The 72,089-nt window shown below is 40.4% G+C and overlaps 2 protein-coding genes and 1 pseudogene across 4 annotated transcripts; all 3 read left to right on the top strand.

The window, feature by feature from the left end:
• Nucleotides 1-4,382: 4,382 nt before the first annotated feature.
• Nucleotides 4,383-4,588, top strand: LOC148356590 (U2 spliceosomal RNA; annotated as a pseudogene).
• Nucleotides 4,589-31,036: 26,448 nt separating this feature from the next.
• tmem229a (transmembrane protein 229A) lies at nucleotides 31,037-33,111 on the top strand. Its single transcript, XM_088348434.1, has one exon. The coding sequence runs from the start codon at nucleotides 31,130-31,132 to the stop codon at nucleotides 32,093-32,095; it is 966 nt and encodes a 321-aa protein (XP_088204560.1). The 5' UTR covers nucleotides 31,037-31,129; the 3' UTR covers nucleotides 32,096-33,111.
• Nucleotides 33,112-41,856: 8,745 nt separating this feature from the next.
• Nucleotides 41,857-71,857, top strand: LOC148356588 (actin nucleation-promoting factor WASL-like). 3 transcript variants are annotated; one of them, XM_088347261.1, is made up of 11 exons: nucleotides 41,862-42,386; nucleotides 58,824-58,958; nucleotides 59,028-59,114; nucleotides 62,306-62,402; nucleotides 63,123-63,146; nucleotides 64,303-64,486; nucleotides 64,592-64,634; nucleotides 65,173-65,326; nucleotides 67,273-67,802; nucleotides 68,915-69,023; nucleotides 70,876-71,857. In XM_088347261.1, the coding sequence occupies exons 1-11, from the start codon at nucleotides 42,282-42,284 to the stop codon at nucleotides 70,935-70,937; spliced, it is 1,530 nt and encodes a 509-aa protein (XP_088203387.1). In that variant the 5' UTR covers nucleotides 41,862-42,281; the 3' UTR covers nucleotides 70,938-71,857. The 3 variants fall into 3 exon arrangements, with proteins under 3 accessions (XP_088203388.1, XP_088203387.1, XP_088203389.1); XM_088347262.1 differs by lacking the exon at nucleotides 63,123-63,146 and having other exon boundaries at nucleotides 41,857-42,386; XM_088347263.1 differs by lacking the exons at nucleotides 41,862-42,386; nucleotides 58,824-58,958; nucleotides 59,028-59,114; nucleotides 62,306-62,402; nucleotides 63,123-63,146 and adding an exon at nucleotides 63,190-64,175.
• Nucleotides 71,858-72,089: the final 232 nt, after the last annotated feature.

The following is a 72,089-nucleotide window of genomic DNA, read 5'->3' as shown; positions in this document are numbered from 1 at the left end:
CCGACAAGGTGACCCACCTCGTCCGACAGCTGCACAATACTCATTTGACTAGTCATAGCCAATATTGTTGAATAGTATAACTTTTTGTTGTTGTTGTTGTCTACTATTTACTGGCATCAAGCTCGGGAAATAGTTTACTACTGTTTACTGCCGTCCGTCATGGCGTTGTTCCGTTGTGCCAAAGGGTCAATATTTGTGGGTGGGCAGGATTCACTGAGACATATAAAGCTTGTATGAAAATGCAACACTTTCCTGATGTTTTTAAGTGGCTAGAAGCTTCGCTGAACAAGAAGAGTTGTGTGATTTGGGAGCTTGTTGCCAGTGGTTTTACGATAAAATAGAAGAAGGCATAAAACAGAACATAGCACAAAAGGCTGTTTTGTTCAAGCAGCTTTTATGTACTGCAGCAAGCGCTTAGCCGTAGTCTTGATACATCGTGAATTTTCATCTTGCATTTAGTTCTGTGTTTTGATTGGCAGTCCTGATGAGATGTTAAGCATATACTTCCTTGATTTGTCAAGTGAAAGGGTTTGATATTTAATTTCAATGTACAGTGTTGAATAATTGTGAAAAAAAATAAAGGTTTCTTTGGGCTAGCAAAACATTTGTAAAGTATGACCCTCACTTCAGGGAACAAAACAGGAAGACGCTTGAAATGTCATAGAAAAATAGCCCAGCAGTTTAATGCGATAATCATTAGCTGGCTACACATCCCCATACTCACACAAATACTAGGGAAAGCTTTTACAAAGCTGGTACAAAATGCTGCGGCGAGGCTTTTAACTAAGACAAGGAAGTTTGATCACATTACCCCGATTTTAGCTAACCTGCATTGGCTCCCTGTTACCTTAAAATGTGATTTTAACGTTCTGTTGGTAGTATACAGAATCATGCATGGACTTGCCCCCTCATATCTTCCAGATAGTGTAGTACAGTTTGCAATAATCTGTGGTCTGTGCAGCCCTTTGAGACTCTTTGTGATTAAGGGCTATACAAATAAAAATGACTTGACTTGACTTGATAAAAGGCTATGCAAATAAACCTGACTTGACTTGACTCCATGGATTTCCCCTATCACAACTTCTATTTTTAATGTAATCGCTGCAAAAAATGAAGGGTTTGCTGTATTTATATTATTATTAATATTTTTTTATTTTTCTACTATTTTTATTACTATTATTGCCAGTTCACGGTCCACGGATCCCTTAACCACCAGAGTCATTGGTACATAATTTCCTGTGATGTGTCTTGGGCAAGTAAAGCCTGGTGGTGTGCATCCCTCTCCAGGCCAGATTTTGGGTAGATGTTTTGTCCTACCACGTAGAACATGCTTCCATTAATACCAGTAGCAGGAGAAGCCTCCTGATCTGACTCAGATAAAGCACCTTCATCATCTGGTCCACTTTGTTGTTAGTCTAAAGTATCCTTTTGCATGTCCAGAAAATCCTAAATCACTGGGGAAAAACTAAGATATTCTGAATTTTTGAGTAGGCCTGTTTTGTTCACATTTACATAGTACAATACTCATTGCATCAATTGTGGCTTTCATATTTTGTTGAAAAACAAACTTGAAAGCTATGTCATTGTGGCCTCTGCCTTTGTAACTTATTAAAGGCTCTTTATCCAGTAAAATACTTTGTTTTTCATATATTTCTGGATCTACTAGTTACTTAATTAAATAGTTATTCAGGTAACCCCTAGATTACTGACACCAAAAAGTAGCGCGTCACTCTTAAAGCAACTATCTAGTTTTAAATTACCATATGTACTGACACCTAAAGTAGCAGTTTTTTTCTGAAAGTAACTATCTCGTTACAAATTATTCCATTTACTCAGATTGAAGCCGACCCCCTAAAATTGCTCAAGAGTAAAAAACATGATGACAAAAAAAAGAAGAAAGGTGTACACCAAGCTGTGTAACATTCATGTTTCTTGTGTAATATGGAGAGCTTGCAAATAAACACTTAGCCGAGACACTCAATATGTATTTTGTCCATGGGCTTTAAACCACTCGAAGATTTATTCCTCCATTGCTGAGTATTGTCCAGGTTTTTTCTTACGAATTAAAACACCAAAACTCAGACCAAATTTACCATAAATTCTATGCGTAGGTTCTCCCCCTTGAGAACGATTTCCCGTTAGACAATGTATTAACAGACACCGATGTCCTGTCAAAAGGGTCGAGATGAAACAATACCGGTTGTTTGTGTGTTTGTGTAGGGCTTTTGTGGGAGTGAGCCAAGCGGAGCGGTCAGTTCCCTGTCACCGCATGCATACGCACGTCTTGCCCGACCCACTCACACAACTATGTAGATTTTGTTGATACGGAACACACACACACAGTGTACAGTGTAGATGCAAAGGCGAGCAAGTCCCCAGTTTTTAGTCAAAGCCGCTCTTGTTCACACAAACAAACTCAAACTTAGACAAAGACGAAGGAAAAGAAAAAGGGAAGGGAAGTTGTAACTTTTCACTGAGGCTTGGCAAAACCTAAATTCACTTTCTCTACTGTGGCCTTTGTACTATGGATGTGTTCTAACTTGTATCCTGTGCACATGTCCGTGTGAATAAATGAAGGCAGGAGGTTGCAGACAAAGCCTCAGTCCAACACCTCCTATTTATTTCATTCATCACCCCTTTTTGGGTTAATTCCCTTTATATTTCCTTACTCATTGAATAACACACATGCGTGATTGAGCATAAATTTAACCATGCATGGGGTATTTTATATCAGAATTAACATCTACCTTTTTGGGGTTTTTTTGGTGACAACATATATTCTGAAGCATTTGCAGTTTCACACTTTATGACTGTTGTCCACACTATTTGACACCTTTACAGGGCCAAAGTGGGCCCCTTTTTCCGCCCGGCCAACTTGGAGGAGGAATTGGAACGAATGGAACAGCAGCAAGCTCTAATGATGCATTTTTATTGGGAACACATTTAGGTCTATATTGATAACTTTACCATTTAAATTCAAATACAAATTATATAAAGATTCTGATATAGATAAAAAAACTGTTAACTTTCGGCAGAGTGGCTGAAAGCTCTGCTCCCCATGGCGCTGAGGCGGGCAGCGGGAATAGTGAGAGGCGTGGCAGTGTGAAGGAGGTAGAAGAGGTAGGGAGGGGCAGGGTCATGAATGGCCATGTAAGTGTAGAGCAGGGTTTTGTAATTGATTCTATGGTAGATTGAGAGCCAGTGGAGTTCCTGAAGCACAGGGGTGATGTGATGGCGAGAGGGGTTGATGTGTTCACCCCTAAAACAAACTCCAGAGCACGACTACAGCTGAGCTAGTATTTTAGCAGCTTACATTGAAAATAAATTCATCAATAAATCAGACTCTGAGAAAAGTCAAGCGTGCAGAGAAATAGTGATTACCAGTGGGTGCTCCTTGTATTATTATCGGGTCTAGGAAGAGACTGAGACTGCAGATCCGGCCTACTGCTACGGCTAAGCTACGTAACAACTCTCACAGGCTACGCCATCCAAGCCTGAATCTTACAAATGCCAGATGCATTACCCATAAAACGTTTTCCGTAGAGCTACATTACATTCGGGACAGTTGTATTTTAAACATCGCAGCTACCTGGCTCAAGATACCCGATGATAGCATGTAACTAGCCAGCAGCTTTATACCGTTAATTCCGGTACTATAAGCCGCTACTTTTTTCCCAAATGTTTAGCCCTGCGGCTTATTCAGTGAAGCGGACAATTTATGTAATTTTTCTAACTGCCACCAGCGGCACTCGAGTACAAAAGGTAAGATTTAGACCGGTGGAATAAGTGCGCGGAGGTAGACGGCATCCTCTTAGTTTGCGTACGAATTGTCAGTCTGACAAAGGTTCTTTCCGATAATGAGCCCTTGATGGCAGCATTTATAAGGAGAAAGATGATGACGGTTAACCATGAATTTCACAATTTCGGTATGGCTTTTTTTAACAGATATGCATGATGCGTTGCGAGTGTGTCATTAGTAGCGCGTTGGTACCTTTCACAAGGAACGATTTGGGATGAAAATTATATTATTATTATTTAAGCTTTAAAAACTCTCTCGGTGTACCGTCTTTCTTTGTAAATATGTGTAACCATGTATAACATGTATTTGCAACTGTATATTTTTGTACTGTATTTATTTTAGAGACTTATTGTGATATGTTTTCTACGAGCGAATCAAAAAGAAGGGGCGGAGCAAACGCGGGCTGATGGGAAGTGGGGTGAAGCTGAGTTAAATCTGTTTGTTGTTGCAGCGGACAATAGTGGATACCGGTATATATTTTTCCCACCCTTAACTTTGGAAATATACATTTTTTTCATTGGATTACTTTCAACGGGACCCGGACTTTAAAGGTCTGCATTAAATTCTAATTATAGGTATCATTTTCCATTCAGGTTGCCGATTGTGGTGTTTGGATTGTATAATATATAGATCAAGTGTAGTATCTGAATGCCAATTATGAGAAATTGAGATGGCATGAAAACAAGCGTATCTTTGATTTTTGCATTTCGGAGATGGAATAGGAGCTTGCTTTGTCCACTCCACGCATCGGCCCGGTATAGCAGTACCTCCGGGAACGGTGCATTCGCAATGATCGCAGCAAGGCTTTAGGGCTAGGACCTTAGCTTGGCCTTTTGGCTGAGAGTAAGTGTCCCGGCTCCTAGGCTTTGTAGCGTATTATGAACTGACCGATAACGGATAATGGATAATGAATAACGAAGATAGATCAATAACCCTTAAAAACCCCAAAAACCCCATTATAGTTACAATAGCGGCATCTAGTCAAATTTCGGATAAGGTTTGATTTTGCTACATGTATTAAGGTGAGCGCATGCGGTTTAAATACAGGTGCGGTTTATGTAAAAACAAAACCAATAATGCACATAAAATGTAGTGCTTGCGGTTTATAATCAGGTGCAGTCTATAGTCCTGATTTTACGGTAAATTGCATTCTAACTCTGAAAGGAGAAGTATGAAGACAAAAAGACCATTCGTTCAACTTTAATTTTGTGTTCTATGTTATAATTTGCTGATCCATAGCTGTCATTTCGTTACAGTTGTATACTTTCAGTTGGTAGGGACATCATCTGGAGTTAGGTTTGACCCTTGGAGTCTTTGATGAAGATGTGAAACTACTTTGCGGATATTCAATTTTTGCAGAAGGTCCTGGTCCCCATTTATCGCGATACCCGAGGGATTACTGTGTTAACAAAGAGATGCTCTCAGCGGCAATTGCCATAGTAACCGCAAAAGAAAAAAAAATGTTCCTTTGAATATCATCCCTTGAAATATTTCGCACAGCGGAAGCCGTCAGGAAATGTGCTCGGAGATCAATGAGGGAGAGGCAGTGGGAACATGTAAATCTTCTCCCTGTATTTCCAGCTGTAGCGTGTGATAGGAAGGAGGGAGCAGGTTGTTGCTAGGTGGAGCCGCACTGGTGATTTTCAGGGAGATCAGACTCAGAGTTAAATACAGCGTAAACACAAAGGAAAGCACTAATTTATGTCTGGGCTCTTGTAATGCAGCAGCCCTCGTGGGTGGACCTGTTATGAAAATTATTGAGTAGGAAGGGGAAGCTTGGCATTGGCAGATGAAGGATGGAGAGGAGGCGGTGAGAAGACGAGTGTTTAAAAAAACAGAATGGGATGGGCCGTCAGTTACTGTAAATATAACTTGAAAACAAGTCACGCTCGTATACTGTTTGCCCACAAAGAATAATTATCTTTAAATGTTGGCATTACATGTGGGGGATTGATCCAAATATAGATATTATCGATATAAAGCAAGTACTCAGATCGGATTGATTGTACTCGCTACCTCACCCCTCCACCATTTTCTTCAAAGCGCCGCTTCTATATGTAGATAGAGCAGTCCTTCTTGATAAAGTTAAAACTTATGTAAACTCTATGTTGGCAGAATTAAACAAATAAAAACAAGCATTAAGGTAAATAAAATTTATTAGCATTGTCCGGTGGCCCATCGGCCACCACACTCGCCCCGGCTGGGCTCCGGCCACACTGCGCGCCCCCGTGTGTCTAGTTCACTTCTTTCACACAGGAAACAGATAAATACACCGGAAATGCGACTTCAAAATAAAAGAGTACAAGACTGATAAACATACAAAAGATGCAATTAGACTGATTATAGAAACGTTACTTCATGTGTGTGTGTGTGAAAGATTGTTTTTATATTTAGGAATATAAAAACAAGTTATATTCACACAGTGAATTCTGAGAAATGTTACAACCAAAACGACCAACCTATCACTTCTCTAAATTAATAGAGGAGTTTTTGACTGACAGGTACACTTTTAAGCACCTCTCCCTACCTGGCCTGCTGCTGCATCTTGCCTGCCAGGTGGAAAAGGGGGCCGATTCCATGCGAACACACCTTTATCATGTAAAATGTAATGTTACTGTTCCTGAACAAAAACCTGTAAATCTGTAAATCCTTAGCGCAGCAGAGGCAAAGGGGAGGGTTCAACTATTTAATCTCATCTCATCAGCCGTACCGCTTATCCTCATTAGGGTCGCGGGGGCTGGAGCCCATCCCAGCCATCTCCGGGCAGTGGGCAGGGGACACCCTGAACTGGTTGCCAGACAATCGCAGGGCACACAGGGACAGACAACTCAATCGCTCATTCACACCTAGGGACAATTTGGACCGGCCAATTCACCTGAAATGCATGTTTTTGGAACGTGGGAGGAAACCGGAGTGCCCGGAGGAAACCCACGCAAGCACGGGGAGAACTTACAAACTCCGCACAGGAAGTCTGGAGCTGGATTTGAACCCACGACAGGTTCCCATGACATGAACTGTGCCGCACAAGCGCTAACCACTGCGCCGCCGTGCTGCCCAACTATTTAATGTTCATGACATTTCCAAGTTAAAAGTATCTGCTTCGTTTCTGTATCAATCGATACTACCATGAATTTACTGTGACTCTATGTGTCATTCACGATAGTACTTTAAATAAAGACAATTAATTAAAATTAAATAGTTTGAAATAAGTATTTGGAAATATTTTTACACTTATTTTTATATGCTTAAGAATTGTTCGTTTTGCTCTAGATGTCAATGAATGTGAATTACTCAATTGATTCTGAAACAAATAAAGTGCGTGAGATCCCAAAGGAAGACCTGTCATGAAACGGAACGGGAAGCAGGAAGTAGGAACTCATTTGCGTAGACGTCCTCACACTTCAATTGAGAAAGAAAAGTTGTCCAAAACACAAACGGACCAGACCAAAAAACAAAACGGATCAAACACAGGTAAAACTACAAACTAGGCTTTTCCAGAATTAATCAGAACTTGCAGAAATCTCTCAGAATGTTACACCGAAGTGCAACAAAGTCCAACAAGCACAACAAGTATAAACCGGTATGAACAAGTATGATCAAGTTTTCAACAACAATCTGGCAAAGCGCAGTTCAAAAGAGCATGTTTAAGTACCCACAGGAGTAATCAGAAAATGCGAGTCAGCTGGTGTCAAGGGGCGGTGCCAGCTGGGCGCCATGGCAACCGTCCAGAACCTGACAAGACCTGGTGTCCATTTCCAAGGGAGGTTCAACAAGTGCAGAATCTAACCCTGACTTCTGAGCTAAATTACCCAGAGGTAGAAAAAACATGAATCTGTGGTTTGCAAGAGCGCAGATTTGAGCAAGGTAAATCAAGTCTATGTAGTTCCAACTGAGTCCAAAGCGCTCTATAAAGTCAGAATTATTTGAGCCCCGAGTCACCAAGGCAATGGGGAAGTCAAGGGTAGCACTTTTGACTCTTTGAAAGCTTATATGGAGCCCTGGATATTGCATGAAAAAGAAGAAAGAAATACAGAAGGAAACAAAGAGCTTAAGCTGATTTACAAAAGGCTGGTTCAGGGCCTGTCAAAAGGAGCAGCCTTGTTAATAAAAGAGGACTAGCAGCTCCAACGGATTTGGGTTTTTTCTTCCCATTCAGCTCATCGGTATTGAATACAGGATTACTTTGTTCAAATTTATGGTTTATTGACTTTGAAACAGATTAAGATGGATGTGTGTTCATCTGCATCATGTTGGATCTCAGATGCAGAATGCAGATTATTTAACAACACAAAAGCGCTCTGAAGTCATCATGCCAGCATGTCGAGGTAAAGCAGACAGGAATAACTCAGTTCTGGGCACTAGGCAAATAAATTCCAAGAAAAATCTGTTTCATTCTTGTTTTTTTAATCCAAAATCCAACAAATAGCCCCCTAAATTTACCTTTAATAGCAAAATGCTTATCATACACAGATACTCATCCACACAAATTTGCTTAGCAGTTTGCAAATACAACCTTGTACACAAGAGCACACACCTATGAGCTGGCTGCAGACCAAATGGAGTTCACCATGGAAACAGGAGATTCCGACACAGGTGGTCCGAGATGTGTGGATGCACCTGCGCATGCATGAGTGCACCATGGAAAAAAACGAAGGGCAGTATCATCCAAATAGATAGGGAACATTTCTGCCTTTAGAACAAATATTTTTTATTTTTTCGTTTTATGCTTTGATAAATTCTTAAATATAAACTCACATTTAATAATCTGTTCCATTAATACTTGTATCTCAAAACAGACAGGGTGAAAAGAAAACACGTGATGCAATGGTTTAGTCAGATAGATAGATAGATAGATAGATAGATAGATAGATAGATAGATAGATAGATAGATAGATAGATAGATAGATAGATAGATAGACAGACAGACAGACAGACAGACAGACAGACAGACAGACAGACAGACAGACAGACAGACAGACAGACAGACAGACAGACAGACAGACAGACAGACAGATAGATAGATAGATAGATAGATAGATAGAGAGAGAGAGAGAGAGAGAGAGAGAGAGAGAGAGAGAGAGAGTGAGTGAGTGAGTGAGTGAGTGAGTGAGTGAGTGAGTGAGTGAGTGAGTGAGTGAGTGAGTGAGTGAGTGAGTGAGTGAGTGAGTGAGTGAGTGAGTGAGTGAGTGAGTGAGTGAGTGATTTAGTTGGGGTGAGAGACACGCGGCTCCCTCCTTCCACCTCCATTGCGTCAGACTTCATATCTGATTCTTGCCAATAGCTTCAACTTTCTTTCTTATTTTCGGCCAAATCTTTCAGCTTTGCAGCTTGTAATCTGCAGAATTTTATTTTATTTTCTGTGCCATTTTGTTCAGTTTAACTTTCATCCGCTGCACATTGCCAAGATGCGCACTTCGGCACCAAACAGTTAATTTTGGTGCTGCACTTGAAGCGCACAATTGATTTAAGGGACTCGGCCCCAAGTAAACCCCAGGCTACATAGTTCAGCCGAAACGCACAGTTCAGCGCTGAAGTACGCACGACCGGAGTAAAGCTTTGTGTTTACTTTGGTATATTAAAGATTCGGGTTTATTTCGGGCTCATTTATCAAATCAAGTTTATCTGTCGGGTTGGTGCGGGTTCGGGTTTACATTCCCGCGACTCGGGTCGGGTCGGGCTGAATTTTTTAAGCCCGATCTTACCTCTAGTAAGTAGATTGGTAGATAGATAGATAGGTCATTAGTGTAGTTGTATGAACGGCTGTTTTAACCGCACGGACGGACAGACACACAGACAGACAGAAATATCCACAACACAACTGTGATTATTTACTGTTGCTGAAGACTGATGATATGCTGGACGGATAGAGTGGCTTGTACATCGTTATATGACACAAAAAGCCTCTAAGGCCTCATTTTTTTCTGTATCACACAACAACAATTCAGCACACAAACACTTTACTGATGCCTCAATATTTCTCAGATGCACTTTGATCCAGCAGATTTTTGAGGGGGTTATAAGCTTATCAGCAGATATGATAAACTCTCCCGGCCCTTTTTTCATTACATGCGGTTGACTTCCTCGCTCCCTCGTCCTGTCTTATAATAAATATAATCAGAATAAGTCAGTATAAATCAAAAGAAGAATGAAGAATAACTGACAAGAATGATTTATCAAGATGTGCAAGGATACCTCAGTGGGCACGGCTTTTAGCACCTGACCCTGAAGAAATAACGCTATGATTCTTTCACGCACACTACTCGATTATGCACTTTAAAAGATGCAGAGAAGCCAGTTATTTATTCATGACAGAGAGACAACGAGGTGAGGGTGGTGTGATGAAAATAGGGAAAACAAAGAAAAATGAGAAGAAGCAAAGGGTCAGCGGAGAATGTAAGATTTAAAGATGGGCAGCAGAGAAAATTAAACATGATTTATGAATTTTCTTTCACTTGCTTTTCAGACGAAACAAGATGCAGGGCTAGCTCGTCACTGAGGCAAAGCCCAAGGTTGAATTATTCAAACGGTCACTGGGTAAACATTGGGGTACGCACGCTCGCAATCATGCGCCCCTTACAAACATATGGAAGAGGAAGTGTGTCAGTGGGTCAAAGGCAAACGTCAGTAACAAGGCACCAACTGTCGCCTCTGTTATCCCTGAGGGGAAAATTATTTGCTATATTTAAAGGTTACTAGCATCTGTCTAATTCCCCCACTCCAATTTTGCTCAGGAGAAATCTGCTGGAATCATGGATAAAAGCTCAACTGAGAAAACACCTATTTTGGTGTCATTGTTTTGGTTCAAGTGGCAACTACAGTACATAGTTTTACCCGAAACTTTGTGATGGACTTCACTATTACAGTTTTTTTCATCGCTTTGTTGCAGCTGTCGATTCAAACTTCAAATGTTTCAAAACAGTTAACGCAGAGAGCAAACTAGCTGCAACGGTGGTCAAAATAACACATTTTATTTGCAAAAGGCTCCAATTGTGCTAAAACATTTATCATGTGCAACAAAAGCAGATATTGCCTTCAAACACTAGAAATTTCAAGCAAGTGCATAACGACTTCCGGTAAACCTTTATACTGTGTAAAGTGGAAAACAAAACACAGCCCTCAGGACAGTCAGTGTACCATTGCTAGTCATTGTAGCCTATGTGTATGCAGCTTTCACGCCAGTGCCATTTGCTGTCAAATTTGACCTCTTGCAAATAAATGGATCCAGAGTCAGAATGCTTTAATGCAAATGTAAATTATTTCATTGATTCTTTTTTTCCAAATTGCGACTGAAATCTGAAAAACTGAATATTATACAAATAACGTGCAAAATCAAATTGAAATATGTTAGAGTAATGTAAAAAGTATATATTACTATAGAGTAGAAGAAGTAACCACTATTGATAGTCGTGTCATGTCCTGCACGGTCGTCCTGGCACCCAGCTGGTCCCACCCCTTGACACCGGCTGAGACACATTGACTTGATTGCGTGTGGGATACTTAAGCGCTCCTTTTGGGACTGACCATTGCTTAACTTCAGGGAAAAACCTGTTCATGCCCGTTTGTTCTAAGTAAATGCCTAGTTTGTGATTTTGATTGCCGTTAAGCCTGTTTTGCGAGTATTACCTAGTTTGAATTTTTGATTGCCTTTAAGTCTGTTTTGTTTTGTCTTTGGTCCCTGCGTGTTGGACAACTTTTGTTTTCTAAATTAAAGTGACAGATCGTACACGCAAAATGAGTTCACACTTCCTGCCTCCTGGTCCGTTCCTTTACAAGTCGGGCCCTTCTGTCTTGACCAGTGGCAGTACTACACTAAATTACTCCCTGGACAAGACAACCTCCAAACGTTGCCCAAAAATAAATACGAAATTGCCAAGACACATATTCAACACGAAAAAAGAGTTGGATGTATTTCTAAACTGCACAAATACTTGAATAATACATATATATTCAGTATATACATAAAAATGAAAAATATATTTATAAAAATGCCAAAATAATACATACAAATGCACTATAATAATAAAAAATGTAAATATGTATCATATCTATCAATAGATAAGTTTGTTTGTAACTCAAAAGTCTCTGACATCGTTTTGAACCTGACAGAACTGTCCCCCATGCCGCCTCTCGCCTAAGCTTTTCCTTAGCTCAGTTTCGCCACACACCTTCGCAGCAAGCAGGGACATCAAAGCTGCAACGTAGGAGCGCCCATTTGACTATAGGCAAAGTCATATGTTGTCAGAATACAAACAGCTTTGCGGCGCACATTCATTGTAATTGCTTTTCATTTTTTGGGGAAGATTTAGTCCCGCCTCCCATGTTTCATGGTAAAAATGCCACTCCAGACGGCCGCCCACCTCGCCCGTGCCTTAAACCGCCACTGGTCTTGAAGACAGGGCAACAGAGCCCCATCCACATCACATTCAATATCCTATCCTACAGTGCACCGAGGGAAAAATCCTCTTGCATGCCTTATTAAACCTTGAATTTCCTCTGCACCTTCTTGGACGGCAGCAACAATCGCATTTGTTTCGACTTTTGTTGTAAGCTATTTCCAGGGTTGGGTATGGTTACTTTAACTTGATTACTTTCAATTACTTTTGGATTACTCCAATACCAAATATGCTAATAAAAGACAAAAGAAACTAAATATGAATAAAGTAATGACTCACAACACGTGGTAAGCTTTCTCTCCTGGCTTTGATCTCGTTGATCTCCGGCAAAACTAACATAAAATGCGACAGAAACAAAATGAAAATAAATCCAAACAGCTTGCCAACATCATTTTTGCTGTTCCATGTATTCTGTTACTCCCCAAGCCTGCACAAAATTTAGTAATACTATTCGTATTTAGTTTCTTTTGTCTTTTATTAGCATATTTGGTATTGGAGTAATCCAAAAGTAATTGAAAGTAATCCAGTTAAAGTAACCCTACCCAACCCTGGCTATTTCTGTATATACTGTCCAGCAATGTTACCGGTTTTCCTGTCAAAACGTTCTGACAATAGATGTAACAGTATTTCCCTTGTAGAATATGTTGGACTCTTTGTCCAGCCTCTCTAAATGAAAGACTGCGATTAATAATGTGATCAATAACAGTTCCCCGTATTTCATCTGAAACCTGACCCTTCCAACTCCACCTCTATCTCACACTTGGACTCCTCTTCCTCAGACTCATCTGCCTCTTGCTCTCACTCTCATACGCCTTTGACCTTCCCATCCATGTTGGCAAAGAACAAGACACACATTGCATCTTTTGACACCTGAAGATGGATTGCTAAGTGAAGGCTTTTGTGCAGGAGTATCAAACTGATGTAGGTAGTTTCTAATAGTTAGCATCAAATGGTTCGCGTTTGGTTACCAGGGATTCAAAAATGGGATTGTTTGAATGACACCTGTTTTTACTGTTTTGCTAAAGGGTGGCAAGAGTTTGTCAATCCAATGAGCAAGGTTTGACACATTTGCAAGTGGTGTCCTGTGCTCTGCTGAGACATAGATGATGAGTGGCTCGAGGATTGTTTAAGTAGGTCAGTAAAACAAAAAAATTTAAAAAACCTGTAAACCTGCATAAAAACGAGTTGTCAAACTTAAAAATTAGCTCCCAAAACACGTATAAATGCAAATTCTATAGTTTAGAGTCACCAGAAGTAAGTTTTATTTCGTATTTACCTTTCTTTCCAAATTCAAGACTGGAATCACTTTTGACAACACTCAATCTGGTAGGAGCTCAGCAGGCGTCATGACATAAACAACAGTGGACAATTGGGACTAAAAAGAAAAGTATTTGAGCAGAAATTTGTAACCACGGGGCCATTAACATCATCCGGTGGTGGTGGATGCTTACACATTTACTGACTTTGATGACCATCCTGATTGTTGGATATTTGTTTTCTGTAAATCTTGAGTGTATTTATTTATTACATATGAAAACGAATAGGTCAACAAAAAGCACTAGGGATGTTTGATGCAACTTTAATGCTTCACTCTTCAGTAGAGGTCAATGGCAAGTGCATGAACTTCTCTTTCCTTAGGGAAAATACTGATATTTTTTAAGAACTACATTTAAGTTCTATTGTAATCTTTCCTTAATAGAGAAGTAAGAAATTTGGAACTTTGTTACTTTCTGCCGCCATCTCCTGGCCTGTGTCATCATCGCAGACTCTGTTAGCTCATTCATGATGCGTGCAAGTACGTGCATTTTCATCTTTCTTGGTGTTTGGATTAGCCTCTTCTTACGTTGACCATTTTTATGCTACAGGAACAAGTAACAAAACAGTCACTCTGCAGCACTCCCCCTGCCCCATTCCTCCTACCGCATGTGTTTTGCCCCAAACAGCTTTGCTAAAGGTAGGATGAAAGCAGATAGGCGCAGTCAAAAATAAAGCAAAAGGGCTCTTTAAACCCTGTTTAATAATCGTACTTACTGAATTTCTACTGTGGACTTGTTGTACGGAGTTGAATGATACATCCTAACTCTGGCCACTTGGTTAAACACCTCATACGTATTGTTTGATTTCCCGAGGACATTTTCATTACATTTTCTGTCCCAATAGCTAAAATGTGACAAGTTTGCCCTACATATTTAATGCAAATCTAAGTTACTGGCAAACAACTTAAAAACATTACTTGAAAACACATGAGACGCAGCAACGGTGCACACTTTTGGAGCAAAGAGGAAACAAGCATAGTATTTCTTTGTGGTACGTGACATGTATGAAATAGTTTACTTAATATCTAGAGTTAAATGCAGGAAAAAACATCCATGTGCCTAATGACATTGCTCCTGCTTCGCCCTCTTTTCAGTTGGATTATTTGCAAATGCCATGAACACGGGGTTGTGCGTTTCTTACAATTCATGTAAACAGATTGGTCCAAAAACCCAAACTATAATCTTAATCGGACTACTAATTCCTTCTAAACGTTACCCAGCAACATGCTTGTTTTTCCTTGATCATTTTCACTCTTACTCTACCTCATCTTTTAGTGACGCACAGGATCATATTCTCTCTCTGGAAAGTATGATGTAAATTAATATCTGTTATTGATATGAAGAAACAGGCTTGTCATACTGCCATTAGGCAAACCTTAGACTGTGCCCGTGTATGCAGTATAAAGACATAGAAGGTTCTATCTCTTACTGCTACGAATTATTCCATGTGTTTTCCTTTTGGTTTGAAAAGTGTTCACATTTTCGGGTGGCATAAACAATAAACATCTGCTGCAGATTTTTTGGGGCAAGATCTGAGACATTTTAACTTCAGTGAATTGAAGACGGTTTTCTCATCTCTGTTCCGGCGCAGAAGTGTATTAAAAGACACACTTTGGGCTAAAAATAGACTTTCCGGAGGATGATTTCCTTTCCTTGCTCTTTGACAACTGATAGTTATCTCCAGTTAATATATGTCCAACCATTTTAGTTGGTAGGGATTCAGGAGGGATTTCCGATGCCCAGTTTTAACAGACTAGTAGGATACTCAAGTGTTGAGCAATAGATATTGTATTCACTTCCACCTGCAAAAGTGACTGATGTATTAAAAGACATAACTTAGAAGTCCAGTTTTCCTTATACCATTTTTATCATTCATTCAGGCACAGTTATTGATTGGTTAGTATATCCGCCTCACAGTTCAGATGTCCTGGGTTAGATTCCAGCTGCAGGACCCTGTGTGGATATGTGTGGAGTTTGCATGATCTCCCCATGCTTGAGTGGGTTTCCTCCCACATCCTAAAAACATATAACGGAAGGTTAATTGGCGAGTTCAAAGATTTCCTAGGAGTGAGTGCTTTTGTGAATGATTGACGATCTCTCTCTGCCCTACGACTGGCTTGCAATCAGTCTTAGCTTTTACCTTCTGAAGTCAGCGGGAATTGGCTCTGTCACCCCCGCGACACTCGTCAGGATAAGCTGCTGGAAAATGATTGCATTTTTTCATTACTATTGTTTTTAATTAAATAGGTTTGTGATTGTTAAATGGCGACAAAGGTGGTTGATGCTGTTATCTCGATAAATATTACCGATGCTCAGGGGAAAAAAGGCTGGAATAAGCATTAATACAGTGAACTGGTATTGGCACCCGCCAAACCCAGTTATCAACCAACGATTAGCAAACCCTAATCTTCCACTCTATGAAAGCCATGCCACTCACTAGAGCACATTTTGCATTTTTGAGACACACAAAGAAAAATGATTGATTTTCAACCTCATTGCCCTGTTCTCAGTAGGGCGGCACGGCGACTGAGTGGTTAGCACGTCCGCTGCACAGTTCTGAGGTCTCATTTCATCTCATCTCATTAGCTGTACCGCTTATCCTCATTAGGGTCGCGGGGGGGCTGGAGCCCATCCCAGCCATCTCCGGGCAGTGGGCAGGGGACACCCTGAACTGGTTGCCAGCCAATCGCAGGGCCAGTTCTGAGGTCATGAGTTCAAATCCAGCTACCAGCCTTGCTGTGCGGAGAATGAATGTTCTCCCTGCGCTTGCGTCGGTTTTCTCCGGGTGCTCCGGTTTCCTCCCACATTCCATAAACATGCATGTCAGGATAATTGGCGAGTTCAATTTGTCCCTAGGTGTGAGTGCGCGTATGAATGGTTGTTTGTCCCTGTGTCCTGCGACTGGCTGGCAACCAGTTCAGGGTGTCCCCTGACCAAATGCCCGAAGAAGGCTGGGATGGGCTCCAGCATTCCCGCGACCCTACTGAGGACAAGTGGTGCAGGTAGTGGATGGATGGATGTATATTCTTATTATATGTTCTGCTTATTCCTCTAGTCCGCGGGTCAGTCGGCCCTCCCTAGTGACTCCCTGGTGTGTTTTTAAAAATGTTTGATAATGGAAAATTATATAGGGTTTTTTTATAGGAAAAAAACATAATGCAAACATTCTTAACATTTTCCAATGGATATAGCCAGTAAGGTATACGATATGTGTTGCCTTCCTTGTAAGGCTTGTAAAAATCTTTTAATTTTTTGCAGCTCCAAACATATGGGGTTTGAGCTTTTTTGGACCAATATGGCTCTTTCAACTTTTGGGCTTGCGATTCCCTAGTTTAAGAAGATAGACATTACCCAAATAAGCCTCAGAAAATGTTATCTAAGATAAGCAAAATGATTAGCCATTTCCTGGATAGGATAATGTTCCATATTTTAAGTTTATTTTTTAGTTTTACCAGAAAAACAGGGCAATGTGTACTAAAACTAGAAACAATACATTTTTCTTTATGCTTGGTATAAGATTTTTTTTTTTTGCAGTATATGCAGGGTATATAAAAAGAAATGTAAGGTAGCTAAAGCTCTATTCCTTTAAAACATTTTTGTCGAAAATTTGACCAATAAGTGTCGCTGTATTGTGTAATGCAACCAAGAACAAGTGTTAAGGAGCACACGGAAAAATACATATGCATTTAGCAAGCTTTTTGTCTTTTTTGAGTACCTGTGGCAGCAAGATGGCGCACTAATATGCCAGTTCCCACTGAGTGAGGCTCATGTCATGTCAAATAAATGCTAATATCTCAATGTATTCATATTTTTATAAATGCAGGTTTATAAAATTAATGTATCTGCGCCAATGTATCACCTGTGAGCAAAGCGAGGGTGGTGATAATGTGTTTGTTTGGGATCTAATTCTGTACAGTATATACAGGGTTGGGTAGGGCTGCTTTAACTGGATTACTTTCAATTGGTTTTGGATTACTCCAATACCAAATATGCTAATAAAAGACAAAAGAAACTAAATGTGAATAAAATGACTAAATTTTGTGCAGGCTTTGGGAGTAACAGAATACATGGAACGGCAAAAATGATGTTGGCAAGCTGTTTGGATTTATTTTCATTTTGTTTCTGTCGCATTTTATGTTAGTTTTGCCTGAGATCAAAGAGATCAAAGCCAGTAGAGAAAGCTTACCACATGTTGTGAGTCATAATTTTATTCATATTTAGTTTCTTTTGTCTTTTATTAGCATATTTGGTATTGGAGTAATCCAAAAGTAATTGAAAGTAATCCAGTTAAAGTAACCCTACCCAACCCTGAGTATATATGTTTGTTTGTCTACCTGTCCACCCAAAAACGGGGGGAAGTAATTTAGCGACCACCATCTTACACAGGCAGGTTACACTAGATTTTAAAGATGCCAAGAAAGCTGATTCAGCACTTCCGTCTTTTTCCCCAGAAAGACATTCCCCTCTCCCAGGCCTCAGCAACATTGAATTTCAATACAATCTTTTAGAGGGAGTCAGGTAGTTTAACCAGGATGTAAAAACTGCCCCAAAAAAGCTGCCTCTGAATTTTTGGTCTTGTTGACTCAGCAGCTTTCACAGAAAGACAATTAACTCTTGAACACCAGAACAAGTTGGCCAGGATCACATTTTTTTATGAACAATCTTGAGGTGAGTGACCCTGCCAAAAAGGGAAATGCCTCCAAAAATGGTTTTGCGTCACAACACAGGTGATGCTCTAATGGTGCACAGACATTCTAGTACAGGAATAAATATGCTTTTAGGGGGCTTTTTCTCTTCCACCACTACGAGACGCTAAATAATACACACTGTCCCTTTAACTACAAGCACCAAAATTAGGCGGGACAACAATAACTTTATTATTGATCTCAAATACTGTAAATGTTTTTGCTGAATATAAGATCAAATCCATAATCAAATACACAAATCATCACAGTTGTATTCCTTTCCTCCTGGCGCCACATTTGACAGTCATCTTCCTACGCTCAGCCTCTTCAGTCAGAGCCTCAGTGGACGGGAAAAAGGAGAGAAAACATCCATGTCCGTATGACTGAATACTGAAGTTGACGTCAGGCTCGGCCAATCCAGTGCAAGCAGAGTCTCTGTAACCCATGGCTACAATCTCCCACAAACCCCTCGGGCACCATAGAGGATGCCGAGCAGGATGTGAAAAGGATATACAAAAGGCTCACGCTATACAGTTTTTACTTTTAAAATAAAGGCAAATGCAGTTCGCCATAGAACAGACACCTTTCAGCAAAATTGGTAATCGACTGAGCGATCGCTTGCTGGAGGTGGTAGGCAGCCATGGACAAGCTGTCTGGCAGCAGCAGGGTGGAGCCAGACAGTGGAGATAGATCAATGCGGGGGTGTACACGGCCGCCCAATATGCCATGCCTGGAAAAGGTCAACAAGGTGGAACAAAAGACTTGTACATGTCACTTGCTATCAAGTTTCGGTTGACAACAAGAACCTGGCTGGTAAGGATAGTGACAAAAATCCTCATTCAATTTCTCTCAATAACGGGCTTTGTGGCCTTGTTAATTACTTTATATTGATTTCAAGGCAGAAATAGGCAAGTATGACCTTGTAGCACCTATGCTGTTAGGCAGATGGAAGAAAAGCTGCTGGACTAGTTTAGGTTGGATGAGTGGTAAAATTAGTTGAGAAAACACCAGAGTCAAAATTAATTTGAATAAAAGATGGCAATTTAATTACATTAAACATAAATTAAAGTAAAAGAACACTCTTACGTAGTTTAAACTGTTGAATACAAATTCCCAAGTTTAGTTAATCTATTCAATTAGATTTAGTAAAATCTGTTTCATGTCAAAATTTAAAATCTCACAATAATACACTTCAAATTTCAATGACAACTCAAATGAGTCATAGTTCTAATACAAACGTTGAGTGCACATCATTCAAGATTCAAAGTATTTATTGTCATATGCAAAGTACAAAACCACAATTCCCTGCACAATGAAATTCTTACTTTGATGTCCACACAGTTGCCAGCGTAATAAATCTAAGAAACTATACACATGTATACATTAAAGAGTATTTTAAATATCAAAAGATAAAAATACAAGATTAACTCAAGATGTGTCAAGGTAATGAGATAAAAATAAAATAAAACACAGTTGAAAGTGACTGTAGTGCAAAAATAGTCCAAGTATGGTAGTCAGTGTTGACACCTGGGTTGACTGGGTGTTTCGTGTCTCTCAACAATCACCATCGCCCAGTAAACCCAGCTGGGGTTGATCAAATCCAGGCTTGTGTTTTAAGATGATGTGACCACGCGTCACCCCATTTGATCTACAGCCATCGGGACGCCTTCTCTGCTCTGTCACTGATATTCCTAATAGATTGCCTGTTGTGCAGTGTCTTCACTCCCAGCATCTTTGGTTTCCTGATGACTGACTGAATGGCATATCCTCCGCACTCAACATCTATGACATTGCACCGAGTCCTCCATCCCCTTCTTTGGCATTCGCCTGCCAGTTCCTCATACTTTTCCTTTTAAAAGCCTCCTTCATCTTGTCTTCCCAAGAAAAAAATCAATTCCAGTAGGACAACTATCCTTGTTGTTTCTGACACAAGGACAATGTCAAAGCTGAGAAAGGTCACCGCAATGTTCTTTGAGAACTTGAGCTGTTTCCCGAGGTCGACTGTCAACTGTTAGTCCCGGGTTTTTGCCAGAAGACCACCTACTTCACCCCGGTGCCGCTGTGGTTTCGTCCCAGCACTGACAAAGACAATGGACTGCCTTGCTGGCTGTTGGTGTTCACTGGAGGAAATCCCTGTGCTAACAGCCTCAGCAATGACTTACAGCACTTGCAGTAAGTCACCAGCAGTAGTGTCCCTCTCCCAGTGCTTATTGGCAGCATCTTAGGATGTGCTCCAGCGACCTGGCCATTTGGTAGAGTGGGCACATTGGGTTCTCAGCTAGGTCTTAGTGGTGGAGGTTGGAGGGGCTTGATAGGATGTTGTAGACTGACTGGATGAGAAACTTGATTCAGTGTGGCTCAGATCGCTATAGCTCTGTCCACAAAATATTCCGGCCAGCTGACATTTCCCATCGAGTCCATGTGTCCTGCTGCTGCATTTCTACTGTCTTACTGCAGAACACTACCTCCGTCCCTGCCCAAACCTTTTTTTTCTTGATAAGCAGGTGAAGTGACAAGAAGGTTCATAACATAAGCAAAGAAAACATACTTCAGATATTTTCCAATTCAGTGAATTCATAGGTATCACTGGTTTCATGAGTCCACAGTCAATATGAAAAAGATATTCCAATTCCATTGCAACCTTGATGCAACGCTTTATAATGGATCAGATCCTTGTTAGATTCCACAGGTCTGGCGGAGCTCGCTACTTGGATCACAGAGATTTCCAATCGTCCAAGAAACAGAAAATTTATTCCTGGAGGGAAAAAACCCGTCCCCGGGTGGAGTCAAACGGAAGAAAAGGAGAGATTTGGTTTTCCAAGAAATGTCTTGCTAACAATTGCGAGTGATAATCTTAGGTCCTGTCTTTCGTCTACGAAACAATTTAAAATATATTACTTCATTTGAGAATTTAGTTATGTCAATAAATATTTAATACAATGTGTTTCCTATCGAATTTTAATATTTTATTTAATTGGAATTATCCTTTTTTACATTTCTAACTCGCTTTAAAGGAGGAGTTTCACCTTGACTAAAATTATTACTATTGGGATCATCAACTGGGGCATAAAAAGTCATCAGCAGTAATGCTTTTATCAAAGCCAATAGGAACTAAATGAGGCCTAATCAAAAAGGGAGGGATGTGAAAATGAAGGTTAGATTGAGGTTAAAATGACACAGGCATAGGAGGAGGTGGTGATTTGGGTTGTTTAAGATGACAAGGTTAAAAGAAAGGTCGGTGGAGTCTTACTTAACAAAGACAGGTTTAATTATGGTTATACCTCTTCAGAAACTGAGTAGAGGTGAACATCCAATTAGATCAGGGCGGGTTTGGGCAAAGTACAGCCCGAGGGCCCGTCTGGCTTTTTATTCTTGCCTGACAAACAAAAATTCAAAAAATAATAAAGAGAATATGAACAAATTGGTAAAATTTAAAAATATTAATCTTGATAATGAGTTGATTTGGTGTATCTCTTGTCCCCAGGGTCAAGACAAAATAGAAAAATATAGCATGTACAGAGGCTGCCCTACTTACGAACGAGATACGTTCCGGCGATTGTTCATAAGTTGAATTTGTTCGTTAGTTGCTTCAGTAATATATTTTGTATGGAATGTATGGTTAAGGTTTATATAAGTATGTTTAAGGCTTGTATAAGAAACCTGTTGATGTTTTGTACCAAAAAGTAAACATTGCATTAAATAATATGCTCCATAAGGATAGATAAACTTAAGTTTAACTTACTTTTGGAAGATGAGTTTCAAGAGTTAGGTGACTTCCTCCTCCGTGGTAGAAAATGGCTGAAAAAAAAGGGATCCAACCATTTTCTGAACCGCATCAAGCTTTCATATTCCACTTTCATTTTAAATGAAACGGCTAGTCTCTTCTTTACACTTTACACCAACAATATTGAATGGATGCACGAAGTATCTACCAATAAAAATGTTAAAGTTCTTCGCGCGCTGGAGATATGGTATAGTATGTTTACACACGAACTAGGAAGAGGAAGCCGGATTTTTTCTTGGGGTGGATGCTGGTTGAGCTCTCACAAAGCCACACGCCAGTAGCGGCGGAAATAAATCACTACAGTACTGTCCTGTACTCGGAAAAGGGTCCACAATACAAAATGTAACTTAAAGCAGTGTCCAAGTATTGACAGCCTGAAAAAATCAACCGTTTTTCTTAACTCAAATGTTTGTAAGTTGGGGAGCGTCTGTACTTGTAAATGTCCGCAAGTTTATTTATAATTGCATCTCGTCTCTGTTATTGTAAAACAATTCTCAATAGTTGTGTTTATCTGAATGGAATGTACCAAAAATATTTTGAAACAATGCCTCAGAATGGAGATAAGCCTGCATGATATTTTTCCCACATGTAATGCCGAGGTATTGGACACTGGACTGTATTGATACAAACAAAAAAAAAGGTTGTTGTTTTTTTCCTCCCGCTCACAGGATCGGAGCGTGTTCTGAATGCGAAAGTGGTTGTTCTGGAGCGGGAGATCATAGCGTAGTTAGACGGGAAAAACGGGTCGTTAGCCAGGACAGGAAATCAGAACGTGGTCGGGGTTAAAAAACGGGTCGTAGTCAGAGACAAACGTGGAAATCAGGAACAGACGAGTGGAAAACGGGTGACAAAACGGGACGGACGAGAGTCAGAGTCAAAAATGCTTGCCTTGTTCAAACAGAGGTTCGCTGATGGACTGACAAAGGGTGAGTGAAAGGACTGAGCTAAAATAGGAGGGGGAACCAATCAGGTAACCAGCAGCAGCTGGCACCAAACGAGTGGGCACAGGTGAGTGCAATGAGTAATCATGACAAACACAAACCTTAACAACTACCTCAATCATATTTTTTTAAATTGTTGTATTCATTCTCTATTTGGGAATACAACAAAAATATTGTTATACATAAACTTTGAGCACGGTTTCAAACAAAAGTCCGTGTCAGAGAAGGCTGCATTTTCTCTCCTGGAGAGGCTCATGACTGAAGCCCTCAACCAACATGAAGGTACAGTCAGCATTGGAGACCCGACGTCACTAACCTACGTTTTGATGATGATAATGCCCGATTGGCAGAAGACAAGCACGAATTTAGAGATCTAGTCAATCGCCTGGAGAAGGCATCAAACCAGAATGGGATGGAAATCAGCAAAGAAAAAGCAAGTAATGACCAACAACGGCCAGGGTATCATCACAAACATCACCATCAACCATCAGGTACACGAACCTCTCACCAAATTTAAAGATCTTAAACCTGCAATATAAGAACAAGGGTTAGAACCAGAAATCATGGCCAAAATAGCTCAAACCAAAGTCTGCTCGTGTGCAGGGCACAGGAGCCAACAGAGAGCTGCTGTATTCCTTGACGAATAAACTCTAAATACAAAACATTTCCGACATCCTCCTGGAGGCTAAGTTAGTCAGTATTTGTCATAAATGCGTGACTATCTTATTTTAGATTTCATCTTCTCCCCAAAATATAAGGACAAGCAGAACCGGGACAAGAAGATGGAAGATATTTCGAATGAGCCACCAAACTTTCACGATTACAAATAATAAAAGGTGCCACTTCACTCAACGGTGTTATTTTTGTGTACATGTTCTTTACAAACACTATTTATTTCAAAACGGGAGCATAACAGTTATACTGTATTTATTTATTAGTATTATTATTCATATTATTATTTAATAATTTTATCTAGGGGCAGTATGGCGGCGCAGTGGTTAGCGCGTGTGCGGCACAGTTCTGAGGTCATGAGATCGAACCTCCTGTGTGGAGTTTTCATGTTTCCCCCGTGCTTGCGTGGGTTTCCTCCAGGCACTCCGGTTTCCTCCCACATTCCAAAAACATGCATGTCAGGTTAATTGGCCGGTTCAAATTCTCCCTAGGTGTGAATGAGCCAGTGATTTATCTGTCTCTGTGTGCCCTGCGACTCGCTGGCAACCAGTTCAGGGTGCCCCCTGCCCACTGCCCGAAGATAGCAGGGATCGACTCCAGCACCCCGCGACCCTACTGAGGATAAGCGGTGCAGGTAATGGATGGATGGATGGATTTTTACACAGAGAGCTGGCGATCAATAACAACAATTTAATTCATAAAAGCAAGCCACCAGATTTGGAGGAGTTGAATAAGTCTGATCGGTTGAAAGTGGCTGCATAACATTGCTTACACAAGGTTTCACAGTAAACTTGATTACAATTCAATCCTAAAGGGACAGCGTGTGTTTTTTGACCACTACATGTTGGTTTGTGGTGGAGTGCAACCGAAAACTATAGCAAAAAATGCAAAAGAAAGAATACAAACTACACAGAATCAAAGTCACCAAAATGCATAATTTTACTTCTCTTTTTTTTGCATTTTTGAGGTTTTCTGGTACCCTTAGCAGCAATGACAGACAATTATGTCAGCTCTCTTTAGGTGAGGCTCGTGTTAAGTAAAATATATGCTAATTTCTCAACCTGCCACTATTTGAAAAAAAATCATGTTTATATAATATTCTGGGGCATTTATGCTCATTATTTAAATAAATATATATATATATGTATATACGTATTTTAATGAATTAGGGTTTTTTATCACTAGGACATAAATGCCAATATTTTGACTTTAAAAAGCGGTAGATTTTATCGCACACTGTATTTTACCCACAAAACAATATTTGAGAGTGGAAGAGCGGGTGTTTTGCTTAATTCTGACAGAGAACACCCTCCTCAGCCTGGGGGGTTGTTTTGAATCCCTAATATGAGAGCTGTCAACCGCATCCCGCTGATAATGCAAAGCCGCTTTGGGGGGAAAAAATGTCTTTATTCTTCTTGCTGGAACATGTGCAAATCTTTTCTGAGCAACAGGCACCTTGGAAATATTTTGAGTGGCCAAAAAAATGACATTGTGAGCATTTCAACCAAATCCGATATACCTCCACACAAAAGCAAAAGGCCATCTGCCCATTCTTTATTGACATAGGGATATGGGTTCTGAAATTACATTTTCTGCACTCCTCAGTCTAAGTGCTTGGCCGAAGACTTACTAATTTCAAGAGGGATGAAATCAACCATCACCGAAGACAGCTTAATCTTCCGGCCATCAGTCATTTGAAATGAGACTACTGGAACAAATTTGATAAGAAAATGTTACGGTCAAGCTATTTAAGGTAGGCTGTCGAGCACATTAAAGGGATATAGCCATGACGAGGGCATTTGCTTACTGGTTTTACAGGGAGGAAAATGTCATCAACGGAATGAGCCGTTATACAAATGATGAAGGTGAGTGGGCAGTGTTTGCGTGAGTGTTTTACTAGCCTGTCCAGGCAGTGACTGATTGAAAACCTAACTGTAACCCCCGTTAAAAAGCAATTAAGAAATCTATCTACCCTGGTCATACCCCTCGAGAGGGGTGACCGAAAGTTAGAAATAAATACATAAAAGGATGATTCAACATTTTAAAAATATATATTATAATCTGATAAGAAACACAACGGCATGGCAGCTGAGTGGTTAGTGCGTCTTTTGCACAGTTCTGAGGTCATGGGTTCAGATTTGGCGACCAACCTCTCTGTGCAGAGTTTGCATGTTCTCCCTATGTCTGCGTGGGTTTCCTCCATGCACTTTGGTTTCCTCCCACATTCCAAGTCAAGTCAAGTCATGTTTATTTGTATGTGTATTTGTAATCACAAAGAGTCTCAAAGTGCTGCACAGAACACAGATTATTACAAACCACCGACTATTATTACACCATCCCCTGATGTAAAACCTACATGAGGGCAAGGAAAACCTCAAAAACCGCAACATGAGGAAAAGAAACCTTGAGAAGGGATCACACATGAGGTAACCACCATTCCAGGATGACCAGGCTGCAATGGATTTTGCAATAACAAATAGTACACAGATATTGTCAACATTAAATATAGGTTATTCGTGTGCTATAGAATAGAAGTGTGCTTTAAGCTTAAATTAAAAAATTTCCACTTAGGTTGCAGCTCGAATCTCAGGGGGAAGCAGTGTTCTCGTTTGTCCGCGTCCCTGCGTCCTAGATGCATCATTTTTGCTGGGGACGCATAGTCTCAAATCAACGTGCGTCCCCGGAAAGCAACTCTTTTGACACAAAATTGTCATTATTACCCGATTACATTTTTTTTAAACAGAGATTTACCGCGCTCTAAACTATTCGTCAGGCAGATGTTGTTTTGGTCTCGCGGTTCGAGTTTTCGTCTACACGCTGATCTCGAGTTGTGTAGTGAAAAGTTCGTCTCTTTTTAGAGAACTGGCTTTTTCGGCTCAACTCATTCAAGAGAGCCGGCTGTCAAACGGCTCACTTGTTTTGATGCACTATATTACGAATGATGATGTTGTATAAAGAAGTTAAGAAAAAAGGAAGTATAAAAGGAGGAAATGAAAAAAAGACAGGTTTGTGGTTATCCCTTTAATCAGTATATTACCAACAATAAGTTGATGCAGAAAATGATTGAATTTGATGATTAAAACTGCATAAATATATAGATTTTATTATATTATTTGTCACGGATTTACAATTTCAACCTCGATAACACTAAATTTTGGGGACCCATAGATCTCTGTTGGGATCCATAGATTTTTGAGCATGTGAGTAGCCGGGACCCATCACTTTTCAGAGGTAAAATGAATCCTGGGGAAGAGCATTCCACAGCACTGGAGCCCAAATGGAGAACATACATGTCAGGTTGACCGTTCCAAATTGTTCCCAGGTGTGAATGGACAAATAAGTTGTCTGTCTTAGTGTGCCCTGCAACTGCCAACCAGTTCAGGGTGTCCCCTGCCCACTGCCCAAGATAGCTGAGAAGGGCTCCAGCACCCCGCGACCCTACTCAGGATAGGTGCTGCATGTAACGGATGGATGAGAAACACATTTTAGTAAATAATAAATCGCATAACTCAATTATCAAATATAATAAATCCTTTAAATTAGCAAGCAATTTATTCTTATTGCCTGTTTCAACAGTTTTGTAAGAAAAGACATCAAAGGCATCAAAGCCTGAACCTATTGAATGTCTTTTGTCATTGCTCACTGTGAGCAGAACAGGCACGTCAGCGTAGACAACAACCTGAGATTATCAAAGGCAGTTGTTCAACAAAGCATTGCTTGGAAAAAAACACATCTCTCCAACCGGTGACAACGTGAGTCACAATGGACAAAAAACCCAAACTAGACAAGTTTTGTTTCCGTTTCTTTTGACGTATTAAAAGGTTTCTTTGATGCACTAAGAAAACAATGTTTGTGGTAAAAGATTATAACGTTTAAACCAAATTTGAGATCCCCATTTAATATTTTATGTCTCTATTGATTGTACTTTATATTGTTACTTGGCTCTCATAATTTACAGTATGTTTAAAAATGTACAAGTTATTGTATCTAACTTGGGCTACAAGTAGTCAGCCCTTTTATTTTTCTTGATACATGGCCGCAGACGACTCGATGTTGTCAAAGTTTATTCTTAAAAAAAGACTGGATTTTTTTCTTTTGTTTGCCTCTTTTAAAAGATTCACAATGGATGAAAAACACTAATTACCGTAAATTCCGGACTATAGAGTGCACCTGATTATAAGCCGCACCCACCACATTTTAAGAGGACAACCGCTTTTGTACTTACACAAGCCGCACCTGTATATAAGCCGCATGCACCCACATTACAACATGTAACACAATCACAAAAGTAACCCAAACCCGACTTTAAGTCCCGCCATTGTAACTGAATATAAAGTATACAGTTTAAAAACCACAGCCGGCAAAATTAAGAAAATGATACCGGTACTTAATGTTTGATGCAGACCTGCAGAGTCCGGGTCCAGTTGAAAGTATTCCAAGGAAAAAAAGTCTATATTTCCAAAGGTAAGGCTGGGAAAAATATATATCCACTATTGTCCGCTGCGTCCAAAAACACGTCTCACCTTTACTCCACTTCCCATCAGCCCCCATTGTTTTCTCCCCTTCTTTTTGATTCGCCCGTAGAAAACATATCAGAATAAGTCACTAAAATAAATACATTACAAAAATATACAGTTGCAAATACATATTACACATGGTTACACATATTTACAAAGAAAGACGGTACACCGAGAGAGTTTTCAAAGCTTTAATAATAATAATATAACTTTCATCCCAAACTGTGACTGTGACAGGTAGCAACACGCTCGCAAAACAGTAAACGTATCTGTTAAAAAATATACCGTACTTGTACAAGTCACGGTAAACCATCCTCATCTTCCTCCTTAGAACTGACGCCATCAAAGTCGTCTTCCTCAGAATCAGAAAGAAACATTGTCATATAGACGTCGTCACACGCCCTCGTCACACGCTCCCTTATTTCAAAACTCGCTAGCAACACGCTCGCAAAGTAATGTTTGCGTGCAATAGCTCTGTTTCCTTCTAATCACAAGCTAAGAAGTTGCAGTATTCCTCGGCGCATATATTCCAGCGGTCTAAATCTTACCTCATGTACTCGAGCGCCGCTGGCGGCCGTTAGAAAAATTACACAAATTGGCCGCATTACTGAATAAGCTGCAGGGTTGAACGTTTGGGAAAAAAGTAGCGGCTTATAGTCCGGAATTTACGGTACACAAGTTTTGGGCCAGGTTTTTTTCTTTCCAAGGAAAATTCTGCGATTCTTTGGATGATTAGAAATCTCAGTTACCCAAGTGGCGATCTACCCTTGGCTAAAAATCCAGCCAAGATCTGATTCATCATAGAGCTCAGCATCAAGGTCATGGCAGTATTATTGCTTCAAACTTAACTTTGGAATCCTGATTCCTGAGAAACCAGCGATACCCATGGATTTGGGATTTCCTAAAAGAAACACATCAGACCTGTGTTTGATGAACCTTTTTGTGATTCATTTGGATTGTCATTGGAATTTGAAGTGTATTATAGTGTGACTTTAAATTCTCACTCAAAAGAGACAGTTCATTCCAAAACCCTATCAGTGCTAAAGCGTGATTTCACCCGGCGTTCGGATTGTTTTCTTTAATTGTAGGATGAAAAATGTGAAGGTATGAAATAGTAATGTTTCAAATACAGTCCAAATACCAACCCAAACCTGTCAAAAATGTGAAAAAAATAAGAGTTTTTTCGAGTGTGTCTTAGACAAGCAGCTTGACAGAGGCTGCAATGATTATTTCAGCCAGAAGATTGTGTCAGAAATTAGAATATCAGGAACCTACATACATTACATTTAAATTCACAGTTCACGGTTCCCTTAATGCGTGGGTCTTCGGGGCACCAATGAGGACACAACTCTGGACAGCCTGCTGCAAATGTTGACGGTCTCTGGCCTGTTCTTGGGTATTGGCAAAGTTGGAACCAGTTCATTCCTTTATGTTGTCCACCCTCTTCTTGTTCTGTCTTCCTCTCCTCCTGCCCCCTTGGACTGTGCCTTGGAGAATTATCTTGGTCAGTCCTGATGATCTTGTGACGTGACCATACCACTGAAGTTTCCGTCTGCACACAGTTGACAAAAGTTCTTCATAGGGTCCAATGTGCCCTGTGATGGTGTTACGCACCGTGTCATTTGTTACATGGTCCAAGTAGCTGATCCTGTAGCATCGCATCTCGCATCTGAATTTTATTTTCCAGTTTTGCGGTGAGAGTCCAAGTCTCTCAAGTGTAGAGGAAGATGGAAATAACCAACATTTGCGTGAATTTCATATTTTATTTCACTGCTATGTTCTTGTCCCTCCAGATAGGGTTATGTCTGGAAAATGTGACTGTGGTTTAAGCCATTCAGGACATTGGCCAGAAGCGCTGCCTATCCCATGCTAAGAACATTATCGGGGACCCCTCTCACCCCCATCATGGACTGTTCACTCGGCTAGCCTCTGGGAAGAGGTACTGCAGTGTGCGGTGCAGGACCACCAGGTTCCGCAGTAGTCTAATCCCCCTGGCCATTAGACTGTTAAATGATCAATCTAACATATAGTTAACCTAAATCTAAACGGCTGCTAATCTGACTTTTTGCACTACTGGCAGTTCTTTATAGCTTGCCACTCCTTGCACATTTGCTCTCTGCACTATTGTACTTACAGCGTTATTGTTACAGTGTTAATGTTACTGTTTACCTGACTTGTTAACCTGACTGCCCATTTTGCACATCCGGTTAGCTACTCCTCTTGCACTATCGGCACTATGGTAAAATACTATACGTAGCCATAATACAATACAACTTTTACTTATAACTGTACATTCAAGGAAACTGCGGGTCAGATGTATCGACATTGCGTTCTGTATACACGTGTACTAGAATGACAATAAAGTAGATCTGAATCTGAATCTGAATCTGAAGCTGTCCTGGCCATAGTTTCTGGTTCTGATCCCTCTTCTGACCATTTTGACTGGGGTGTTTTCTCTATTAATTTTACCACTAATCAAACCTAGATCTATTCCATTAGCTTTTCTTCGATCTGACGAGCAGCATAGGTGCTACAAAATTATCACTGGTAGTAAAAAGCATCCGTTTTCTTGCCCTTGTCTCTGCGAATGAAAACGAGACCATGGACTAAGCAGGAGCCCGTCTAGCTCAGCCACAAACATGTTGCAATGCTGCCCTCTACTGTCCAGCTCTGCTAGTTTGGGAGAGTGCACTACTGTTTTTCTATCAGTCACTTCGCAACCCTATTATTTTTTTATTGAATTACAAACCAAAACGACACGGAATCAAAGTAAATAGAAAATTAATATAAATGCTTGAAAATTCTGACTGAATCAGTCTTATTTGAAGTTTGTTGCAACAAGCTTAATAAAAAAAAAAAAAAAAAAAAGAAATACATAAGGGAACACGTGGGACACTAAAATCTACTCTTTCCCTGAGGTACCTGAACGCAACAAAAACATCCTGGCAGAATTTGCGTTTACTGCATAGCGCCTTTGAAAACAGTGTTTCTGAACTATGAAACCGATCCAGATCGAAAACGAATGATGATCTGTCGCTCTAGAAACATTCGAAATAGAACGGATGAATCCGCCTGTTCCGATCAGACCGAGGAGACTGCACGTTGCCTGCCGCCAAGGATGCGGCTCTACTTTTACGGAATGCACGGTGTGACCCTGGATGTCCTTTTCTCCTCGGTGCGGGGGCTCCTTTCCGACTGGGACCCCAAGTTGTTGGGGTTTTCATCGCCGTGCATGTGGGTAGTGCACTCACTCACCCATTTTGCACTGGAGATGGTCTACTCGAAGAGGAGATGCTTTCAACGGAGACCTGTGATATTTCATTTGCTCGTCTATCCTGCTGTTTACATCAGCCTGCAGCTTCTCATCGAGGGCATCAGCAACCATTTAAACAACCCGGTGAAGTTCACTTTACAGTTACCCTTGGTCCTGAACTACGTCGTGGCTCTTTATTTTAGTCAAGTGTTCCACAGAGTGATGTCAGGGTTACAGTACCATGCCGCCAGCGGATCCCCCCCTCTACAAAGCTTGCCCGGGTACCTGCGCTTCTTGTTTTATGGCATGCACGGCTTTCTGGATGAGGTGCTGTTTACATCAGTTTTCAACTTGGTGGAGAATCAAAGCCTCACCGGTTACACATCTTTGTGGTCTTTCCTTATGTACGGTAGCTGTAGCTTCGTGGTGGAGAAACTGTACCTGCACCTACACTTTAAAAGAGAGTGGGGGACTTGGCAGAGGCTCCCTATCTACATCTGCTTCATTTACACCTGGGAGCTGTGCTGGGGTTTGGGTCTGAAGCAGTTTGATGCCTGCTCCTGGGACTACTCTCACTATCCGCACCACTTCATGGGACTCATCACCCTTCTCTACTTGCCTGGGTGGGCTTGCCTGAGTCTCTATCAGGATGTGCTTTCAAACATCCTGCTTGGCGTCAGGCCCACTCAGGTAAATGTGAATGGCGGAAAAATCAATGGACAACATTTATCATGAGGAAAAAATGATTTAAAAAGGTCAATTTACTGTTACTTTCCCAGGAAGATATTGTGAAAACAAAATTGTGGTTTATTAATTTACAATATTGAAATAGTTATTCTTTTGGCAGTGACAATTGAGGAGAAATCGTCCCCTTTGATATTCATCCAACAGACAAATGCTAAACAACTTAAAATGTTTATTTGTATAGCCCTTAATCACAAAGAGTCTCAAAGGGCTGCACAGACCACAGATTATTGCAAAAACTAGACTATTATTACACAAACCCCTGATCAAAAACCTATATGAGGGCAAGGAAATACTCAAAAACCTCAACATGAGGAAAATGAGGAAACCTTAAGAAGGGACCGCACGTGGGGTAGTCCCCCTTCCAGGATGACCAGGCTGCAATTGATGTTGCAATAACAAATAATACACAGATATTGGTTATTCATTTGCTATAGAATAGAAGTGTGTTTTAAGTGTAAATTTAAACATTTCCACTGAGGTTGCAGATCCAATCTCAGGGGGAAGAGCATTCCACAACACCGGGGCCCGAATGGAGAATGCTCTCGAACCTTTGGATTTCTTCTTGGTTCTGGGGATCACTAGTTGATCAGCATTTTCAGACAGAAGGCTCTAGACTGGAACATAGGGGGGAAATAATTCTAAAAGATGTTAGGGATCAAGTCCATGCATGATTTTGTATACTACCAACAGAACCTTAAAATCACACCTTAAGCAAACAGGGAGCCAATGCAGGTTAGCTAAAATCGGGGTAATGTGATCAAACTTTCTTGTCTTGGTTAAAAGCGTCGCTGCACCATTTTGTACCAGCTGAAAATCAATTGAAAAAATAGGATAAGGTGTTTAAAGGTTCCCCACATCACAAAAACACCTTTTTTACATAAAGAAGTTTGTTGTATTATTGAATTCAATTATTAGAGAAAAATAGTGATTGGTGATAAGGTAAAGCGGTTCTACAACTGTATTTGTGTTTGGTTTCACAAATAAATTAACATTCTCTGAAAGGATTTTTGATTTATCATTTTACAACACAAGCTTATCAAAATGTAACTACAGAAATTACATAATTTAACTGTTTGGAATCTTCTAACCCAAGGTTTGGGCCAGAGACAAGAACCAGCCATTTTGTGCCAGGCCACACAGAAAGAAAAAAAGGTTCCATTATATTTTTCTCAGCCACACTGAACTTTAGCTGGGCGTTTGAGGCAGTCCATGTAAATTGAAATTAGTGTGGTCCGCACGGGTAGTCACATCTTCAGTGGTGCAACTGTTACTGTGGAGAAGAGATAGCAAGGAATGCATCAAACCACTTTCCACAACTTTGGTGTCAGCTATAGCCAATTAACAATGAGAATGTTTAACTCAAACCCATTATGTCACATCGCAAATATTATGCCAGATGTGTCTAGAATACAGGAGTAAAAAATGTGGAAAAAAAATAAAGGAGCAGAGATTGATCATTGCAGTTCGATGATACATGGGATCCCTTTGATGACGACATGACAAGCTGTGCACGGTAACCGCACAACATCCACACACTTTTTGCAAAGGTCAGTTTATTTGCTGGGTTTTATTTTGTCACCGAGAGAGATCTTGGGTGTCCGTATGGGTGTTTCGCATGTGTGGTCTCATGTCAATTTTTATACACACATTGAGTTTTTGGCAATAAAAGACTATTTTGTGATAATCCCGCCGGGACAATGCAGAGATAACACGGGGATGCAGCTTGACAGGTCATTTTGCCACAGGGACCATAGAAGGTTGAACTCTATGTGCAGAAAAGTCACGTGATTTCGGTATGATCTTATGAGGACATACAAATTAGGGTGCACGTTGATTCACTGTAATATTTATTATTATTAAAGTTGTTGACATTTTTAATGCCAATATTGGGCCGGGCTGTGAAAATATTGTAATGCATTAAACCGCTCCGCGGTCTAAAACATGAACAATTTCTTTTTTTTTTAAATTTTGCATGTATTAATGGTTGGTCGGTCCGGTGGATTCCTTAACCACTCGGGTTATAGGGGCACCATTTTTGGTGGTGCGTCAAGAGCAAGTACAGCCTGGTGGCACCCATTCCTCTCCAGGCATGCATAAATGGCTTACATTAAAAATACACTTCAAACATATGCAGTTATCCCTGGCAAAAGGGTCATTGACCAAAGATAGCAGGTCAAAAAAGCCTAAATTAAGAGTTCCCCAAAAATACACTGCTTAAAATTAAGTTTCCGCCATCTTAAACAGCAGTCTAACTATAATTAAAACATTATGATGAACCCTTTATACGCCGAAACCTTTAAACACATTTACACAAAGAAAGGAGTTTTGATAACATCTCATTGCTATAGCAATTTTAATATATAAATAGGTCCCTGCCTATATTTAGTCAGGATTTCATAATGTATTTACTTATAACTTCTTCATTTATTTAGTCCTAATTATGTAACATCAGTTGTGTTTTATAGTCAAGAGTGTTCTTAAGCGTCAATGTGTGCTCTATCACCTTTAATTCTGTGAGTGGAGTTCACTATGAGGGACAAGGTACATCAATTTCAGTCCATGAGGAGATGACGTAAGATCAAGAAAGCCAGAGCCCAAGATCACATTAAGTAAAGTCCAGTTTTTATGCTTGTTTGCAAAATACAATTAATTTTTTTCGGGCAAATGTTGAGCAGTTTGAGTGAGATTTCTCCAAGAATGTTCGGGTTATCGTCTGTTGGATAATGCGCCATTCAACCATGGGATACTCTATTCCTCACTACTGTAAAAATATGAATATTGTGTAGAAAAAATGATTAATCATATCTTATTTCCTAATTTATTTTCTGAAATGTGCTGCTGTTAAATGTCATTTCACCTACCTTTTTAATTGCTGATGCATTTACTACTTAGGCCAGTCTCCAAGGAATGTATTGTAAATATTTTGGTTTATCTATCCTAACATTCTTTTTTACCTTATTCTTCTCTAGAATGCCACGTCTTCACTCGTTATAACTAATGTTCACTACATTATCAATGACAATAAACACAATTCTAATTCTGATAAAGGTACTCGTCATCGCACGTGCAAAGTTAAGTCTAACAAGAAAAACTTGTTTTGAAGTCCACGTCAGGAAGACCGGTTTTGACGTGATACTATTGACTTGCACAGTAGCAAAGATAAAAAGAAAAAAATATTAAGCAGAATGAAAGTTTTGAATGTTCTTGTGTTTGACCTTTCATTTATGCAGTGAAACATTCTGCTTACATTCTAAATACATGCTACTACATCCTTCATATACCTAGAACCCGCAACCCGCGGTTCAGGAGCCGCATGCGGCTCTTTAGCACGGCACTGTGGCTCCCTGGCGCTTTTCCAAAAATGTTTAGAAATTAAAATAGATTGGGGAGGAAATACAATCATTCATTCATTCATTCATTATCTGCACCGCTTATCCTCAGTAGGGTCACTGGGGTGCTGGAGCCCATCCCAGCTGTCTTCGGGCAGTGGGCAGGGGAAACCCTGAACTGGTCGCCAGCCAGTCGCAGGGCACACAGAGACATACAACTCACTTGCTCATTCACACCTTAGGGCAATTTGAACCCGCCACTTAACCTGACATGCATGTTTTTGGAATGTGGGAGGAAACCCATGCAAGCACGGGGAGAACATGAAAACCCCACACAGGAAGGTTCAATCTCATGACCTCAGAATTGTTCTGCACACGCTCTAACCACTGCACCGCCGTGCTGCCCGAGGGAAATACCATTTTATTTTTATATGGTTTCTGTATTGGCAAAAACGTCACACAAACACTTTAAACATTTTCAAATGCTGTAAAAAAATTTAGAATAGATACTACTTTTCAACCACAGAGACTCCTTGCCTTTCTGCGCTTTGGTTGTGCTCGTTCACTCCTTCGCGGATTTGGTATTCAATTGATTTTGTTTTTAGAGTCATTGATATCATTGTATCGTGGGGGAGAGGAGAGAGAGTGGGAAAGGTGAGATGGCACAACATTCATTTGGACAAGTAACTTAAAATTAGTTTTACCTGGTTATATCAGTATCAGAAATTATTTTCCCCCCATTTTATTATGAATATTTTGTTTGTTTGTTTGTTTGTTTGTTTGTACATGATTCAATTTTTTGTTTGTTTGTACATGATTCAAATTGAATCTTTTCTTCCGGCGCCGTCACGAATGGCAGCCACTCCAGCAGCTCCCGTGTTATTTTCGATTGTTCTCGATTGTTCTCAGCTCAGGGATGCTGCTGGAAATGTGAATTTCCCTTCGGGGATGAACAAAGTATCTATCTATCTATCTATCTATCTATCTATCTATCTATCTATCTATCTATCTATCTATCTATTATTTCTGTTACACAGGAGCGGGGAAAGATTATGGAGGACCCTCTGTGTATGGTGGGTCTGACTGTCTGTTTTAGATCCTGTAATTGGCTTCTGTATCCTGTCTGAGTATTGCTGAATCTGTGAAGCGTAGAGACCGCTTGGTTTTAGCGGCTCGTTACATTGAAAATAAATTCATTAATGATATAGGACTCTGAGGACAGTCAGAACAGTGCAAAGAAAGGGTGATCACCATGGGGTGCTCCTTGGATTGTTATCGGATTCCAGAAGCGACTGGTGCAGAATCAGTGAGAAGGCAAGAGCGGGGCTGCTGATCCGGCCTACTGCTAACGGGAAGGCTAACAACTCTCCGAAACTGCCTCTGCGGACCATTAGCCTCGATATTTATGACCTGGAGCCACAACTCTTGGAAAACAGCTACATCCGGGACAGTCTCATTTTAATCACCGCTGAGATCTGTCTCCTTTCGAAGACACCCGATGCTAAAGCGCAGCTAGATGGCCGCTCTCTAAACTGCTTTCTTACACTGAGAGGAGAAGCCCTCCAATTTTTTTTTACTTTTGTATAACGACAATAAAACAATTCATTCAACAGCTATTGTGTATTGTGTGTTAGGCCTATTATTCTTAGATCCAAAACTATTTTTTTGTTACAGTCGTATACTCTCATTTGGTAATGACGTCATCTCAAGGTAAGTTTACCCTCGGGGGCTTTTATGAAGGTGCGAGATGCTACTTAGCGGATTTTACTTTTCACGGGTGGTTCTTTCCTCATTAACTTTGAAAACCAAGAGATCTCTTTACTATGTCGGGTTTCTTCTCTTTGTTTTCTTCTCTCACGCGTTTTTTATGTGCATAGTGCAAGCTCCACCCCTTTTAAAGGGGCAGCATCACAGTATAACGCAACCTATCGCTACAGCCTCAATTTAACACAGAAGACACACAGGCACTTTTAAGTGACAAAGTATCTGTTTTATTAGGTGATTGCTGATTTTTGACAGTATATATTTTGAATGTTACTTATAGATATTATTTGTGTTTTGTTGTTCAGGCCCAAGGATGGGTGTGTTGATTTGGTATCACGTGAGAGAGAGGAAGCTGCTGCATTTTATTCATGCAGTGACTTGTGATATTAGCACATAATTCAAGCTTGAACTATATCCATTAGATTTTATTTAGCTTTTCAAAGGGCTGCTGTTTTTTTTATGAATGCATGCTGTGTTTTGTTGCACTCTTTTTGTTGCAGTGGCTCATTAGGCATGTTCCATTCAGTTTTTTGTTTTGTAGAATCCTCCAAATAAAAATTACATCAAAAATTGGATTACTTTGATGGATTTCTTCAATTTGTCAAAGCAAATAATCATTCCGTAATTCATTATCACTGTAATTATGTTAAAATTGATTTTGTCATAAATCTGCAAGCACCATGTAATGCCTATCTTTCAGTCATTTTTAATAGTAACAGATTGTACGATCGCCAAGATGATTAAATATGTATGTGAAAGTCTGGAGGCCACGTCTTCTACTGTGATCCAAAATACAATATTTATGTTGCCGTCTGCCCTCCTTCTCTTGTTTGGTGGGTCTTGCTCATCTTTGGTGAGGGTGTTCAAGGTGTCTCCTCTAAACTGCATAAACCCTGACCAGGCAGCCACACAACCGACACATTCTCCTCTTTCTTTGGCTGCCTGAGTCTGTGCATACCAAGTGACATTAGCTCTTGCTGAGAAAGACTTCTCATATGACGACCGTTTAACCTTACAATTGCTACTTTCAATTGCTCAATGTACCTTAGATGTATTTATAGATCCAAGTGGACAGAAACAGAACACTATGTGTTGAAAGTCACTTCAACACATTTAAAGGAAGTGAAGCTATTTGTGTTGTTTCGGAGTGGCTATCTAAAACATTCAACCAGCTGGAGAGATACAGCATTTCCTGTATTTTTCCCTACTTGTCATTCAGGTTTTTCAAGTAGGTCAAGCACTGAGTACAGTGCAATTGAATCGATTGACCAAACACCACATTGGTATATATATATATATATATATATATATATATATATATATATATATATATATATATATATATATATATATGTAACCGCGGTGTACGTGTCCCACCAAAGATCCACATTCACACTGGACTGGATGATGAGGTTTTTATTATTACAGTTTCTGCAAATGGATGAGTCACAACATTAGCTTTTTCTGCTGGGTCTGATCTCTTTGATCTCTTTGTAGTTCTCTCTCGTAAGACTAACAACAAAGCATATCAAAGAGCTTTCTTTTCACTTTACAGAAAATACATTTTAGAATATCGCAATACATTTTTACATCTTTTCATTTTAACAAGATACTTTTAACAAGAGATCGTATAGTGGATTTTTAATGTTTACAATGAATTCAACATGTTTTTCTTTAGTCTGAATTGTAACCAACATCATCCTTTTTTAATGTATATGAGAAAATAGGAATAAAAACAATAATCAGTATAAAAATTGGTACAATTTACCTGCAAATGGATGAGTCACAACATTAGCTTTTTCTGCTGGGTCTGATCTCTTTGATCTCTACAAAGGGGAATTAATATTTAGTAAAACTGAAACAAAACGAAAATAAACGTAAACAGCTTGACAATATCAATCACATTACTATGCATGGTGAGAGATTTGTCAGCTGGGGTTATAATGTTTAAAATTAACTTCTTTTGTGGAGCACCAAAAGATAGGTCTTACCTTTGTAGTTCTCTCTCGTAAGACTAAGGGGGGGGGGGGGGGGGGGTTAAGGGTTATTGTTCTGTCTTCTTTATTCATTATCCATTATCCGTTATCGGTCAGTTCATAATACGCTGCAAAGCCTAGGAGCCGGGACTCTTACTCTCAGCCAAAAGGCCAAGCTAAGGTCCTAGCCTTAAAGCCTTGCTGCGATCATTGCGAATGCACTGTTCCCGGAGGTACTGCAATACCGGGCTGATGCGTGGAGTGGACATGGCTGGTCCTAGTCTTAAGGGAGGAGACTGTTTAAAAGGTTACAAAGGCTGAGAAGACTATACAGTATACCACCATCTGTTAGGTAATGTGTCTATATCCAGCTTATGTTAACAAAGGGTTGTAAAGGTGAATGTAATTTGTTCCTTATAAAGAAGGCGTTGTCAATTACTAGTTGAGCAACAATGTGACGCATATAACATTAGTGCTGCCTGAAGAAGGAAACGGTTTACGTAAAATCCCAAGATATGGAAGACCGGAGCATGTTATTACCTCCCTGAGGGACAACTTTGGACATTGGACAAATCACTGAAAACCACTTGAGTTGGAAACGGAGTACAAAAACACAAGAAGTGTGTTTCAGTACACATAAATGAGGCAAAACAACACATCTGGGATAGATTTTTATTTCTATTTCCACCTCACCACCATTTTGTGTGTAACAACCATTGATGAGCCTGACTGAGCATGTTGCAAAGATATCCGCAGGCTTATTGTTGAAATAAGTATGACTCACACAGGCAAAGAATTACAGTACTCTTGTATTTGCAAATGACTATTAAACAATTTCATTTCTGAATCATATGCCATGGTGAAAAAGCAGGATGACTGTTAAGGTTTTGAAGATGATGGACCCATGTGGGGGACGCGGAAACTGGAAACAGTTCAATTATGTAAATCAACTACTTTTTGTTCTTCCAATGTAATTACAAAACATTTGTATGTTTAAGGTTTGTATAAGTATGTTTAAGGCTGGTATACGTAGCCTGTATTGTTTTGAAACTGAAAAATAAACGTTTAATAAAGTAATATGCTCTATAACGTTACAAATCAGGCTGAATGATAAAGCATAGTACTGAAAAATAAAGCTACACATTAGACGTTGACATTCTGTGGTCTGTGAAGCCCTTTGAGACTCGTTGTGATTAAAGGCTATACAAATAAACATGACTTGACTTGACGGTAAAGAAAAATAAATTTATGTTTAACTTACTTTTGGAAGAGTTAGGTGACTTCCTCCTCTGTGGGAAAAAGTGGACGAAAAAAAAGCGATCCAACCATTTTCTCAACCGCATCAAGCTTTCTTATTCCACTTTCATTTCCAAAGAAACTGCACGTCTCTTCTTTACACTTTACACCAAACATATCGAATGGATACACGAGATATTAAAGAATAAAAATGTCACAGTTCTTAGCGTGCTAGAGATACAGTGCAGTGTGTTTACATTACACACGAACTAGGAAGTAGAAGCCAGATTTTTTTCTTCCGGTGGATGCTGGATGACCTCTCACAGCGCCACACGGCGGACAGAAGCAATGCAGCACTGTCCACTACTCGGAAAAAGGTGCACACAGTACAAAATCTAACTTACAGCAATGTCCGGATATTTTTCGACATCCCGAAAAAAATGTTTGTATCTACCGTTTTGCATCAGTCGAATGGTAGTAAGAAGCGTCTGTAAATGTTTTATCTACCTGAGCTTGGTTATAAAATACAACTTCACTGCATTTGACTCTTAGGAGGTAGAGCCGCCGTCTTGGGACTAAGATGTTCGATTCCCGGCTCCTCAGAGTTAGTCAAGTCAAGTCGTTTTTATTTGTATAGCCCTTGATCAGTTACATTTTAAAGTGTCCTTGGGCAAAACAATAAACCCCTGATGCCCCTGATAGGCAGGTAGGCACCTTGCATGGCTGCCTCAGGTCATCGGGGTGAGTGTGATTGGGTAAAGTGTGAAGTACATTGTGAAACCCTTAGTAGGTCTTCTAATTAAAAGCACAATACATATTATTATTGACCATTTACCTTTTTTCTGTGGTGTGAAATGGTGGGTGTCAACTTGCATTCGGAGGAAATTATAGCCATCATCAGTTAATTGGCACAATTTCAGTTGATTGGCACAATTTTAGGTCCCAATCCAACAGTTAAAAAACCCCGATCTCGAGAACATACAGAGGACTATTTGACTCATCCCCCTCAGGGTACTTATTGTAACTGGAGCATTCTTAATTTTTCTACAGTGTATAACGAACTATATTTAGTGCATTGTGATGAATCATCTAAGGAGCTTTCAAAATCCAGGGAGAAAATTAAGTCTTATCAAAGCTGGGAAGAAAAGATAAAGGAAACTAGGGATCCTCTTTTACAACAGAATAGGGCAGCATAATACTATTTGAAGAATATTGGAATGCTTGTCTTCCAAAAGTGCTTTTAGATTTACATTAATTGCACCCCAAAGTCTCTCACATTTCCCTTACTATTGTGCTGGCCACATGCACCTTGTGTCTTATCTCCTCCCATTCTGCACTGCACACATTCCAGTCATAAAAGCCAGGGGCTGAGAGGATCGTACCATACCTAAAGATGATAATTTGACATATGGTATAGTCTAAATTCTAACACTTTTGACACCAACAATAATGAAATATTGTTTAATGCAGGAAATAATCGTATATGGTGATTTTTAAGCTTACTTTTTAAATTTTGAACGAGTGGGACGTAGCCACAGGAAGACGTCACCGCCCCTATTCAACAAGAATGGACTCGCCCCTACACTGCCATGTTGGATGAAACTGCCTGTGAGCGCCTAGGCAAGCCGGACTTCCCAGGAAACTTTTTTTATTTGGCCCGATTTTCGCTCTAATCTTGATTGTCTTTATAACACAAAATACATTTGACGTTTTATTCTTCAACACTTCTTAAACCGCAGTCGCGTGAAAGCGACTCCGGTCAAGAGCAGGCACCGGACAGAGGAAGGCCACGGATGACCCGAGGATTGTTTATGGATCTCTCCGGACACAGTTAACCTTCGTAAAGTAAACGTTATCGTTTGGTTAACAATGAGTGGACCTCATAAGCAGCAACGACAAACAAATGTCGGTTCCATGCTGCTGACGCCCCAAGAGAACGACTGCCTTTTCAACCACCTTGGCAGGAAATGCATCGTAAGTTTTCTTTCAAGCCGCCCGATTTTAGTGTGCGTTCGTTTTATATTAGCGGTACGCTTCCTGTAAAGCGACATTGAAGTTTTAAGATCTCTTTTCTTTTTGAAGTGGCGAGAGTTGGTTTGTTTTGACAGCGGGGGACGCGAGAAGGGGCGGGCGGCGACGTCGAATCTTGCTCGGGACATCCGCAATCGACCCCGGCCATGAGTTTTAATCTACGTTATAAGGCCTCGGCGTTCCAAAGTTTTCGTTTATCTCACCTGCTTATTCGATTACCAGTCAGTAAAAGTTTCGTTAGTGTGTTTACTTGCTAGCTTTGTATAACGCTATCCAAGCCCGGGTTGTTTTCGGGAAGTGTGTCCTCTAGACGAGAGGAATGTGCCGACAAGACTTGGCAAGGGACCGCGCTGACGAGTGCGAAATCGTCGGGGCTTTCAACCCGTCCTACACGCACACACTTCTTCATTCCCAAAGTTTGAAGAAGAGTCCTGCTCGACCAGTCTGGCGACAGTGTTATGCCACCTTTCTAAAATAAGAGGAACAAATAAGTCAGTGTTCCATTCCGTCCCTTACGTTTATCTTAATTTTCCAGCCCCCCAGTTCCTGCCTCCTTATTATGTAACAATGGAGTAGAGGTGCATAGATTAGTCGAGTAATTTAAACGTTACTAAGTCAATTGAATCCCTTTCTGAATTGAAATGACGTGAATATTTTACTTCCTCAGCTGTGAAAACTGCTAGAATTAGAAACATTGTTTCCACGAGAGGACAAATACCATACCTGTCAACCCCCACGGCTCCATGCCCTTACAAAATGTCAAGTCAAGTCATTTTTATTCGTATAGCCCTAAATTACGAAGAGTCTCAAAGGGCTTCACAGATTATTACGCAGACTATTTTTCAGCCGACGAGAAGAGTAGGTTATTCATATGCTATGGAGTAGAAGTGAGTTTTAAGCTTAGATTTAAACATTTCCACTGAGGTTGCAGATCGGATCTCAGGGGGAAGAGCATTCCACAGCACCGGTGCCCGGATGGAGAACGCTCTCGAACCAGCAGAACACTTCTTTGCTCTTGGGATCACCAGAAGACCGGCACTCTCAGAAAGATAAGAGGGAGCCAGTCCATGTTTGATTTTGTATAATACTAAGAGAACCTTGAAATCACATCTAAGGCTAACTGGGAGCCAATGCAGGTTAGCCAAAATCGGTGTTATGTGATTGTACTTTTTTGTCCTAGTTAAAAGCCTTGCCGCGGCATTTTGTACCAGCTGAAGAGACTTGATTCTAGACTTCGGGAGACCAGAGAGTAGTGCATTACAGTAATCGAGACGGGAGGTAACAAACGCATGAATTATAATTTCCGCATCCGACTGAGACAGTATTGAACGGATTTTAGCAATTTTACGAAGATGGAAGAAAGCGGCTCTAGTAATTTTCTTTACATGCGTTTCAAAGGATAGATCAGGGTCAAATATGACGCCTAAATTTTTAACTGAGTTACTCTGTGTGATGTGACATTTGTCAATGTTCACAGTAGTTTTTGAGAATAAGTCACGGCATTTAGATGGACCAATGACTAACATTTCGGTCTTTTCAGAGTTAAGACGCAAGAAATTGAGTGACATCCACTCTTTTATCTCAATGAGGCAGGCCTCCAAATTTCCACCGTTTAGTGTGGGAGATTCCTCCAACGGAAGATATAGTTGAGTGTCGTCTGCGTAGCAGTGGAAGCTGATATTGTACTTGCGAATAATATCACCTAATGGAAGCATGTAAATGCTGAAAAGAAGGGGGCCAAGCACTGAACCCTGTGGAACACCACAGGTTACATTAAAGGGCTCAGATGTCATTTCGCACAGTGCGTCCTATCTGAGAGGTAGGATCTGAACCACAAGAGGACGGTTCCTGAGAGACCAATCCATTTTTCCAACCGTTCTAGTAGGAAATTGTGGTGCACTGTGTCAAAAGCAGCACTAAGATCCAGCAGCAGCAAAAGTGATGAAGCGCCAGAATCCATTGCCAGTAGGAAATCATTTGTTACCTTAATCAGAGCTGTCTCAGTAGAGTGGTTTGCCCTGAATCCTGATTGCATAGATTCAAAAAGGTTATTCTCGGATATGAAATCATTCAGCTGCTGTTCCACTACTTTTTCAAGTACTTTAGAAAGGAAAGGTAGGTTTGACACAGGTCTATAATTACATAAGATTTCTGGATCAAGGTTGGGTCGTTTCAGTGTGGGATTAATAACAGCGGACTTAAAAGCTGCTGGAACTACACCTGAGGAGAGTGATATGTTTATAATATTTAGAACTGAAGGTCCAAGGACGCCAAAAATACTTTTAATAAGTGAACCTGGGGGCGGGTCGAACTGGCAAGTCGTCGGTTTGGCCACATTCACCACCTGTTTGAGATCATCAAGTGACAGTTCACTAAAACTGGACAATTTCCCTGGACAGCCACCCTGTCGTGCATCTGTAGATTTCAGCCCTTTAATATGTGTGGTATTAATAATGTCTTTAGCAGTTTCTTCCTGTATGCATTGAATCTTCTTAGTAAAGAAGACCATTAAGTCATGAGCAGAGTGCGTCGAACTATCTGCGATAGTCTGTTGCCTTGTAAGCAATGCTACAGTGTCTAAAAGGACTTTGGGATTGTTCTTTTGAGACGCAATCACCTTCGAAAGGTAGGCCGATTTTGCAGAGGCAAGAGCCGCTTTATACTTTAACAAGCTGTCACACCAGGTTTGATGGAAAACCTCAAGCTTGGTAGCGCGCCATTTTCTTTCCAATTTCCTGCATTCTTGTTTAAGGGTTCTAGTTTCATCAGTAAACCAAGGCGTGCGTCTTTTAGGACGTGATTTAAGCTTTATGGGCGCTAATGAATCCAGGACACTAGTCAGGGTAGTATTGAACTCATTCATGAGTGAGTCAATCGAGCCATTGTATGAAGGAAAGGATGCAACTGCTCCAGGAAGGAGTTCAAAGAGCTCAGAAACTGTGCCAGTGCTTATATTGCGTCCGCTAAATCCTTCAGCTTTTTTAGCACTACATTTAGCATGCACCTCAAATGTAACTAAATAATGATCCGAGATAACGGTAGTACACGGTAACGCCATAATGTTTGAGGTTAAAATTCCTCGAGTCAGAACCAAGTCTAGCGTGTTTCCATCTTTATGGGTTGGCAAATCAACCAGTTGGTTAAAACCAAATGCATCAATTAGAGACCGAAACGCAATAGTAAGTGAACTGAGTGGGGAGTTCATATGAATGTTAAAGTCCCCCATAATTATAATTTTGTCTGCATAGGTTAATAGTTCAAACAAAAGTTCAGCAAATTCGTCTAAGAAAGTTGTGTATGGCCGAGGTGAGCGATAGATAGTTATTACATAAATTGACAATAGAGAGGACCGCATCACAAGAGCCTCAAACGCCTTGTAATTATTAGAGGTATGAGGATTAAATTTGAGCGTTTTTTCAGAAATGAGCGCGACACCGCCACCCTTTTTCAACGTGCGTGCTACATGGCTACTCGCGTAGTCTGGGGTGAAGCATAATTTAGCGCTAAATACTCATCCGGGCGTAACCAAGTTTCACAAAGACCGATACAGTTTAGTTTATAATCACGAATAATGTTATCAACAAGTAAAGCTTTAGGAGCAAGCGATCTAATATTTAAAAGACCAAATTTTAGCTTTGCGTAATCATTTGACTTAGCTGAAGTCTTTGTAGTCTTTGTAGGGATCGTCACAAGATGTCGCCGTTCGTAAGCGTTGAGTTTAAAGCGTCGGTTGTCCGGCGAGGAATGAATGGTGGAATTAGTCACATCCTCGCGTCCTTCTTGCTCCTTAGACTTCGCACGCTTCACACATCTGTTTTCTGTCTTTACGGCGCTGTTGTCGTCGTTTATTAGGAGGAATAGTTGTCCACAAGGATGCCGGATCTCTTTGAAGTTCGTTCAGTATATCATAGGCGGTGTAAAAAGTGCCCGAAAAGCCGAAATTTAGACGCCCACCCAAACGAATAAGTTCGTCCCTACTGTAAGTATTTTTGGCCACGCATGTGTCCAAAAAAGAAACCAAAAAAGACAAGAGAACGGTAATAAATAGAAGATTAGCTGGAGAGCAACTAGCCCCTGCATCCATGCGCGCCGTAATGTTGAATCATGTCGTATTTTCCCTTACAAAATACAAAATAATCTTACACTATAAATTTAAAAATTAAGGAGCTTGGACGTTCAATGTAGAAGGAAAAATACATGCAAATATAATTCAGTAGAATAATACATTTTCTTATTAAAATTATTAATTCATTTTCTGCATTAAATTATTGTTGGTAATATTCTGATTAAAGGGACAACCACATTTTCTCCTTTTATACCTCCTTTTTTTTCTTAACTTCTTTATACAACAATACTGATTCGTAACATAATGCATCAAAGCAAGTGAGCCGTTTAAGAGCCGGCTCTCTTTAATGAGTTGAGCCGAAAAAGCCAGTTCTCTAAAAAGAGACTGACTTCCTTTCACTACATAACTACCACATGAAATCCGAGGCGTCAGATGCATGTGCACAGTAGCGTCAAACCGCTCACTACGTTTTCAACGGAAAAAAACAATACCGAGATAGAGGCTACCGCGGCGAACTCGTTTGACTTGATTGATTTGCCGTTTGGAGATAGTCTGTGTTTACCGGATGGTACCCATCATTGACAAATTTGCGTTTTTCCATACAGATTTTCTTGTACGTCGTACACGTTTCAAAATGCATAATAGACGTACTTTGTACGGCAAAAACGTAAAAGTTGACAGGTATGAAATACAGAGTGGTACCTCTTCATACGAGCTTAATTCGTTCCAGGATAGTGCTCAAATTGCTCATGTAACGAGTGAATTTTCCCAATATGAAATAATTGAAAACGTATTAAACTGTCCTCGACCTCCTGAAAGCATTGAAGTGAATCCTAAATACCTAATGGGGAAAAAAAGAACTTCCTGATCACGAAAAACACATTAAAATAGTGATTGAACATGAGCAGCAAGGAAAAGTGACAGATCGACTTAAGCATGTTCCACATTTTTTATAATTTTTTTGATTTTTTTCAAAACGTGTACGCCGTACAACATTTTTATTGGGGGAAAAAAGACCAATCTTGCCTATTAGGGCTCTAATCCAGATTGTCTTGGACACTGGTAGCAGACGACAACGTCATTGCTATTTGGTGATATTGCCATGCTATTCTAATGTCCGACTTGGAGTAAATAGGTGCTGTGTTTGTTTTTTTTTTTTTTATAGTTTAATGATAAGGATTTGTAATCGTAAGGGGAGCAATTGGCAACCCTTTAATTTACAATTAACCATGATACAAAGCACAGTCAGTAAATAACATCGTTAGGAGAGACGTCCATAAAACACTGAGTGTGATCGTAGGTGTCTTTTACAGGGCATCCATCCATTATCTGCACCTCTTATCCTCAGTTGGGTGGCGGGGATGCTGGAGCCCATCCCAGCTATCTTCGGGCAGTGGGCATGGGACACCCTGAACTGGTTGCCAGCCAGTCACAGGGCACACAGGGACTGACAATTCGCTCACTCATTCACACCTAGGGACAAGTTGGACTGGCCAATTAACCTGACATGCATGTTTAAGGAATGTGGGAGGAAACCGTAGTGCCCGGAAAAAACCCACGCAAGCACGGGAAGAACATGCAAATTCCACACAGGAGGTTCGATCTCATGACATCAGAACTGTGCCGCACACACGCTAATACAGCGCGTCCATTTTAAGTGAAATAATGTCAGGTAGTAATGCCTGGATGAGCTCACACTCACTTTCCGACTAAACTGGCAGGTCAGCAAATACAGACCACGAGGTCAACAAACGCATCCGTTGGGTTGATATTCCAGCACATAACGGGCATAACATTGCTTTTCTCTAGTTGTGATCTGCTATTGACATTGCAGATAGCAAATTGCTTCCAAACATTTCCAATTGAATGCAAAGTTGTTTGTTTAAAAGACCTCCCCATTCTCGTGACCTTGCTTTAAGTGTCCGAGCTACTTATAACATTCTTTTTTTTTTGTTATACAATATTTTAATAATCGAATTTTTGACATTTACTAGTCGATTCAGATTAATTCACATCAGAATTGTGATGCATCGAAGAATGTGGAATTTCTCCTACCCATTCAAGTAATCTTTTGTGTGATCTTTAGGTAAAGTAATCTGCCGACCACCTATGCGCCCGAAACTTCAGACCATCCAATTGCTTTACTAGACATGCACCGCTCACATTTTAGTTCTCAATCACAACCCCAGATCTTTGAAAAAAGTCACACCTTCCGGCCTCGATTTTTGCCAATCCTAATATGTTTTGTTTTTTTCATAACATGCATCTCACACCTCCACAGTTTTGAGTCCTAAAACATTAACAATCTGTGACACAATTGTAAGGTTGTTTTATTGCCACATGTTGTTGTCCTCCTAAATAACAATGCAAATCCTTCCGACGACCTCAGCAGACAATTTGCTAATTTTATCCAATTTATGCAATAGAATATTAAGATTTACCGTATTTTCCGCACTATAAGGCGCACCTAAAAGCCTTTATTTTTTTCAAAAGCTGACCATGCTCCTTATAATACAGTGCGCCTTATATATGGATCAATATTAAGTCGCAAAGTCTTGTAACTAAGGCAAGCAGCCGCCGACTAGATTTCCCCCCGAAGGCGAAGTAGTCCGCGGTGTATGCTGGGATTTATATACCGGCGTTTCATTTCCTAACCAATGTGTCAATCATCATTTGAATCAGTCACTATTGGCTAAAGTTATTTGGATTTGAAGGGGGCGGATCCCTTTTAATCATTCACAGGCTCGCATAGGCTAAAGGGGCGAAACAAAGCCTGCAATTGGCCGAAAAAGATGAATATGAATCACACGTTGGGTTGCACTACGGCATAGAGAAACATTTTTTTACTATTCTGTATTTGTAAATATTTTACTCTCCTGGATTTACTACACTCACGGTTGTAAGAAGACCATGGTTTACGTATCATTACGTGATGGCAGCAAGAGAACTTAGGTGAGCCGACGGCTTTGTTTTCCCGGTATCTTGTTTTAGAACGATCTTGATGTTTCTGTGATGAGTCTATTTTTAAACTAAATTCAATTCAAAGTGTTTATTGTCATATGCACAGTAAAGAACCCCGTTTCCCTGCACAATAAAATTCTTATACAAAAAATATATACAGACGCTGTCCTACTTATGAACAAGATTCGAACAAGGTTTCGGACGATCGTTCATAAGTTGAATTTGTTCGTAAGTTGCTTAGTGCCATATTTTGTCTGTTTAAGGTTTATATAAGTATGTTTAAGTGACCTGTATTGTTTTGTACTTAAAAAATAAACATTTAATATATAATATGTTCTATAAAGATAAATAAAGTAAGGTTTAACTTGTTTGTGGAAGATGGGCTTCAAGAGTTAGGGTACTTCCACCATCGTGCTAGAAAGTGGGCGGGAAAAAGCGATCCAACCATTTTCTCAACCGCATCAGTCTTTCTTATTCCACTTATTCATTTCAAAAGAAACGACTTGCCTCTTCTTCGCACTAAACACCAACCATATTGAATGGATGCACGAGATAATTGACAATAAAAAAGTTCTTGGTGCGCTGGAGATAAAGTATAGTATGTTTACACACAGACTAGGAAGTAGAAGACTGATTTCTTCTTCGGGGTGGATGCTGGGTGATTTCTCACAGCGCCACTTGGCAGAAAGAAGCACTACAGTACTGTCCTGTACTCGGAAAAAGGTGCACACAGTACAAAATCTAACTTACAGCAATATCCGGATATTTTTCGACATCCCGAAAAAAATGTTCGTATCTACCGTTCTTCCTAAGTCGAATGGTTGTAAGTAGAGGAACGTCTGTATTATTTTATATTTTTGAATTTCCAATAGCTACCAGAAAATAGATATATCGAATTATAGATGTTTTTTTGCTGGCACAAGAATGTTGGAAATTTGTACTGGGCCCAAGTTTGTCTTTTTTGGAGGACCGCCCCTGCTGTGATATACAGTATACCGTTACAGCGTGTGTGATTATATTTTTGTCAAGCATCCCACTAAAAAATACTTGTTGGCAGAAGTAAAACTGAAAGAGAAGCTTGAGGAGACTTGAGGAATCTGACTATTTTCTGGACGATAGGGCACATGTAAAACCCCCAAATTCGCTAAAAGTTTTAAATTGGGCTTTATAACCTGGTCCACCTTTTTATACTGGTTAATACGGCAATGCATTCAGTATTTTTTCGTGAGCGATAGTACTCTAAGTTTTACGGTTACAGAGACCCTTCGCAACTACGCTCTTCAGTTATCGCTGGTTCACTCCTTCGCGGGGAAAAAACATTTAGTTAAAAAAGAAAGTCTGGGGGGATTTTTTTTTAATGCATAAAAAAAAATTAACACTCCCGCATTATTTGTAAACTTTTCAGGCAGCCAAGATTCAAACCGATCTGCCATTTGATTAAAAAAAAAAAAAAAAAAAAAAATTGGGGGAAAAAAAAGAAATGAGCAACAACAATGAACGTTTCCCACACCGGCACCCCTCTCAAAATCGTTCTGTGTGTCTGCTTGCTGGTGTAGTCCCGTAAATTGCCCCCTTTAACGTAAACATTACTAAACCGACTTTGTATCTAATTTTGGGGGACATGTAATAAATTAGTTAAACACTGAGAATTTGCACTTTTTATACCTTTTTATATTTTATAAATCTTTTGAGCAATTTGAAAATAATTGACCTTGGTGAAATGACCTCTTAGCCTATATTCTGTACGTTAGTCTTCCGTTTTATCCGTTGAGAGTTTGACAGTTCATTTCACTGTAGGAAGCTTTGTAGTAGAAGCGCATAACAGTTTTCAATTCATGTGATATTCGGAAGAATATGGTTAATCGCAATAAAAGTATCTCGTTTACATGTCCATAGATTGGTAAGAATAAAAAAGGCGGAGTCATTTCACACAGAGTGTGATGAACTAATGTTATAGCCACAGCTGATCACTCAGCATTCCTCTTTAGCGTGCTTTTCAAGCGCTTTCTTAATGACAAACACACATACTTGATTGAAAAACTAATGTTATGATTAGAGCTAATAGATCGATCACCACTGATCGTGCTTCCGTGAAAGCAAGGTTTATCACACTTTTTACGCTCTCTATAACACGCTTTTCATGGACTTTTTAAAATTTCAATATTATCAGCGTTTTTGACTCGCAGACATATAGAGACTCAGTAGTTAGCAGAGCTGGTACTGTTGCAGCACTCAAACATTATTCCTGCTTTAGTGGGTCCGCCCCCTGTCGCTATCCAATCGGAAGACATCGGGTGGGTAGCGTGTGACACAGAAGTCAGGAGAGAGGTAGAGAAAGGCTCGGCTGTATCTGAGCCTAAATAATCTGCCCGCCGAATAAATACTGTTAACCCTCAAATTCCCAAATGTCTTTGCTGATAATCGGTCCGCCTTCTAGTATTGTGTAGTCTAACTGGAAATGAGTGCTAAAAAGCACAAGGAGGAGTAAAACAAATTCAGTGACCAACTTTCTTCTCTTTTTTTCCCCCCACTCTTTTACAAGGTTTTTGTAGTCCTTGTTGTACTCGAAACATAGAAATAATGAGAAATTATGTCAGCTCCCTCTCGGAGCGGGTCATTTTATGCAAAATAAATTGACATTTTTTGACCCACAAAGATTTTTAAAAAGCACGTTTATATGATAGTTCGTGTATTTTTTCTTATTATTTAAAAGTTTTTTACCTCAAGGATCTGCAAAATAATTCACACTGTCACTTCAAGGTTGTGTCAAAAATGTGGTATTTGTGGAAGTTTTAACTTGTTGATTACCCTGTGTTCCATTTCCTTCCTGGTGACCCTCAACAGACATGTGTGTGCCTGCCTAATGCACTATCCCTGTTTGTCTTAGGATTGTATTACTTGTTGATTTGGCAAATGTGATAATGTGGTACATTGACATGCAAGCAATTGTCTATGGCTGCAACTAAAGATTAGTTTCATAATCGATGAATCGTCGATTATTTTTTCATTTAATCAATCAATCTGATTTCTTAAAGGCATTTTTAATTTCCTCCTCTTTATTCAAATATTGAAGTTGCTGACTTACAGAAAAATAGTTCATGAAACAATAGAAACGCCATTTCTGTGTCAGCCTACATCAGTAAATGCGCAGAAGACGTCAGCAATAACAAAACTACATGCACCCGTGCCAATCAGAAGCCCTGGATGACTGCTGAAATACGCAATCAACTAAAAGTACGTAACCTTGCCTTTAGATCTGGTGACAAGGAGGCGCTGTTATCAGCGAGGGCTAACCTGAACCGTGCCATCAGACTAGCAAAGCGAACGTACAGTCAAAAGATTCAGGAACGTTTCCTCAGCACAACCAACACCAGGGATATGTGGAAAGGCATCCAGGCCATCACCAGTTACAAGCCAAACACCACCCCAGTGCAGAACACTAGCATGGACTTTCTGAATGACCTCAACAATTTCTTTGGTAGGTTCGAGGCACAAAACAGCACCCCTGCAGTGAAAGCGGCTCCAAATCAGGACGAAAGAGCACTCCACCTGGACTCATCTGACGTGAGGAAGACCCTGAGAAGGGTCAACACAAGGAAGGCTCCAGGCCCGGACAACATTCCGGGGCGGGTACTTAGGGAGTGCGCCGATCAGCTGGCTTGTGTACTAACAGACATTTTCAACACCTCGCTAGACCAAGCCAAAGTACCATCATGCTTCAAATTTGCCAACATCATCCCAGTGCCAAAGAAAACCCAGATCTTATCACTCAACGATTACCGGCCCGTTGCACTGACTCCTATCATAATGAAGTGCTTCGAGAGACTGGTTAAAGAGCACATCACCTCCAGTCTCCCCTCTTCATTCGACCCCTTTCAGTTTGCCTACAGGACAAACCGCTCCACCAGGGATGCCATCTCCTCTGCGCTTCACCTGAGCCTGACACACCTAGAGGAGAAGAACACCCATGTGCGGATGCTGTTCCTGGACTTCAGTTCAGCATTCAACACCATCATCCCACAACATCTGGTAGACAAAATGGGGCTTCTGGGTTTCAACACCCCCCTGCGGAACTGGCTGCTGGACTTCCTCTGTGACAGACCCCAATCTGTGCGGATAGGTCAGAACAGTTCAGATGTCATCTACCTCAGCACGGGCTCCCCCCAAGGCTGCGTCCTAAGCCCCTTGCTGTTCACCTTGATGACACACGACTGCGCCCCTAGGTCCGCCACAAACCACATCGTGAAGTATGCTGACGACACAACGGTGGTGGGCCTCATCAGGGACGACAACGACCTGGCCTACAGAGAGGAAGTGGAGCAGATGGTGGGCTGGTGCAAGGACAACAGCCTGGTCCTGAATGTTGACAAGACTAAAGAGATCATTGTCGACTTTAGGAAAAACCAGCCCAACCATGCCCCACTTTGCATCAACAACAAGGCTGTGGAGGTTGTCAGCAGTATCAAGTTCCTAGGGGTGCACATCACAAACAAACTCACCTGGTCCGTGAACACTGCATCTCTGGTTAAGAGGGCACAGCAGCGCCTGTACTTCCTGCGGAGGATGAGGAGAGCCCACCTGCCCCCACCATCCCTCATCACATTCTACAGGGGCACCATAGAGAGTATCCTGACCAGCTGTATCTCTGTGTGGTGTGGAGGCTGCAGCGCTACCGACTGGGGTAGTGTGAGGAGGGTAACGAGGACAGCGGAGAAAATAATCGGGACTACACTTCCCTCCATTCAGGACATTGGCCAGAAGCGCTGCTTATCCCATGCTAAGAACATTACCGGGGACCCCTCTCACCCCCATCATGGACTATTCACTCTGCTAGCCTCTGGGAAGAGGTACTGCAGTGTGCGGTGCAGGACCACCAGGCTCCGCAATAGTCTAGTCCCCCTGGCCATTAGACTGTTAAATGGTCAATCTAACATATAGTTAACTTAAATCTAAACGGCTGCTAATTTGACTTTTGCACTAGTGGCAGTTTTTTTATAGCTTGCCACTCCTTGCACATTTGATCTCTGCACTATTGTTACTTACAGTGTTATTACTTACAGTGTTATTGTTTACAATATAATGGTACTGTGTACCTGACTTGTTAACCTGACTGCCCATCTTGCACATCTGGTTAGCGTCTCTTCTTGCACTATCGGCACTATGGTAAATAACACAATACAGCTTTATTTATATCTGTACACTGAAGGACACTGAGGGAAACTGTGGGAGTCAGATCCATCGACATTTCGTTCTGTATACACGTGTACTAGAATGACAATAAAGTAGATCTGAATCTGAATCTGAATCTGAAACAATTTACTTGACAATAAACAAAAATACACTTTCAAATATGTAAGATACTCTTTTCCTACCAACTTATCCAAAGATCCTATTATGTTTCGATTTGTCATACAAAACAAAAGAGCGCAATACATTTTATTTTATGTGTGCCAAAAACATGTATCCACAAAAAAAATATCAAAAATGTAAACCCACTCTCAAAGTTTTGCCATTACTTTAGTTTTGTTAAATCTTTGAATATGATAAACATTTCCAATATGATTTTTTTTTTTGATATTCATAAGAATATGCCCTTTGTGTAGTTAAACATGTCGTTATTGTTTTTCTTTTTACTTTATTCACTTATTTTGTGATTTTCTTTTCTCTGTACTTCTGCAGCCCTTTGTTTCCTTAAAAAGTGTTAACTTTGACAGTCAAACATTACATTGAAACTTTCAAGCCAATTTTGTCTGTAATGATGCAATGTTCAATAAAAAAAGATTTTTTTTTAAAACGTAAGGTAACCTTTTTTATAAAAAACATGCTCATCTTGGCTCTTGCATGGTGTAATAATAGTCTGTGGTATGCAATAATCTGTGGTCTGTGTAGCCCTTTGAGACTCTTTGTGATTAAGGGCTATACTTGACAATTGACAACGTTTAACATAAAATATAACATACTCAATGGCTCATAAATCACGTGACATTACATATGATCTAATTGGTTGCCAAGGCTTTTAATAATAGATTTTATTGATGAGTTGTTGCAGCTAAACAATTTTTCAATTAAAATCAGAATAATGCCGAAAAGAGGGTGTTGTAAAGCCATCTAATTACCCACAGAAATCTTGTGTTCCTAGTCTGGGTGTGAATAGTATGACTGAAGGTGTTGGGTTATTCCTTTAATTTTCGGATTAATCGTTAACTCCCGTGTTATTTTCGATTGTTCTCGATTGTTCTCAGCTCAGGGATGCTGCTGGAAATGTGAATTTCCCTTCAGGGATGAACAAAGTATCTATCTATCTATCTATCTATCTATCTATCTATCTATCTATCTATCTATCTATCTATCTATCTATCTATCTATCTATCTATCTATCTATCTATCTATCTATCTATCTATCTATCTATCTATCTATCTATCTATCTATCTATCTATCTATCTAATGTGTGCTCATTCAACTGATCTGACTACATCTGCGCATTACTGTGCCTGCTTAATTTCCACATCTTAGATATGGGGTTTTTTTGTTGCTTCTGTAAAAAAAAAAAACTTTGGACATGTCATTAGGGCTGCACGATTTTTGCAAAAAAATGTAATCGTGATTTTTTTTAAGACCAGGATTGCAATTTCGATGCGATTTGATAAGAAAATAAAGGTGCATTTTCTGTGCCAGTTTGTTTTTTGTGAGTACTAGAGAACAGTGACATGCACCTTAAGACAACAGTGCCCTCTTCTGGAGTGCTTTGTTAGGGTTAGTTACTGCTCACACAAGGCTACACGTGGTTGGTTGGTATAGCGTGCTGCTTGCAAACTTTGGCATTTATTGGCTAGTGCCATTAAAACTTGCCCCTGTTTGGCCGGCACCGTTTAAACCTAAACTGACAATTCTGGTTGGCCAAGCACTACATACCTCACATAACAAAGGGGAAAGAAAAACGGACTCAGAACTATGAATCACACTATTTCACATCGTAATATCGATTAGATTTCTGTTAATCATGCAACCCTACTTGACATACAGAAAGACGCGACTCCCTAAACAAGACCCGTGTTTTGTTTGATTTCTTCGGGTAATTCTTTTTTTTCACACACAAAAATGAACAGCACTATTTTTTTATTTGTTCGCCCTTAGTAGTTTGCATGCTCTAACTGGAAAAGCTGATGCTGGCGGTAAGCAGTCAGGAGCGGCGAGTGGTCTGTCGTGATAGCATATGGGACTGCTCGTGAAATTGATTTTTCTTCGTATGAAGAGGATTTTTTTGTTAAAATAAAATCGTGTTTACCAAAATTATCTTGTTTAGAGGTGATCGTATAAAAAGGTACCACTTTATATCCTTTGTGCTTTCATTACTCAGTCACAAAATTTAAAAAAATAAATATAGAACACGGTCATACTGCATTGACCAATGCCACTGTGAAGATGATCATTGGTATTCCCTCGCTTTTTAACATCAGCACTACTGCCGGACCCGGGGGGAAAAAAAGTGGCATGGGTCCAATCAATGCTGCATGAGTGTGTGTGCGTGCAGACTGCCTGATCAGCAATCCTCATCCTACAGGAAGCCCTGTGGTCAGATCCCCTTTGGTGATTTGTGCTGGAAAAGTGGAACATGATTCCACTCAATATCTCCCTACCTTCTTTCTGCCTCCATTAAAAAGAAAAAAACAAAGCTTTAACTGCCCTTGCTATTTATTTTTAGTTCCTCCATGAATGAGGTCATTTTTTTGTGTCTCCATGTGCTTGTGGGAAAAACAAATGAAAGATTGTCATCGAATGTTTGTGCAAAAAAAAAGCAAGAGAGTGCGTGTCAGAGCTATCAGTATTTAGTGGGCAAAAGAAACTCCTGACGTCATTATAAACACTTAAAAATAACTTATTTTTATGCTTGTCTATTCAATGAAGCCAAGAAAATCTGGTTTCAAGACATCATGTGCGGACATGGATGTTTCTCTAGAAGGTATAATTCTGCGGGCAAGCAAAGCAACAACAATAAATTGGGGTTTATGAACCATGCTCAATATTTGTTCAGTGCACTGCTTGGTAGATGAGCCAATTTACTAATGCTGACTATGAAGTAGCTTGCCTCTTGTTTTGTTGTGTGCAGTCATGCTTGGACTCCCATCATGCACTATTCGTTGTTTTTATGGCAAAGCTTCACCCTCTTCCTAAATTTCACTAAAACAGAAATAAATATTTGAGTTCTATACAAGTTTGCTTGTGTCATGAAATAACAGTTTTGCGCCTCAAGGGAAGACAAATGTTATTCCAAATTCAAATTCCCCCCCAAAAAACTACACATTCTGCAAATTACAAAGAAAAATGTTTGCAACTCAGTTTGTGTTTACATCCCTGCTGCTTTCATCCACGCTTTAATGGTAGCTGGCAAGCCGAACCCCACATTACACAGGAACCCATGCGACACAATCTAAAACAAACACGAAGTCTGATGGTTGTTTGAAAGTTTGAGGATTTTGACTTTCCGCATTAGAAGCAAAGAGGATTTCGGAAATTTGGCTGATGATGACGGGGAGTGAAGCTTTTATTAAAGCCTTTAAGGAAGTTAATTTTTCATGGGAAGTTTCTCAATGTGAGTTTTTTTGTTTGTCACACCTCAATAAGATGTCAAAGCCTTAAAGGTGGGGTGCGTGGTTTGAAGTGTCTTAAAAAAATAAAACGAAGTTATGTATTCTACCTATTAAGTATGTGTTTAAAAATGCCCAACTGATTTCAAAAAGGCCCATATACTTTATTTCCACTACAACTCTCTGCTTGTACCTTTTGTCAGACCTGTTCAGAGGGCAACACATTAGTTCGAGGGGTGGGGATAGGGGAGTGCTAGAGAGTCATGCTTGTCCCTGTGTGTTTTTCTTGTCTTAATTTGTCAGTGTAGCATGTAATTAATAATGAAATGTAAGTAATAAGAGGCCTTCTTAAAGTACAGTCCAAATTCCAAGAAAGATGAAAAAAAAAAAATGCAAATACTTGCACGTGCATCATGAATGAGCTGACTGAGGTTGCATACATGACTTTCAGCCAGGGGATGGCTACAGAGGGTAACAAAGTTCCAAATTCCGTACAGCTCCTTTAATGATGTTGCTTTTTAATGTTTTAGACAAATGACATTGTCCCAAATAAATTATAAAAGTATATGTGAGGCTTGCCTTTTAGCAGGTTATAGGGCAGTACCATACTTCCCAGAATAAAATCACTTGAGATCGTAAGACTAAAAAAAAACAGAACTTGAGGATTTGCTTCAGTGGTCCTAAATTTAATTGAATATTTCCCAATACATGCACCAGCGCTTTCGGTTGACTGGGGTTCACCTTGTCACCCTCTCTTTCTTTCCTAGACGTTGTCCTCGGCAGTGGTTCAGGTTTTCATCGCAGACCGCAACGCAACCTGGACCAAGAGATGTTGCGGCGTAGCCTGTCTGATCAAGGACAACCCACAGCGGTCCTACTTCATTCGAGTCTTAGACATCAAGGTATCCCCCTTGGGACTCCACTGAACCTGGACGAAGTCGGAAACCTAACGAAAGTTTGTTTTGTAACAGGACGGTAGGATGCTGTTTGAACAGGAGCTGTACAACGACTTTAACATAAATTCCTCCAGAACATACTTCATCACGTTTGCCGGAGACGTGAGTATACTTTCAGCTGTTTGCATCCATTTATTTAGATGTGCTTGAACAACACCGAAGTCCTGAAAAAAGGAAATGTCCTCTTCATACAAATTAAAAAAGGAAATGAAACGTGGATTTTGAAAAATCGTAAAAGTGTGTGTATAGTAGGATTCTGCACATTTCTTAGCTTGACACTCAAGTCAAATAAGACAAGTCTTGAAGGGCCCATTTGAAAGAGTCCTAATCACCTGAAACTACTTTTCTGAGCTTTTGGACATTCAAAAATGCCAATTCCTTTCTAAAAACATAGTCAGTGTAGGGTTTTGCTCCATTTAAGCGAGAGATTCCCTCAAAATGATTGCGCTCCAGCCAGTGTCCCATCCTATCTTGTGAATACAGCTTCTCCCGCTTAATATGATGGGACCATTCACATTTACCAAGTGAATATCATTTATAGAACATAAACAACTACTTTGAGGTCATATGTATGAAATAAAATTAAACAAAAATCAAAGCCCTGAGAGCAGAACTTTTTCCTTGCATATTTGTAAGTCTCGACTTCGAGCATACTACAAATTATTGTAGACTACGAGAATCATCTCCACTAAAATAAGTTTTATAAAAGGGGGCATCACCATTGCCTGAAAATTGTATTAATGTCTAGAGTTAAGTGTGAAAGGGCTTATAATTGAAAGATACTTGACCTTTAAAATATTGAATTTAGCGTTTCCCATAGAATTTTGTGAAAGTCCAGGTGTGTCTGGGGGTGAATACAGCATATACGGCGTACTCAATTTGAAATTTTAGGGGGAATAAAATATGGGGGAAAAAAAACATAAGTTGACAGGTATGTTATTGCAAAACGCAACCCATTAGTGATGGTAATTCCAGTTATTTTTCGAGAACCCGCTCTTCAGATTATTTGGATGCTTAAACCAATATACTACCAATAATAATCAAAAATTAATTATACTGTATTACTATATTATACTAGCCTCTTTTATCACTCTACAGTGTTTTTTTAACTAATTTAAACTTTTACACTAAGCAACTTTAATGGCAAGCAACACAGAATCCCTGAAAAATGAACTGCACAATTAAATACAAATTTGAAAATTTAACTCTTCAGTGCTATAAAATACATTTGAACACAAGTACCTTTAACTATTTAAAATTCGACTTCTAACTAATGTTGACTAAAACTACACACAACTTCTAAAACAACAAAAACAAAAATTAAAATTTGTATACAAAACTAGTATATCATTAGTCTTTAATTAATATTGGCATTTAGGAATACAAAGTGCGGAACTTGGAGAAACAGATTCAGATTTTTTCTGTTGGTGATAGACAATGCAAAATGTTTTGAAGCCATTCATATACTTAAGAAACAGTCTAAATGAGGATAATTTACCTGCTTTGGCTGTTTTTGTTTTTAATTCTGTCCTCTGTATTGCAATCTCTCTTTAACCGTTCCTTTGCTCAAAGTGCTGGTGCAGAAGTCTCCCTCCCAATCAGTCCCTCCTCTGCTCTGCAGACTAAAACATATTTATCAAGCAAAAGTGAATGAGAGGACATAAAAAGATTTTTTAAAACAACTTTGAGACCCTGGGGCAACCAATTAAACCTTGGCGGCCCGCCAGTGTTTTTAAAAGTTATGGGACACGCTGGAAAGGAAATTAATTGTTTTGATTGTCATTGATATCGATGGTTTAAAACAAGATTGAACGCGGCACACTATTGTAAACATGTAATAAAGACTTAATAGAGAATTGAGATCAAATACTGTCAAGATAGGTTAAATATTTACAAAGTAGTGCTTAAAAACTGGCCTAAGCAATCACAATAGTGCAATGATATCTGTTTTTAAAGAATTGTAATAATAATATGATATACTTTAGGGGCGGCAGTAGCTCAGGAGGTAGAGCGCTTGTCTTGGGATCAAGGGATCCCAGTTCGAATCCCGGCTTGTCCGTGTTACATGTCGAAGTGTCGTTGGGTAAGGCACTGAACCCCAAATACCCCCAATAAATAAGCAGGTTAGCGTCTTGCATGGCTGCAATACAAGGCCGCTATTGGGAAATGTGGAGCACATTGTAAAGCGCTTTGGGAAGTCTTTGACTTGAAAAGCGCTATATAAATGCAGATCATTTCATTTTCATTTAATTTTCATTTCATAACGGTAATGCAATAACACTTAGACAGCACCAACCTTTAGCGCCACCAACAAAAATTCCCAAATAAGTTGCAAGATATTAAGTCCAAGCTGATGGTTAAATGCTTATGAATTCATTCATTCATCATTTTAAAACCCCAAATATATCACGTCACATTAGAATACCTTTTTTGAAAATGTAATGTATATCTAGTCATATTTCTATCATACTGCGATAACATCCCCTTTAGAAGGTTCTGACCTAGATGGGCTTCCTGCTATGGACAATAGAATGACAATTCAATAATAACAATAATAATATTAATAATTTCCTTTGTATTGTCATTGTACACAGAACGAAATGTCGATACACCTGACCCGTTGTAGCGAGCCGGTGCAGCCGCAGCCAACAGAGGGCGCCGCCATTTTACCAATGTTATAAGTCTTAGGCATGACTCGGCCGAGGCGCGAACCAGCGACCTCCCAGTCTCAAAGCGGGCGCCTTACCATTCTACTATATCTGTTAGCCAATTGGATCCAATTTCATACTTTTGCCTCTGCCTAACTCCTACTATTTTTTTGTATTCCACTCTGGTTAAAATCATCTTGCTCTGTAGTTAGGTCTCATTTTCCAGTTTTTATTTGGCCACTTTGTTGCCATCGCTTAGCAAGATTTTTGTTGACAACAGTACAACTCCTTTTCCTTTTGTATTAAATAAGAATGAACCCTTGTTTACTGTAGCACATGCATTAAAACGCATGCAATTAGGATGCATTGTAGCTCAAGGTTGTGTGGTGAAATATTACCCACTGTCCCTTTTTAAACGAGGCTTAATTTATCAGTAATTCATCAGATTTGGTTGGTGCAGCAGACCATGAGGTATGCGGCACAGTAAATTGTGGGGAGAAGCAGATCATCATTGTGTACACATCTCTCAGTTTTACTTGAATCATGCTCCAGTTATTCAGTCATTAGTGATGTGATTTGAAATGACAAGGACTTGTTCCCTTTCTTTTTTTTTCTTCATTATTCTATGCCGAAAAAATCCTGCAGTCGAGTCAAGTGGGCCTGAACTTTGCTAGTGAGGAGGAGGCTAAGCGTTTCCGAGGGCACCTGGCTGAGCTCTTGGGCAAAAGGCAAAGGAAAACTGGTACGGAATTCCTTTTTGTGTCTCAACCTCCTCTGTGGACAAATGGCACAGTTAACTTTTCAGTTCTGGCTTTTCAACCGTGCTTTAATGGATCTTTATCAGCTTAATCAATGACATGGTGCTTTCAAGGCTGTTAACATATACAGTAATTCCTGTGTGTAGCCGAACACATTCATATTCAAAACCATCTTTAATCTGCTACAATCTGGCTGCTCGATTTCTGTCCAATACTGACACATTAAGTACATTGTTTTAAAATCGTGTATGTTGCGTTATGGTATGAATGGCACTACAGACAAAAATCCCCCAAATAGTGGGCAGTCGGGAATTGGAATTTGTGGAAACACCACAAAAAATCAATTTTTTATCAAACCCATGACTGTAAAGTCAATTCTCTTTAACGAACCTCACTATCCAGATCTTATCATTTTCTTCTGTCACTGAATCTTTTTTCCCTCAACTTTTAAATGGAACCTTTGCTTCCCATTTCCAATCTCGTTGACTCTTGTTACACTCTTTGCTCATATGGCTTTGTTCCTCTCTTCTCTGCAAAACAAATACTGAGAAATCCTTCCATCATATTCTCTTGTGTGTGTGTATTAAAGACCTCTTTTACTAACTCTTCCGACTTCGCCAATTCTTTCGCCGCCCACCTTCACCAACTTTCCCAGTCAGCACATTGCGCACCATTGTAACCACTTCATTTGTCTGTGTTCACAGAAAAGAGACGCGAGCTTCCAAATGGTACGTCGTTCACCCTTCCCTGATTTTATCCGGACATACCGTCGGTGACATCATCCACTGTTTGCTGCTTTTAGTTTAATCTATTTCGCCCCAGTCGCCGCAATTTCAGTCTTTTCTTTCCTTTTGCGTTCTCCAGACCACGGTGTTCTTGTAAACGGGCGTATAATCTGAGATTAAGCATGCATAAAGCGTTACATAAAATCCGGTGCTAAATCCTTGAATAATATGGCGGGATTATAACCCCGAGCGTGTGCGGTTTGACGGCAGAGGGAGAGGAAAGCAGAAAATGTGGGCGGAGAATAGACATGGGCGAGCCAATCCGTGTGCGCTAATCTCAGTCGTGCACCCCTCCGCGATGAAAACTCTTGGAAAAAGCGTCTAACTGAATGTCGAAGGGCAATATCAGCAGGGAGTGCTGATGGGGTGCTTGTCGTTTGCAGCCCAAATGCCACACCAGTTTAGTCTTACTGATGTTTGATGAGTGTATTAAGGTCATTAAACCAAGTTTGTTTTCTACACGGACGGGTTTTGGAAACTGGGGCAAACTTTCTTCTTGGCGTTTTTTTCTTCAAGAGGTTGTCATCACCTGGATATGATGCGTCCACCGCAAACCGTTTCTAATTTCCATCTTGAGTGAACGGTCTCTCTGAAAGCCAGTTCAAGAGTTCTATCAGATCTACCTTGCTGAAATGATGTTCTGCACCACCTTCCTCTCTGCTCCAGTTGAAGACCTTGGTAGAGGGGAAGCAAGAACAGGGGGAAAAGGATTAGGGCCTGGGAGCTGCTTGTCTACTTTACACTGCCTGGTCCTCCCCCAGGATGAACTGTACCCAAATGTGTCGGAGCCCTCTTTTCCACAAGGGAAGGCTAGCAGCTTTATCGGCGACATGCTGTTCAACCACAGGGCAGGCGCTTATCGAAATAGCAATGACGACAGTATTTGGGACAGCGTGAGGAGGAGACGTAGTCGCTCCATTTCACCTCGTATTCGCAAAATTCCCAAAAGTCCTGTGAGTGACAGTGCAAAAGGTATGGACTTTTCACCTGGGTGGTTTGACGAAAACTGGATTTTGGAAAAGGCTGCTCTAAAATCAACTGGCAAGTCGCGGGCAAAGGAAATTTTCCACTTAACGGTGCTTCTCAATGTTTTGTTCAGGCCCTGCGCTGCCCATGGCCACCGTGGACATCAAAAATCCTGAGATCAGCACCGGGTACCGTTTCCACAGCAACTCTCAGGGGAACAACATTATGCACTCTACCTTCACCAAAAGAGAGAAGAAAGGCAAAGGTAAAAAGAAGAGGTTAACCAAAGCTGACATTGGCACACCAAGCAACTTCCAGTAAGTGATTTGGGCTGATTTGTTTGGAAAATCTAATTTAGGGATTTGAGCACGATGTCTGAACGTGTGGTTTTATTGATGCATGCCATCTTTGCTGTGACACAGGCACATTGGACATGTAGGATGGGATCCAAACACAGGCTTTGACGTAAGTAAAATCTTAGAAACAACAATGAAACATTCTTTTTTTTTGTCAGTCAGCATGCTTTCAAATCAAGCTTGGACTCGCAAATCTTCAAAATGGACTATCTGCTCCAAACATGTAATCTTTGCCTTACGTCCATATCGTCATTATGGTTACACAAGGAGATTTCGGTCGGCACGGCAATTTGTGTTTGCATAATCCTTGGAGTCGTTCCCAAAAAGCATCCGCGGTATGAGATTATGCAGGGCCAGTTTTATTCAGATTAACTCAATGTGTGCTTCAAAGGCCTCAAAATAGTTGTGTCATCCTATGATTAAAATAAGTGGATTTACATACAGAAGGATATTTAATTTTAACCTTTTTATTTGACTATAAATACAAGCACTATAGATGGCGGGATTGAAATTAATAACAAGCAGTAATTGAACAGTTCTTAAAAACTGGTCATTTAATATTTTTATAATTTGCTTCCCGTTTAAATTTGTTTGCATTAGATCATTTTACATCTAAATGTTTTCCACTATTTTGTCTGTCCACGCAGTTAAATAACTTGGACCCGGAGTTAAAGAACCTTTTCGACATGTGCGGCATCTCAGAGGCTCAGCTGAAGGACAAAGAGACCTCCAAGGTCATCTACGATTTCATTGAGAAGAAAGGAGGCGTGGAAGCTGTCAAAAATGAGCTCCGGCGGCAAGGTGGGCAACACGATGATGCACAATCAAAATGATCAGTGCCGCTGGTGTTCACTTTTGAGACGGCGACATAACCAGTGTGGTTGGTTTATTCCTAGGGCCTCCCAGGTGCAGTGGTATGTTTCCACGCATGCTTACAGTGACACACCCTGCATGCTGAAATGATTTATTCTTTTATAAAAGTGGCGGTAGCAGACATTTACGTTCATGTGTATTGTTACAAAAGTTTAGAATTCAAAATTTGCATGTACTTCAGCTGTTTCGGGGTCAGATTTTATCCAGCCCTCAGTAGGGCCGTGCGATTAACCGAAATCTAATCTATATTGCGATGTGAAGACATGTGCAAGACAGTGCGGTTTGAGCCTTGTGTGAGCAGACAGCGACCATAACAAATCTCCCAGGAGAGGGCGCTATTTTCTTAATGCATTTTAATATGATTAACCATTGTGTTGTCATCATTTTAAGGACCATTTTTGTACCCTATACTGCTTGGATTGAAATGTGAATAAAAACAACATTACATTTTTCTACTGTTGAGACAAATCTAGGAAAAGTCATATTTCGTGTTAAAAATGAATAATTCTAGTGGATTTTTCTGGGTTTTTAGAATAGAATAGAATAGAATATGCCTTTATTGTCATTGTTACAACATGGGATATGCTGTGACAACGAAATTGGACGACTCCAGTTCCACATTTACAGTGAGGATAAGGAAACAAAGAGACGAAGAACTAATAGGCTTTAGGCTTTGTTTTCACCTGGGGGGGTTTGATGAGGGGGGGTTGAGGGTCAAACAGAGTTGCCGGATACAACCGGAATGTTTGATCTTACATTACACATAGTCCAGTGTTTTTCCGAATTGCTCAGTCCACAATTGAATGGATTTGGGAGTACAGTCCATAAACATGCCCGATTAAAGTCGCCGTCGACGATAAAGCTCCGTTGGGGTGTGCAAGCTGCTGATTATTGATAGCAGCGGGCAGGAGATTTAGCGCTATGCTAACGTTAGCATCCGGTGAAACAGTTAGCGGTGGAAAGTAAACAGCAAACACAAAGACCACAGTTAACTCAAACACAAAGACCACAGTTAACTCTCCCGGTACATAGAAGGGTCTGCACGATACTGCTAGAGACTCCATATCGAGTGAGCAGTGTGTGTCAATGGTTCGGCTGTTATTGTACCGCGTAGTCTCCAACCCCTGTTTTTACCGGAGTCTTCCTAACAACACAATGGCCGTCATTTTTACCCAAGGACAACAACTGTACCCACTAGAGGGCAGCAGCACTTTGTCCAGGTGACTGAACACCCATGAATAAATTTACTTAGTTTGATTAGGTCAGGGGTCTCCAATATCCTATCTTTGGGCACCAGGTCGACCGCCCCCAACCCCCCACCCCCAAATAGTCTGCGGACTGCATCTGGAAATATCTCCCCAGTAATAGGTCATAGTGGTTTTCTATGGAATATGATTGCTAACTGGCATGAGAATCTATTGACATCATCAGAAAATAATAGAGAAAAAAAGAGTGAGAAAAGCAGGAGAAAGATACAAATAAAAGGAAACGGACAGGTTTTGGAGGTACCCCTAGCACCAAGATGGCGGACAATGATGGCAGCAACCTCTAAGCGAGTCTTATTTTATATAAAAAAAATACATATTTTTCGACCTCTGAGTATTTAAAAGATTGAATTTTTGTATTGCAGTTCATGTGTTTTTGCTTTTTTTTTAAAATTAATATCTGTACATTATATATTTCCTTCAAAGAAGGAAGTTTTTATTTACTACTTGGAGGCGCTAAATACACACAGTGGCCTAACAGTTTGTTTTTTTCAGCTTAATCATAATATTCAAATCAACCCCATAGTGTTTACCATTACAGTATGCTTAAACATTGCCATTGGTATCGTACTGTTAATAGCAATTAAATGTCCCCCTCTCTCTCTTCAGCTCCACCACCTCCTCCTTCCAGAGGTGGTCCTCCTCCCCCTCCCCCCCATCACGGCTCAGCCCCGCCACCTCCTCCACCCGCCCGCGGGCGTGGCGCCCCACCGCCCCCTCCGCCATCCCGAGCCCCCGTGTCAGCTCCGCCGCCACCACCTCCATCAAGGCCGGGCATGACTGCTCCCCCGCCACCTCCGCCCAGCCGAGGCTCTCTCCCCCCGCCGCCACCACCGGCCCACGCCTCAGCACCCGGTCCTCCGCCACCACCGCCGCCCCCCACGTCGTCTATTCCTTCCTTTGGGGGAGGTCCCCCTCCACCACCACCTCCTCCAGGACCTCCACCACCTTCCTTTGAAAGCAATGGAGCCGGGGACGCCGGCTTGCCACAAGCCGGCCGCGGGAAGTCGGCCTTGCTGAGCCAGATCCGCGAAGGCACCCAACTGAAGAAGGTAGAGCAGACTCAGCGGGTTGCCTCCAACAACACCGGACGAGACGCACTCCTTGACCAAATCCGACAGGGGATCCAACTCAAGCCTGTAAGTGTTTTTTCCCAATATAGTAATCTCTCATTCTCTGCAGGGGTTGCGTTCCATAGAGATCCCAAGACAGTCAAAACCCGTGAAGTAGAAACCTTCATTTATTTATTTATTACTAAAAACAAGAATAAACCAAATTTACAGGGTCATGCATTTTATAGTAGTGTATAGAATTTGGATCTTTTCTACTGACTGATGCTATCAACTGGCTTGTGTCATCATTGGCGCCTCATTCATGATGCATGTGCAAGGATGTCCATTTCTTATACTCCCTCGAAAACAACTTATTTTTCCGGGGTCGGGGTGGAGGAGGCAGGGATTGGCTGAGCGTTTGCAATACAAGCAGGCCTTTTTATTTCAACCATCATCGTACTACACTGACAAATAGGAGAAAAAAACCTGCGGAACGAGCCTGTTGTCACTCTCCAGCACTTTCCCTTAACCCCCATTCCTCAGACCTAGTGGTAATATCGGACCTAAACAAATCCAGCCCTCGCCCGACCAATTAACTTCATTTGAGAAACCGAGTCCAATAAAAACATGAATTTTCTTATTTTATTCTTGAGGACTCGGTTGGAGGTGGGGTGATTTTAGGCGAGCACGGCAACGAGAGCAGCGTCACGGACTTTGTGGAAGGGGGATGAATCCGTTACGCGAAAAGTTCACTGCGCAATAGGTATAACAATGACGAGTGGATAATTTTTTTTAAAAAATGTCAGCGAGAGACGGGCCCAAACATAATGAGTCCGGCTCAGGTTTGAGGTCTTTCCTCCACTCAAACCTAACGTGGTCCGCCACAAAAAGCACTTAGAAAATTAAGCTAAAAGCAGGAAGGGGCAGTGGATATAAGCATTTGCATGTACATATTGTCGGTTCATCAAGCTGTTTCACATACGTGTCCAATTTAGACCGCAACGTTGACAACGCACAGGCAGGAACAGGGCCGGGCAACTGTTTAGCCAATCAGAATGCAGAACACAATGCATGGCGAAAATACGGGAAGTAGCTAAACTGTGAAAATGTAACTACGATACATCGAGAGATTACTGTACTCCGAACGCTCGCCATTTGCTATTTTGACCTTGAATCCTGCTTTTTTTTTTTATCCACAGAGGGACGAAACAAGTGACTCACCGCCCTCCTCTTTGGCCCCCTCGGCCGGCATCGTAGGGGCGCTGATGGAGGTCATGCAGAAAAGGAGCAAGGCCATTCATTCTTCAGGTACCTTGATCATAGTAGTACAGGGTCCGTACCGGTGCTTAAAATCCTTGAAAATGCTTGTGTTTTCAAGGATTGAAAGGTGCTTGAGTTTTGGGTGAAGTGCTTGAAAATGATTAAAATTGTTCGTATTTTTCAAAGTACCGTATTTTCTGCACTATAAGGCGCACCGGGTTATAGGGCGCACCCCCAAAAAATAGTTTTTGGTCCTATATTTTCCATACATAAGGCGCACCGGATTATAAGACGCTACAATGGGAACGTCGACAAAACAGTCAAATAGTTCAGTCAAACTTATTACCCCCTTAACATTCTGAAAGCTTGCAAAGTAGCAAATACGGGTCTCAGACATGTACGGAAACAGTGTCCGTACGATGTCACCAATCACTCCAATGCATCCTTCCAAATATCATTCGAAAGGTTAAAGTCTTGGGATTCAAGAAATGCCAAACATTTCTTATTTTACATTTTATTTTTTGCTGGCAACTGTGTGGACAGCAAAGTAAGAATTTTATTGTGCAGAGAAAAGGGGTTCTTTACTGTGCATATGACAATAAACACTTTGAATTGAATTTAGTTGAAAAATAGACTCATCACAGAAACATCAAGATCATTCTAAAACAAGATACCGGGAAAATATAAAGCCGCATAGCTTAAGTTCTTTTGCTGCCATCACGTTCAATAATGATACGTAACCATGGTCTTCTTATAACCGTGAGTGTAGTAAATCCAGGAGAGTAAAATATTTACAAATACAGAATAGTAAAAAATGTTTTCTCTATGCCGTAGTGCAACCCAACATGTGTTTCACATTCATCTTTTTTGACCAATTGCAGGCTTTGTTTCACCCCTTTAGCCTATGCGAGCCTGTTAATGATAAAAAGGATCCACCCCCTTTACCTCCGAATAACTTTAGCCAATAATGATTGATTCAAATGATTGACACATTGGTTAGGAAATGAAACGCCGGTATATAAATCCCAGCATACACCGCGGACTACTTCGCCTTCGGGGGAAAATCTAGTTGGCGGCTGCTTGCCTTAGTTGCAAGGCTTTGCGACTTAATATTGATCCATATATAAGGCGCACTGTATTATAAGGCGCATGGTCAGCTTTTGAAAAAAATAAAGGCTTTTAGGTGAGCCTTATAGTGCGGAAAATACGGTAAGTCTGCTTAATAACGATGCAGACACTGCTCTCTGGTGCAGATACTGCTCTCTGGTGGATTCACTTTGCCATTGCATTTCTTTCTTTGTGATAAACAGCAGTTGGCATTAGTTTGTATGGCATTATCCTATGAATCGTCATAGCCCCCTGCGGGTCATGCTACCCCTAGCCTCTCTATTGCAAGGATTATGTATCGTAATTATGGACATTTATAATGGGCCATGCAAAAATTTAAGGTAGTATTTCCCAGTAAAAAAATGTAATGAAAAGAACTTATTGCAACTGAAAATGTAAGCTACGCCATTCGTGACGTCATATTCGACAGCACCTACTTCATATGGGGAGTTATTTGTCTCAAAATATCGGCACATGGTTTGTGCAGATTCACAAATATATATGCGATTTACTTAATATCTTAAAATCATGTCTTGATAAAAGCAAACGCAAGATTAAAGATAGCATATATATGTATCCCAGATATATTTATGCATTTGCAAAATACACAATTTACACTGCATTTTTTTTAATAGTACTGGAGAACTTAAAAAATTGGCTTTAAAAGTCCTTGGAAAATGCCTGAATTTGGCCATGTAAAGGGCGTACCACACCGTGGTAGTGGTCGATTTTTCACTGTTGTGCTTTTTCCCTTGTTTCGTTAGTAGCCATCCTTGTCCCTTTTATTTTCCAGATGAGGATGACGACGACGAAGAGGATGAAGACTTTGAAGATGAGGACGAATGGGATGATTAAAAATGTTTTGTTTCTCCTCCCCTTGTCCCTCCCTCAGTTTTAGATCATTACACCAAGGAAAAAAAAGCTAATTTCTTGCTTAAAAAAGAACTCTTTAATTTCAGATCACCCAAAAAAATTTTTTTTTCTATCAGTCCTCTGTATGTTATTTGTTGCCTTCATGCTTTTTATAATAATCCGTGCAATACCTCATTCAATCTGACACATTCTCATATCTGTTTATTTTTGTTTCTCTTATGTCCAATGTCTCTTCGAGTATTTCCTGCTCATGTTTCCGGCACCCTGCGACTCTTAGGCTCGTCCTGGTTCTTCCAAAATAACGTGTCATCGATTTTCTGGGGGGTTGAAAGTAGTCAGAAATGCAGGGAGAGAAAGAGAATACCATATTTTCATACCTACTACAATCACGGTTTCTATTTTCTTATCCTGAGGATTCAGTCGGTTTTTCCGAAACAAAAGAGATGATTTGGATGATCTAGATTGATAAGCTGTCTTATTCTGATGCTCCGAATGGTGAGTTGTGATATATATATATTTTTTTGGGGCACAGAAAGAAGAGACTCGCTGCATGACAGCAGGACTTGTTTAGGTGTGTAGATTGTGTCACTTGTGCCCTCTAGGAAAAGAGGCAGAATGTTATTGCAGCGGTGAATCCACGGTTATCACGCCGTGTACATTTGCTTTCAACGCGGCAGTGATATAAAATGCAGACTTGATTACCTGAACTGACACTTCTAATAAAATGTACTTTTAACAGGTGATGTTATGTGACACTGTCAGGCTACGGTTATATCCACCAATTGCAGATGACGTTTTTTTTACCTACTGTATTAGTAGATGACACTAAAATCAAGTGGATTGTCAGTTGATACAGTCGTTTTTACCACCATCTTTTTCTCCATTAAAATATACCATTCGAAGCAGAGTGTCTGTGTCGATATTTGTTGGGATCCGGTTAATGTTGGTGTAAAATTTGAGGAATAAAGACATTCCAGTTTTACACCCCCTGAATGTTGTGTTTACTGTTTACAATATGATAAACTATTTATAGGCCCATCATAATAACTAGGAAGGGCAAAAAACATCAGAGACGACACACATCCTGGCTTTCATGTGTTTAACCTGGTGCCCTCTAGTAGGCGCTACAGGGCC

The sequence above is a fragment of the Urocampus carinirostris genome, chromosome 11 (assembly GCF_059441175.1).
Source record: "Urocampus carinirostris isolate Australia breed hairy pipefish chromosome 11, RoL_Ucar_1.0, whole genome shotgun sequence".
NCBI classification, from domain to species: domain Eukaryota; kingdom Metazoa; phylum Chordata; class Actinopteri; order Syngnathiformes; family Syngnathidae; genus Urocampus; species Urocampus carinirostris.
Note: the sequence above shows the minus strand (reverse complement) of the source record. Positions and strands in the feature narration are given on the sequence as shown.

What these genes read in the sequence shown, in the direction of transcription:
- tmem229a (XM_088348434.1), top strand. Translation starts at nt 31,130, where the DNA reads ATGATGATCTGTCGCTCTAGAAACATTCGAAATAGAACGGATGAATCC.
- LOC148356588 (XM_088347261.1), top strand. Translation starts at nt 42,282, where the DNA reads ATGAGTGGACCTCATAAGCAGCAACGACAAACAAATGTCGGTTCCATG. An exon ending in TCATCACGTTTGCCGGAGAC is followed by an intron (nt 59,115 to 62,305) that starts GTGAGTATACTT and finishes AAAATCCTGCAG; the next exon opens with TCGAGTCAAGTGGGCCTGAA. An exon ending in GAGACGCGAGCTTCCAAATG is followed by an intron (nt 63,147 to 64,302) that starts GTACGTCGTTCA and finishes TGTTTTGTTCAG; the next exon opens with GCCCTGCGCTGCCCATGGCC.